Source organism: Coptis chinensis, chromosome 7 (genome assembly GCF_015680905.1).
Source record: "Coptis chinensis isolate HL-2020 chromosome 7, ASM1568090v1, whole genome shotgun sequence".
NCBI lineage: Eukaryota > Viridiplantae > Streptophyta > Magnoliopsida > Ranunculales > Ranunculaceae > Coptis > Coptis chinensis.
In genome coordinates this window covers 45746176-45813101 of record NC_141462.1, presented here as the reverse complement: position 1 = coordinate 45813101, position 66926 = coordinate 45746176, and the positions used below count along the sequence as shown (strand labels likewise).

General features: G+C 40.1%; 1 protein-coding gene and 1 pseudogene across 1 annotated transcript; one reads left to right on the top strand and one right to left on the bottom strand.

Moving 5' to 3' along the window:
- The first annotated feature begins 37908 nt into the window (after positions 1-37908).
- Positions 37909-39158, top strand: LOC147487685 (uncharacterized; annotated as a pseudogene).
- A 1106-nt stretch (positions 39159-40264) lies between these two features.
- On the bottom strand, positions 40265-43852 carry LOC147487684 (phenylalanine ammonia-lyase 1-like). The gene is given in 4 exon segments (XM_086571889.1): positions 40265-40721; positions 40724-41404; positions 41407-42203; positions 43317-43852. Coding segments are annotated over 4 exon segments (2133 nt in total). The 5' UTR covers positions 43706-43852; the 3' UTR covers positions 40265-40455.
- Between the last annotated feature and the right edge of the window lie 23074 nt (positions 43853-66926).

The window sequence follows — 66926 nt, the reverse complement described above, 5'->3', positions numbered from 1 at the left end:
TCATTCGTAATGCCGATGGAGAGTTAGTTTCCACCCAAATTCCTATACCATGGTGGATTTATATTGATTATAGGAAGCTTAATGCTATGACACGTAAGGATCACTTTCCTTTATCCTTTGTCGACCAAATGCTTAAACGTCTAGCCGACCATGCTGACTATTGTTTTTTAGATGGCTACTCTGGCTATTTCCAGATTATTATTGACCCTGACGACCAAGAGAAGACTACATTCACATGTCCCTTTAGTACGTATGCATATAAAAGAATGCCTTTTGGCCTTTGTAACTCGCCTGGTACACTCCAGGGTTGTATGCTACATATTTTTAGTGACATGGTGGAGAAATACATGGAAGTGTTTATGGATGATTTTTCCATTCATGGTCATTCCTTTGAAGATTGTCTTTCAAATCTTTCTAAAGTTTTGAAACGGTGTCAGGAAAAGAACTTAGTCTGAAACTGGGAAAAATGTCATTTTATGGTCATTAAAGGCATAGTTATAGGTCATATTGTTTCTAAAAATGGAATATAAGTAGATAAAGCTAAAATAGATAAGATAGCGTCTCTGCCTATACCATGGACTATCCGTGACATTAGGGCCTTTCTAGGCCATGCAAGTTTCTACAGACGTTCCATAAAAGATTTTTCAAAAATAGCTAAGCCTTTTACAAAATTTCTTTTAAAAGAAGTCATTTTTTATTTTAATTATGACTGCAAATAGGCTTTTGAAACTTTAAAAGCCACTTTAACCTCTGCACCTATCATACAACCACCAGACTGGTCTAAACCTTTTGAACTTATGTGTGATGCTAGTGATTATGTCGTTGGTATTGTGCTAGGACAGAAGTTAGATAATAAATCCACAGTAATTTTTTATGCTAGTAAAATCTTAAATGATGCTCAATGTAATTACACTACTACTGAAAAGGAATTTCTAGCCGTTGTCTATGCCTTAGATAAGTTCCATCCCTACTTAGTTGGTTCCAAGACCATCGTCTATACAGACCATGCCGCGCTTAGGTACTTTCTCGCGAAGAAGGAAGCTAAGCAGAGATTGATCCTTTGGATTCTTCTCCTAACTTAATTTACCTTAGAAATTAAGGATAAAAAAAGAGCTGAAAATGTAGTTGCAGATCACTTATCTTGGTTAACATATAAGGATGTCAGTGATTCCGAATCAATATCTGACTCTTTTCCAGATGAGCATCTTTATTCTATTTTTCTACACATTGGTATGCAAACATAGTTAATTTTTTAGCGTCCGAGATCATTCCTGAGATATGGACCAGGAATGAACATAAGAGATTGTTAGCTGATATACGATAAAATTGAATAGTTTACCTACGAAATGAACGATGAAACTCAAAACGTAAGTAAACTAAAACTAGATTATGTGCCTATATTTTATCAAAGATTTCTACTCTCAATCCTATGAGATATAGTGGAGTAGAGTGATTCGTTCCACTCCTAGTCCTTCCGCTTGATGTCGTGTTCTCTACGATAAGTATTATTAACTCTAAAGTCTAATGAGAGATTTACGAAGTGGGCAACTAGACTACGATGCAACTACCCACAAGATGCAACTAGTCGACTATCAGAACAACTATGGGAATGCTACGTTGATTCTATGATAAGGAGTTAGAGGGGGATTGATTCCACCTTAACTCGACTTAATCCTACTAACGACGAATCGTCGTAATCCGAATTGAACTGCTTCGCAGAACAATATGGTTACTCCTAATCCCTAATTACACATGGCATTTCTACCAATTCATAACTAGTATGTGAACGATTAAACCCATTCTCATGGTGAACTAATCATTTCTAGAGTGGAAAGGAAATTACTTAATTTACTCTCTACGATAATCGGAATCAAGCTTTCATCAAGGTTTCTCAACCCCCTCAATGGAGGTTTAGCCGAGAATCATCACGCTATCATTCCCAATGGAATTCAAACAAGACATGATATAAAGATTGAAACTTTGCTTGTTTAAACCCAATTCAAAACTACTAATGCAATAATTTGAATTAAACTAATAATGACAATTACTTAAATCTGCGAATTGAAATTAAACAATTAATGGAAATGAAAATAACTTATGGAGAACACTATTTTATTAATCTAATGAATAATAAAACAATGATTCAAATACTAAATTAATAATCTAACTAATCTAAGTCTAGCTATCTACGTAATAAGGGAAATTAGATCTACACAATTGTAAATGACAAGAATCGAAATTGACAAACTAGCTAATTTATTAATCAAACTAATTAAGAATAATAATTCTAAGAGTTTAATCTAAAACAAGAATTGAAATGGAACTAAACTTAATTAATCTACTGAAAACTAGATCTATTATTATCTATTGTTTTAGGTCTAACTAGCTACCATTAACTATCTACTCTATCTACCATTAACAAAGAGTGAAGCTTTGGTTTTTATACATTCAGATCCAAAAATCGTGCATGGGCTTGGAGCCATGTTTTGGGCGTGGAATCGGCCCAAAAACCATTCTTCAATCAAAAAGGCCTCTTCAGCTGCAGTTGGCTTCAACAGACTTTTTGTCTACTTCTGCTCCTCTGATTGGGTCAACGCTTGGACCATTGAAAAGCTCTTTCCGAGCCGGTCGTTTTGACATAAGGTAGGCCCCATTCCGAGGTCTGAGTCCAAAGATACGGCCTTCGGAAGTTCTACTGACTTGTGTGCTGTTTCTGCCCGCGTCGACTTTTCAGCTTTTGATCGGGCTTTAGAAAGGCTTTGTCTTCTTGAATCTTGGCCGTCAATCACGGAACTCCTTAGTAACCGACCTTTGCTCCTTTATCTCGCTAAAGTGGCACATTTCTGCACATAATGGACTTTGAAGCCTGAAATGCATAAAAACACGTAATCAGTGTTAACTCTTAATTATTACTCACATAATTGGTCTAAAAGTATGATTGTTACAGGGTTAAAACTACAGTTTTGGGCTCTTATCATTAGCCAAAGTTAAGTTTTACTACTGAGATGAACCCTACCTTTTAAAGTATTGTGTAGATCAGATAATTAGACGTTACATTCTCCAGTGGGATCACAATGAAGTCTTATCCTTCTGCCATGAACAATCATGCGGGGGCCATTTTAGTGGAAAGAAAACTGTCGTAAAGTTTTTCAATGCGGTTTTTATTGGCTGACCCTGTTTCAAGATGCCCATGCACATGCACACTGTATAGCGTGTATTTGATGTCAACAGCTTGGGCGTGATGCCTTTAAATACCATTCTCATAGTGGAGATTTTTTATGTCTGGGGTATTGATTTCATGGGTTCGTTTCCCGTTTCGCATGGTTTCATTTATATTATTGTAGCTGTAGACTACGTTTCTAAATGGATTGAAGCCATGGCTTGTCATAGTAATGACCATAAAACTGTAGTATTGTTTATGAAGGAGTATATCTTCTCACGTTTCGGTGTACCTAAGGCTATCATTAGTGATGGAGGAAAACATTTTTGTAATAGAGTTATTGAAGCTTTAGTCAAGAAATATGGAGTTACCCATAAAATGGCGACTCCGTATCACCCACAAACTAGTGGTCAAGTAAAGGTGTCCAATAGAGAAATTAAAAAGATTTTAGAAACGATGCTTAACCCTGATAGGAAAGACTGGTCTAGACGCCTAATAGATGTTTTATGGGCATATAGAACGGCTTTTAAAACACCTATTGGTATGTCCCCCTACCGCTTAGTTTTTGATAAACCTTGTCACTTGCCTTTTGAGTTTGAATACCGTGCCCTGTGGGCTATTAAAAGTCTTAATTTCAACATTAACGCCGCTAGTGTCAAGCGTAAATTGCAATTAAATGAGCTTGAAGAAATCCATAGTGATTCTTACGATTTAGCGAAGGATTATAAAGCTAACATGAAGTGTATTCATGATAAACATATTTTGCGTAAAGAGTTTGACCTTGGCCAAAATGTTTTGTTATATAACTCACGTTTGCATATTTTTCCTGGTAAATTAAAAACACGTTGGTTAGGACCTTTTATAGTTACTAATGTCACCCCTCAAGGGTAAGGACAACAATACCTTTCAAGTAAATGGCCAACGCTTAAAACATTTCCACAGATTAAGGTCGCCAGCTGTAGAAGAAAATCTTTTACAAGACCCTGTTTATGAGGACTGACCCTATATGCTTGGTGTACTTCCTATATTAATCCTATATTTTGGGAGTACTCCATCAAGGTAACTGGACCCTCCTTTTGGAGTGTGTGGTTGTAAGTGCCAGATCCTTAGTCCACGTTCATGTAATTCATGCATTCCTTTCTTGCACTTTTTCTCGTTTCTTTTGAGTAGTGTTTCTTTATAGAGTAATTTACATTTTTACTTGCTTTGTTTGTTTTCTGCTTTTCAAAAATAATTTCCATAAAAATTAGAAAATATAAAACCCATAAATATTAGATAGATTAGAAAATCTAGGGTATCTGACTTTAAAAGACATTTTTTTTTCACCATAACAAAAAAAAATCATCCTATTCCAAAATTTTGTTTGGGGGTGGGTAATCATCCCACCTTGTTCTCTCAACTTCCTATCTTTGTTTATGCTACCTTTTGGTTGTATAGATTCATGTGACACAATCTAGTCTTCTAGATTTTCCTTCACCCCCATAACTAATGCCATTTACGCATTTTGAGGCGTTCATCTACCATTTCATATGTCACCCATGGTTAGATTAGAGTTTTTCCTAGATCATTAGATAGCATTCTTCATGCTGATCATTTTCATAGCTCATTCAGAAAAATCGAACCACTAACGAATCGGAAATCTTAATTTTAAGTTTTACGAAGCAGCAGGACATGATGGGTATTTCATAAAATATTTGGGCTCGGGCAAAAATTCATTTTTCCACCCAACCCACGATATTTACACCCCACTGACCATCCCATTTAACCTCACGCACCGGCCCATTCACTTCATATTCCCAAACGAAATTAGACCTGACCTAAATCAAAACCAGTGTGAACTGTGCCTATCAGAAACTAAATCCAAGCGCGCATCGCGCCTTCATCAAAACAGACCTTAACAATTTTTTAACCGCACCTTCCCCACATCATTCCCTACTTATACCCCTACTTATATTCAAATTTCAACCTACCAATGGCCAGACCAGCAAAAATCGTGCCAGAATTCGCAATCAACCTAGACCAATTCCTGCCATTTTATGGTTCGGAGATGCGTACTAGAGGGTAGCTAGGATAGAATGTGGTACTCTACTGATGAGTACTACCATGAGGATTTGGTGTTGAAATTTTATCGTAATAAGAGGATAAATCCCTCAGGGAGGCTATTTATGGATTTAGACGAAGTTCAGATGGATGTGACGCATGATTTGCTCATAACCATCACTGGTATACAAGTGAAACATGTCACCCTGACCTTATAGAGATCCTAGTTTAACGATGTGTATCAGTTGATGCTAGAGACGATGCTCGAGGGTCGATACAACGATCGTTCTCACTGTGCCATGCTACAGTCTCTTAGGATTAACCCGCTGGCTATGACACAGTGGCTAGGCAAGAACCTCTGTAACACTTCAAAGCTGAGTGACATCAGCTTGTCATTCCTGCACGTTATTTGGGTTTTGCAGAACAGAGGTATGGTTTTTCTACGTGAAAAGCTTATGGTTGTAGGCCTGACCACTCCACCCTACCTGTTTTAGTTACTAAGATTATGTTATCTTGGGGTTTCATGCCTGAGTCACCTAGGACTTATATTAAGCTTCACTCAAACGCAAAGGCGTATAGTGACTGTGTTCAAAGGCATTAGACACTGCCTGAAGAGAGGGTTGATGGTACATATCAGGATGAGGAAGAGGATGAATATCCTATTTGTTTTACTGAGAATGCTATGGATCGTGCTTCTTCTGATTTTGCACATTTTTTACTACTCCATAGCGAGATGGATACGCTTTATGATCATCAACGAACCCTATCTATGCTTTGTGAATCAATACAGAAGTACTAGGGTTCCATTCAACGTCATCACCAAAACTTAGAGCAGAACATTAGAACCATAGCTGACAACCATGCTGACATGCTTAATACTCTAGAGAATATGGAACAGGCACATGCAGCTTTTCAGGCCGAGGTCTTGAGACGTTTGCCCCACCTGGAGGTTCACCTTCTTCTGACTCTAGGCGTGAGTGTCGTCATCTTCGTCATCCTTCTGGTGGTTCTGGACCATCTTCTTCTCAGGGATAGATTATTTCTTTTAGATTTGTTGTGATGCATTTGATTTAGATTTATTTTTGTTTTGTAATAACTATTTAATTTCCATACTTGTTTTAATTTCAGTAACTTAGTTTAATTATTTGTTTATTGCATTATGTAGTTAAGTAGTTAATATATTTTGTTTATGTGATTATTCATTTATGCACGTATCGTTAAATTTAATGCATGATTAATCACATATTCTTTACCATATAGTTTTTATGTTGAAATTCAGCATGTTTAGGTAATTTAATTGAACTATATCATGAACCCTCCCTCTCAAATTGTTTGGGGGTGGTATATTTTAATTTAGCACAATGTATGTGCACGTATGAAATTGCATGCCTTAATCACATTTTTATAAGTTTTGGGCCATAAATATAATATAGTTCTCATAAAAAGTGGTGAAAAATAGAGTGACCTTTGAGCAATTCTATTCTTGAGGGTAAACCTGTCTTTTCCTACGTTTTCTTTCTCCTTCTAGTTAAAACAAAGAGATAACGCTTGGAGTTTGGAGGGAAACTTTCCATATTTGTATGGGTTGATCTCTTTGTTACTCGTTGACTGGGGTGCTTTGGCGTTACCTAGCCGTTGAATCACCAAACTATGGATTCTTCAAGTGGTGACAAACCAAAAGAGAGTTGCTTTTGCCCTTGGGCGTTTTTGGATGGTGTTGACAATGCAACAACCCCGTCAAATGAGACTTGTTCAAACATGGTCTCATCTAATGGAATTCCATCGGTACTGGAAGTTCCATCATCCGATAATACATCTAAGAAGAAGTCATACGCAGCTGCGTTAAAACCGAAGTATGGTAGAAATATAGACACGTCTTCTCTTCCAGTTCCTGGTAAATAGGGTGAGTTCCCCATTATATCCTTGATTGGGAGTGAAGTGGATAAAGGAATTAAATTGTGTTCAAAGTCTCTAGTAGCTAGGGAGATTAGATATGGGGAAAATTACAGTAGAGAGAATCAAAACTCTTGTTTATCAAGTATGGAAGCCCATTGGTCATGTTCAGGTTACCCCACTTGGACGAGGCTATGTCATGTTCATATTCGAAAAATCAGACAACTTCCACACGATTTAGGACCAAGGTTCTTGGATTTTTGATAATCAGATACTAAGATTAGTGAAATGGTTTCCCAATTTCGCTAATGAAAAACATACACAGTCTCATGCAGATGTTTGGGTGAAATTCCCTAGCCTCAGCCTCGAGTAATGGGAAGTTAGAAACTTATTGGCTTTTGGGAAAGCTTTGGGTAAACCAATCCATGTTGATGAAACCACAACAAAATGTGAGCTGGGATATTATGCTAGTGTGTACGTAGACGTAGACATTGATCTATCGAAACCAATCCCTGATAAGATATGGGTGGAATCAAAAAAGCATGGGGTTGGTTTCTAGCAACCAATTAGGCTCGGGAAAACTCCAAATTTTTGCAGTCATTGCAAAGGAGTTGGTCACTCAGTGGTTAGTTGCAAATTCTTCAAGTTTGATATGGAGAAGAGTAAAGAGAAAGAGAAAGAGAAAGGAAAAAACAATGTCACCAAAGATAAAACCGCGGTGGTTCAACCAACTCCAGTTGATGCTGGCGAGGGTGCGATAAATGAAAAGGAAGGTCTCAACAAAAACCATAAAAAGAGATGGAGAAAGAATAAAAGGGATGAGGCTTCTACCTTGGGGACTATGCAAGGTCAAGCCCAAGATAGACCAGCAGAAAATGACTCTGAAGTAACGGAAGTTGTCAATATCAGTGAGACCATGACTACAAAGATAGGAACAATACCAGAAGAAAATCGTCCTTCCACTTCTGAGGAGAGGCTTTTGGCAAAAGTGTTTGGTGATGATGAAGGGGAAGAGAAGGAGGACCACAAATTTGTGGATGCAGTGGACACTAATGTTCCAACTGTGGAACAGAACAAAGCTAATGATGAGGTGTCCCAAGGACAATGCTCATTGGAAGTACACCAGGATATACAGGGTCAGTATGACGACACCGATAGAATTGAAGACATCTTGGTGGTTAAAGTTCCAGAAAAGAGTGATAGAATCATTGAGGAAGCCAAGATAATTGTAGCTAATGTACTCTTGCAGAACAAGAAGCTGCAACTGGGTTCACTGTTGTCAAGAAAAGAGGTAGGCCGCCAAAAAAGTCTTATGAAGTGGCTAAATCTCAGCCAAAAGTTACTATTAACTCCTCTTTTCCCCAATGAGAGTACTCTATTGGAATTTGAGAGGTGCCAGGAAAAAGAAAGCAAGAAATAGACTAAAAAGAGTATGTGAAGTCCTTTCTTCCAGACTTAATTTGTATAGTTGTACCTCTCATTAGACCTAGCTCCAGTGCAGTTGCTCAGCTAGGTTTGGTGGGTTTTGATTGTATGTTTCTGCACAATGATGTGGCCTCCAGAGTTGGAAATTTGTGGGTGTTTTAGAGAAGGGGGATGATAGTTGCTCTAGAATCTCTCTCTTCTCAGCAGATATTAGTTTTGGTAGATGATAGTCTAGTTACTTTTGTGCATGCTCATTGCCAGAGAGTTATAAGAAGAGAGCTTTGGACTGAACTGTGTCATATGTACACTGATTAACCTTGGCTAGCAATTGGTGACTTCAATGTGGTCCTTACTCTAGATAAAAAGAAGAAGGGGACAGACTTCCACTCAGGAGTGCAACAGATGAATTTTTTTCTGCTATTAACACATGTCATTTGCAAGATAGCCACTTTAAAGGACCTCAATTCACATGGTGCAACAATCAAATAGGAAGGTTCAAAATTTTGTGCAAACTGGATAGAGCTCTCGTTAACACAGCTTGGGAAGAGAAATATAAGGGTTGGTCCTATAAAGTGGGTAGCAGATTAGGCTCTGATCATTTGCCCTTCTTGGGTAGAAATTATACAGTCCCTAAACCGGCACATGTGCCATTTAGATTCAATAAGATGTGGCTGTCTCATGAGTCTTTTAATAACATGGTGTTCAGAAGTTGGTCTGAGGTCTTTTGGGTACACCTGTGCTTAGATTCACTCAGAAGCTTAAAAGATTGAAAGCTGTGATAAAGGTATAGAACAGAGATGTGTTTGGATGCATGGAACAGTCAGTTAGGAAGCTGAAGTCCGAATTTGAAGAGACTCAGGCGAGATCATATGCCAATCCTGAAGACTTTTGTCTGTTAGAGGAAATGGGAAGTAAGGGGTTGAAGCTGCTCAATGCTGAATCTAATTTGGCATCATTGTTTAGGCAGAAGAGTAGAGTTAGAGACATCAAAGAGGATGGGTTAAACACAACATACTTTCACAAAATATGCTAGTTCAGACAGAGTAAACAATGCATAGTGGAAGTTAAAAAATAAAATGGAGAGATGTTAACCAAATAGGAGGAGATTAAAGAACACTTTGTGACCTTTTTTGAAGACAAATTCAAAGCAAGGGACTATGTCTCTAATGAGTTGCTCCTTAAGCTGATTCCTAAGATTGTAACCCAACATGACAACCTCATGCTGTGCAAAATTCTAGACACGGATGAGATATCTTTGGTGGTATACTCTATGAAGGGAGATAGCTCTCCTGGACCCGATGGATTTCAATGTTACTTTTTCCATGCGTGTTGGAATATCATCAAAGTGGATCTCTGCAATGCGATCATATCCTTTTTTAAAGAATCTTACTTGCCTATGGGAGTTAACAATAGTTTTATTGCCTTAATTCCAAAAGAAAAAAATGTAGCTAAGGCCTCTCAGTATCGACCTATCTGTATGAATAATTTTGTGACCAAGATCCTGTCTAAAATCTTGCAAATTAGACTAAAATGTATTATTAGCAGGCTAGTATCTAAAGAGCAAACTGGCTTCATCCAAGGAAGGTCAGTTCAAGGTAATATTGGCATGACATCAGAAATGATCAATGCAATGCACAAGAAGTCCAGAGAAGGTGCTATGGGAATCAAGATTGATATATCACAAGATTGATATAATGGGGACAGTGGAGACAGGGCGATCCACTGTCCCCATTATTATTTGCATTGGCTGAAGACACTCTGAGCAGAGGTATCAACCACTTGAGGTCGTTGAAAAGAATCAAGCAACTATGCTCGGCAAAAAAATTTCATGCCCCATCCCACTTGTTGTTTGCTAATGATATCTTCTTGTTCTTGAGAGGTGGTATTGAAGAGGTGTCATGCTTGGGGGAGTTGTTGGATGCATACCAAATCGCTACGGGCCAGTTAATTAATAAGAACAAAAGCAAAGTGTTCTTTGGTGGTATAAATGGACAAAAAAAGGAAGGCATTATGCAACTTTTTCAGATACAAGAAGGTATAGTAGTCTACTTGAAAAGTATCTGGGTATTCCACTGGTACAAGGAAGAGTAAAGAATATGGTGGTATTATTAGTTTATTTGTGATTGTTTTCATCTATTTAGTTGATTGTCGGACAAGTTAGTAGTATATATAGTTATAGATTGCATATTTAGAGTTTGTATAGTAGTATCTTATTTTCGTCATACAAAGTATATCAATAAGTATAGCTAGAGTTCTCGAAACATTTTTGAAATTTTACAAGGAGAATCTCTACATCAGTTGTGAATTCCTTTAATTTTTTGAGAATTTTTTGAGTTCGTTTACCTACTGAACCAACACAATCTGTTTAGAAATTTGTTGCAGTTTTTCTGGAACACTTTTTCAGATTAAATGGTTGCGTAGACAAAGTTAGAAACTTCGGATCAATCTGAAATTTTCCAGGAAGCATCTTTGAGATATCAGGCATTCGAACTTAATATTGAAGCTCATGCTTGACTCGTCCAGTTTTACTAATAGCTCGAGCTCAATTACGCTCGTTTGAACTCGAACTCGAAAAAAAATGTATATAAAACATTAAAATTAGTATAAATTGTAAATTATAGTTGGGTATAAAGTATTAAATGAGTATAAATTATAAATTATATACTACGGATGGGCTTATAAAATGAGTAGCTCACGAGCTACAGACTGCCGAGGCTGCTTTTTAGAACACTGCTTGCATAACCAAGTGTTACATGTTTCTGGATAGATCTATTGTTTATTGTTTTTTATTAATTAATTGATTATCCCTATTATTTTGACCCCCACCTACGTGACAAAAGTCCATTCGTAGGGGTCTCTATTTTATTCATTTAATCGACAGGGCTAAAGCCCAATTTGCAATACCATGGATGTACAGGCCCATTAACTTATATGTCTAAGGCTGAACCTTAGCTACATGGCTTGCCACTAATGTACATTGATTTATGTCCAGATTCATTTCTTATCAAAGAGATAATTATCAGTTGAGAGTTATAGTCTATCACAATTACTCAAGCTACAAGATTACTTGAGCTACAAGGACTCTCTACTCTACCTCTATAAATACCAAACTATTTTTCATAAGGAACTACGTGGAAACTTGATCCCTAGAGAATAGATCTTGGCAATGCGTGGCGCCATTATTTGGTTCAGTTTCATCTCCCCCAACATCAAATTTCTCTGTTTCTTAGTGTGTTCTTTACCATTGCTCTCGTTGTGTTGAAGCAGTTTACTGCCGAAACATAATTGGCACCGTCTGTGGGGATTTTGAATCCATTATCACGTGAAACAATCAAGATGGTAAGCACAAGAAGCAAACCGAACAGTCAACATATTCCTCCTGCCAATAGGAATTGCAACCCTCGAAATTCAAATCGGCCAATGCAAGAACCGTTGAACAATCAAGTTGCTCCTAGTAGTAGGATCAATTCTCAACATCCAATTGTAGCAAGAACCCCCCCGCGCCTCGCCACCGCCATCGCAAAAAGCAAAGATAACCACCCGCACCAACCCTAACAGTCTTGCAACAAGAAAACCGACAAGTCAGTAATCCTCCATGCGGTCCGCCGTCTGTCCATGTCGATCTTTCAGTTGACATGGATATGGACGTAGACATTACTCTCACACCAACTAACGGAAAAGGTGATAGTAATGGCCAATTCACCCCTAATACGGTTGGCGTGAGTTCGACGAGTCAAAAATTTAAATAGGAACTTGAGAAGGAAGCCGCAAAAGAGGCAAAGGCCGCTGGCGATCTTTTACCAAATTCAACAACATCAAGGCCACCACGGGCGGACGCAGCCATTCCAGTGTATGGGACCGCCTTGAAGATCCACTTCATCGCCCTCGGAATGTGTTATTTCTCAAACACAATCAACCATTACACGCTTTAGGAGTAATGACCCTATTACCCGTACTTATGGGGAGAATCGGATTGGCGGGGATAACTACTACCCTAGACATGTCCGATCTCAAAGGGAAGATTTACCCGTGAGAAACAATTTTAGGGAAGACGGCCATCCGAGATATGTCCGACATGACCGGAAGGCGGCATCCCGCAAAAGCAACAAAACATGGAGAAGTGGTATAATTATACCGACCAATTCACCCGACCAAGGGTGACAACCGCCTAGACAGCCGGGTTACGAGGGATAGACAAAGACAATCACCGGTCGGAGCCGATCGTATGCATCGCCAAAAGATCTCTAACTCTAATAAGAGATAATGGAAGGTATCCTTCTCCGCGTGGGCACGACCGGGGGAGTCCAGTTGTTCGAGCCAATACTTTAACTCTAACAGAACAACAGTTGAAAGACTTGATTGCAAAAGAACTTAACGATAGAGAGAAGGGATGTAAGAATGAAAAACTTGATACCAATGATGGCGACTTGATAAGTTTTCGCCGACATTCGTGAAGCTTACCACCATCCCGACTTCAAACAACCCGATTTTGAACTTTATGATGAGTCGGAAGGAGATCCTGGCTTGCATGTTCTATCGTTCAAAAATAAATTGGTGTTATGGGGTGGAGATGATCCGCTCATATGTAAGCTCTTTCCATCAACTCTAAAGGGAGAAGCATTACGCTAGTTTAGTGAGTTGCCTTCAAGATCAATTCACCAATTCAATGAACTAGAAAATCAGTTTGTTAATCATTTCCGCCACAATTGCAAGACGCCAAAAGATGTCGACACTTATGAACATCAAGCAACAACGTGACGAAAAGTTACGTACTTTTGTTACTAGGTTCCTAAAGGCAGCAGCAGATGTTCCAGAAGTTTCTGATGGGATGCTTCTTTTTGCCTTTAAAGAAGCATTATATTATGAAAGAGAGAGAAGTTCGAATTTCATTGTAAGGGATCTTTACCACTCTCTAATTAAAGATGCCCCTAAAACGCGGTACGATCTGTATGTTAGGGCTGAACAACACATTCGTATCGAGGAGAACCTATCGGCAAAAGCAGCAATAGACAAAGATATTCGGAGTAAAGATTTTCTCGACAAAGAAGAATTCTAAGCCGGAAACAAGGATACCGGTCGGATCAACAACATAACGATGGAAAGAATGACAGTCAGAAGCAAGTCAATTTCAATCATGATGGAAATACTTTACTTGAGCTAAAACTGACCTCGCTCAATGCCAAGTACTCTGTTATATATGAGAAGTTGAAAAGTGGGAATCTTCTTTCCCCACCTTATCCACTTCGAAAGATACCAAAGGTACAAGGGACAAAGCCTTTTACGGTGTAAATTCCATAATGACTATGGAAATGACCGCGTAACTTTGTCGCTCTCTCTGGGGTCGGATTCAGAAATTAGTGGAGAAATGACTTTTAAATGAATATCTTACTTAAAACTCTCAACAAAGTGATTCTTTGCAACTTATGAGCATGTCATTAATGTTTCCCATTCTCATGTTGAGTCTCTTTCCAAAAGTCGAGTAAGAATCAAAAGCGTTTGAAAGTTAGTTATGTTGGTGAGTTTAACCGTATCAAGAAAGTCGATTTTGTCAAAGGAATCCAGACCGAAACTTCTGAAGAAGAGCCCCTCCGATTCACTGATGATGATTTCCTTGGTGTATATCACCCTCATTATGACGCAGCTTATAATTTCGTCTATAGGTGCTTCGTGTTCAACGGGTAATGATCGATACCGCAGGCTACTTCCAGCGTCATTTTCAATGGATGTTATTCTCAGATGCAACTTCGCGAGGGTATGATCATCACCGAAGACAATCCTATCATCGGTTTTGATCGACAACATCTTCAGCCGGTTGGAAGAATTACCTTACCAATCAAATTAATGAACAAAAAGTTGAGCTCGATTTCTTATTGATGAACTGCCGCCCCCACTATAACGCAATTTTTTGCAGAGATTGGATACATTCCATGGGGGCTGTAGTCTCCACATTTCATCAGTGTGTCAAGTTCCCATTATCTGGGCATATTTGCAAAGTTCGTAATGACCAGGTATCTGCCCATGCCTGTCATGACAAAGCAATGGATGACTATAAAAAATCTGAAGTTCGAGGTAATACAATCCTTGCAAGTGCCCTACTCAAGTTACAATTGCCAAGCGGCGTGCCCTCCATTTATAATATTGAGGCTCATGTGTAAGGGTCGCCTATAGTGGATCGACTTTTGGAAGTGCAAGTAGGAGATGCAGCAGAAGAAACCACTTTTATTTCCACTGAACTTTCGAGCGTAGAACAAAAAGAGTTGGTTTCCCTTTTACAGCGAAATAAGCGTATATTTGCTTGGAACATTGAGGAAATGCCGGGAATATACTCTTCTGTTGCCTGTCATAAACTTGACATTGATCCAAGTTTCAAGCTAGTTCGCCAAAAACCAAGAAGAATGGCACCTGATCGGAAGCTCAAAGTTAAAGAGGAGATTGATAAGCTACTTGCGGTTAACTTTATCCGACGAGTTACTTACCCAAAATGGCTTGCTAATGTCGTCGTAGTGCCAAAAAAGAACGGACAAATCAGAATTTGTATTGACTTTACAAACCTTAATGAAGCTTGTCTGATTCATCCGTATCCATTGCCACGAATTTCTGAACTAGTGGATGCCACTTCGGGCTTCCAACGCCTATCTTTCATGGATGCTTCTTCAGGGTACTACCAGATCTCTTTGAATGTGGATGACCAAGAGTTCACTGCCTTCATTACCGACCAAGGCATTTTCTGCTACACTGTTATGCCTTTTGGTCTGAAAAATGCTGGTGCGACCTACCAAAAGCTTGTCAATACAATTTTTTCCGATCTGCTGGGGATAATAATAGAGGCTTATATCGATGATATAATCGTTAAATCGAAGCTTACTGGTGATCATCTTTCCGATCTTCAACTTGTTTTTGATAGGCTTAACAAGTATCACATGAGACTGAATCCCGCCAAATGTTCTTTTGGCCTCTTTCCGAAAATTTCGGGATACCTCATGATTCGTAGAGGTATTGAGGCTAATCCCCGACGATACCTGCCGTTATTGATATGTCATCACCAAAAATAAGAAGGAAATTCAACGGCTTCTTCGGGTCGGCTTGCCTCTTTCATAGATTTATTTCTAAATATTCCGATCGTTGTCATCCCTTCTTCCAGACTTTAAAAGGGGCGGCAACTTGGAACGTTGATTGTGAGATGGCATTGCAACAACTGAAGAAGTACTTGGTCAGTCCTCCTATATTGACAAGTCCTTCAATGGGTCAACCTATTGGCATATACCTAGCAGCTACAACTCAAGCTGTTAGTGATGTTCTTTTCGTCGATGATGGTAGACCCTTCTTTTTTATCAGTAAGACGATAACCGGAGCTGAGTCTCGTTATTCAAAGATGGAAAAAATTGCACTTCCATTGGTTCATGCCGCTCGTTGATTAAAACCATACTTCCAAGGGAGGTTGGTAAGAGTTTATACTGAGTATCCCTTACGCAAGATCTTTCGTAATGCACAGGAATCAAGCAGATTAGCCGAATGGGAAAGTTATCTTAGTGCATACAACATTGTCTTTGAAAGTCGTATTGCTGAAAAAGGACATGCTCTAGCTTCTTTGATAGCTGATTTTCCAATTGATGATTCTCCTATTAATGATTTCTTGCGCCAGAAAGAATCTATGGAAGACATTCTGCCACCAATAACTGGGGGCAACAAAGACCAACTTGCAAATGCAATTCCTAATCCCATTGACCTATGGATTGTTTACTCAGATGGCTCCCATAATAAATCTGGGTCTGGAATTTGATGCGTTTTTGTTACACCCGGTGGAGAGAAGATTGAGAAATCTATGCGACTTGGCTTCGCCGCTTCAAATAACGAAGCCGAATATGAGGCTGCCATTTGTGCATTGAGAACAGCTTTTGAAACCGGGGCTGAAAGCTCCGGGTTATACACGGATTCTCGCCTTGTGGCCAATCGGTTTGGCGGGTCTTTTGAAGAAAGAGATGACCGTATGGCGGCTTATCTTGGTTTGATACATAGCCTTGCTCAACAATTTGATAGCATCTCTATCACTCAAAGACCCCGAAATGACATACGTCATGCTGATTCATTGGCTTATCTCTCCGCCGCCGTTAGAAGCGAAGAGTCAAGACACATCACTGTGGAGTTCCAGAAAGAGCCAAGCATTGACTTTATCGAAAAAGAATTGTATGACTTGTATGTACGTGAAAGCAATTACTTGGTTTGCTTGTACGCTAACAAATAAATATGACCTCACGATAATCGCGCCGCATCATGACTCGGAGCGAGAAAAGGGAGATGGAAAATTCACAACATGACCATACGTTGGATCTTCCATTAGAATCTATAGATCCATTTGTTCCTCCTGAATTCGCTCCCGAAACAGATAGTGAGTTGGTACATGAAGCAGATGATAGTCCTGAAGTTCCCGATATGATACTATCGAGCCGATGATGATCTCCATGAGCAAGATTGGGCGTCTTCCTTATATCCACTACTTGCAAGTTTCTTCACTTCCGCCGAAACCAAAACTCACTGAAAGAATCAAACGCGATGCATGGAAGTTTTTGGTGATATCTGTTACTGACGGAAGTTTGCAATTATATCGCAAAGGCTCAGACTTAAACCCTATGTTGCGATGCCTCTCAAAACAGAAAGACTTCAAGTTTTGGAAGAGATTCATTCCGGCATATCGCGGAAGCCACTCCAGGGATGAAGTTTAGCTCACAAGGCTATGACACAGGACTATTGGTGGCCAGAGATGCAAAAGGATGTAAAACACCTATCTGAGAGGTGTGAGCCATGCCAAAAGCACAATAATATGAGTAAACTCCCCCATTCTATCGAAGTTGCATCCCATGCTTAGCCCATGGCCATTTGCCAAATGGGGATTAGACATTATTGGCCCTTTACCTAAAGCTCCGGTAGTATAATGATTCCTTCTTGTGGCAACCGACATTTTACCAAATGGGTAGCAACAAAGCCTTTGTCTAAATCCATGCTTCTAACGCCAAAATGTTTTATGGAGAAATATTGTTTGTCGCTTTGGCATCCCTCGCGCACTTGTATCAGATAATGGTAAACAATTTGATGCTAAAGAAATTCGGCCGGGCTACAGGCTAATTTGAAGATACGCATAATAACTTCTCGACCTTATCATCCGCAGTTTCAACGGGCGTGTCGAAGTTAATCGATAAGAGCCCAAAACTGTAGTTTTAACCCCTTAATAATCATATCAAGTAGACCAATTATGTGAATAATAAGTAAGAGTTAACACCGACACGCTGCTTTTATGCATTTCAGGCTTCAAAGTCCATTATGTGCGAAAATGTGCCACTTTAGCGAGATAAAGGAGCAAAAGTCGCAGAACTTCCGATGCCATATCTTTGGACTCGACTGAATTGGGCCTACTTTATGTCAAAACGACCGCCTCGGAAAGAGCTTTGCAATGGTCTAAGCCTTGACCCAATCAGAGGAGCAGAAGTGGACGAAAAGTCTGTTGAAGCCAACTGCAGCTGAAGAGGCCTTTTGATCGAAGACTGGGTTTTGGGCCCGATTCTCCGCCCAAAACATGGCTCCAAGCCCATGCACGATTTTTGGATCTGAATGTATAAAAACAAAAGCTTAGTTCATTGTTAATGGTAGATAGATAATGGTAGATAGTTAGGTTAGAAAATAAATTAGATTAGTTAGCCTCCATTAAACCTTAGTTCTAGATCTAGTTTTTATATTAAAGTAATTAGTTTTATTCTTGTTTTAAATTTAGTATTGAATGATTGTTCTCCCTTGAATTAGATAATAAAATAGTTGTTCTTGATTCAATTTCGATTTGTCAATTACAATTGTTAGATCTAATTTCATTTACTACTTGTTATTCAATGCTTAGTTGTTAATTAGATTTTTGTTATTGTTTAATTTAGATTAGTTAAATTTCATAAAGTTAGAATCTTTATATTATGTTTAGTTTAGATTCAATGGGAAATGTTAGTTTAATGAATCAAGGCTAAACCTCCATTAGAGGGGTTGATGAAGCCTTGATGAAAACTTAATTGTTAGTGTAGAATTGTTTGTAGATTCTATTCCACTCTAGAAAGTCGTGTTTCGCCATGAGAATGGGTGGACGATTTCACATGCTAGTTAGTACTCGGTAGAAATGCCATGAACACTAGGGATTAGAACTCGAATTTCTTGCCGAAGAACGCGGAGAATCGAGATACAAGAATCTATACTAGGTTATTAAGTTGATTCGAGGTGGATTCAATTCCCCTAAATCCTTTATCTAGATTCAAAACAAGCATATTTCCATAGTATTCGTGAGTTAAATTCAACGTAGACTCATTTTAGTTTCATCGTGAGTATAACACCCTTCAGAAAGCTCTCATTGACTTAAGAGCTTACTAGTTAGACTTAGAAAACAATCCATGCTAGGGAACTAGGAGTGGAACTAACTTCATTACTCCATTTAGTGCAATTCGCGATTGAGAGTAGAAGATTTGATAATAGACTCGCAAAAAAGGAAAAGTTTAGTTTACTTACGCTTTGGATTCATAGTTCATTTCGTAGGTAAACTATTCATTTTACATTTATCAAATGGCATACCGCCATCTTAGTTGCACTTTAGCATTGTTTTCTTTGTAGAAATAGTTATTTTAAGTCCCATTTCAACCCACCCACCCTTGTTTGATTCATACCGTGGTTATTCGCTTCAGTTTTGAAAAATTCGAAAAAAATACCTGAAATGCCTCACGCTTCAGCAGAGCGAATTCCGCTTATGTTACCGAATTTCATCAATACACCGAAGGCCGCTTCAAAGAGAGCGCGACCCGCGCTAAGTTATCGAATTTTTCTACTACGAAGGCCCCCGCTTCAAAGAGAGCGCACCCGCTTAAGTTATCGAACTCGAATTTACAATCGAAGATAGCCGATAAGATAGAATACCGCCTCTTTAGCTGAAATTTCCGGATTTCCCCAGTTTGATTCAACTTCGAAGTTGTCAAGTTTTTCAGTGTTCTAATCTCTTATTTACACTCAACACGCCAGAAACAAGACGCTTATTCAAACGCCAGAAAGCAAGGAGGCATTCAGTATTCTTCTTCCACTCCTCGATCTTCCTCGTCCGAGGAGTTTTAATTCTAGTATAATCAGCTTGTTTTTCGTGAGAAATAAATACAACACGCCTATCTAGAATTTCACACACTACACCCCGATATTATGGTCAAGAAAGAGAGACTCCTCTCTCGACTTTTATAAAGCTTTGAGCCGATAGCCCTAAATCTTGCATCGCTCTAGCAATCTAACGGGGATTTTCGAATTCCCCAAACATATTTAATTGTTACCCGCTTTCCATGGTCTAGACCATGAAAAACCTTACCAACACATGCGTAGGATTGAACAAGTCCTTACAACATTCCATCATCCTACCGCTGGTACGAACAGATTAAACCGGTGGTATTTCCCTTCACCTTAGCCGATAAGGCGGCGCTTTGGTTAACTGCCTGCTCTAAATTCGTGGACTCGGGCAAACTTGTTCAAATTGTTATGGAACATTTTTACCCACCCCTAAAGACGGATGAGATGCTTTCCAAGATTCATTTTTCCGACAAAAATCCTCATGAATCATTTTCTCGAGGCTTGGAATCGCTTTCACCGACCGCTTATATGAGTGTCCACACCATAACTTAGCTAAAGACACGCTTAGTTCGTTTTTTTCAAAGGACTTCTACACCACCATAAAGAAGTCCTTGACATAATGAATGGGGTAGTTTCCTAAGTAAAGGAGCCAATGAGGCTTACAAATTTTAGAGGATCAAACTAAGCTTAAATAACAACCGGGGTAGTGACGATTACTCCCGCCCGCTAGTTCTTCTTCCACGCTAAGGCTACCAAGATGTTTGAGGTTAAACCCGATCTAGAACTTAAAAATTTAATCAATCTCTAACTAAAAAGGTTGAGGCCATTTCTCAGACAACAAAAGCCTATCCCCGCCATGAATGTAAATTCAAATCCATGTAGTTTCATTGAGTCCCGAAAGATCCCGACTTTAATCGCCCCTATAGCCTATGAACATTCTTGTTCCATTAATAGTGAACCTAACGCCGCCTCGACAAAAATCCCAACTTCGGTTGGAGAAATAACCAACAAGTCACACCTTCGTGGTACAATAATCAATATGTTAGGCCAACACACGCTTATAACCAAGCTCCTCCAGACAAGGATTGTGGTCGTGGTAATTATAATAATTATAACAACCAAGCACAACCTCGACAAGGTCAAGCACAAGGTCAATATAGTTATAATAATTATAATGCTAATGGAGGTATCGCTCCTGGAAATAATAACTATCACAATCCGCCTATAAATAATCAACGCCGAGATAGTTCCAAATACACCACCCGCGACTATTACACCCACACAACCGATCGCCTTGACACCTTCATACAAGTGAGCCAACAACTTTTCCAAACCATGGCTCAATCTAACCAACACATTCTACAATCTGTTAATAATTTAAACCAACAGCTTAGCCCAAGAGAAAGCCCAACCAAAAGGCGGTTTCCGTGCCAAGCGATACCCAACCCTAGAACAAAGAACACACGCTTTGAGGTAAACGGTAATACTAGTACGGAAACTACAAACGTAGGTGAGCTAATGCCATCACCACTTCCATTCTCGAAGAGTGGTTGATAACAAAGTAACTATGCCTATAGTTACCCCATCAAGATTCCCTACAACGGATATCGAACTAGATACCCAAATAGAAACTCAAGAGCCTACAACCGTAGAGGTACCAGCTTAAACCACAACCTAAGAAACAAAAAGCCAAGGTTAAACATCCTGTTGATCCATATGCTAATTATAGAGAGAAAACACCGCTTCCCCAAAAATTAGCCATGTTAACTAGGGATACAAATTATGAGGAGATTAGGAACGCTTTCAAAAATCTAACTATAAACCTTCCCTTTCTCGGCTATTAAAAAGCTACCACACCATGCTAAGTTTCTTAAGGAGTTGTGTTGGTACTACTAGGCGTAAGACCAATATACCAAAAGACGCTTTTTAACGTAACAATTCCCAACGCTTATCCTAAAAAATAATGGAATTGTTAAGTACAAGGACCCCGGTCGCCCCATCAGCATAATGCACCTTAGAGATTCTCACACGACGACCGCTTATTAGACCTCGGGGCTAGTGTTAACTTACTCCCATTTTATTTGTATAAACAAATAGGTCTAGAGGAGATGCAACCTACTAAAATGACATTGCAATTAGTCGACGGCCTATTAAGATCCTAAGGGTGTGGTTGAAAACGCATAGTTAAAGTCCAAAATTTTACTACCCAAATTTAACTTCGTTGTCCTAGACACGTAACTCACTAACGACTCAGCACCTATCATTTTAGGGCGCCCCTTCTTGGCTATCGCCAACGCCATAAACCGCCGCGATGGTTCGATGTCCTTGTCCTTTCGCCATCTTTCTCATTGAGGTAAATGTTTTCAAAACTAGGACACAAGATCCCGATTCATCTACAAATGGAGAGGTTAGCATGATCGGTGAGCTTAGCTCAAGATTACTTCAAAACATGTTTCCGGAGAAACAGATTAACAAATTCCTTTCCTTCGAAATTCGACTTTAACAATGACTCCCGGTAGTAGACGAAATAGAAGAAGAATTCCCGCAACTCTTTTGCACCACTTTTACCACTTCATGAGTCCCCCTTGCCAACAACCATTCATCCCTTTGATGCTATGACGAAGATGAATTTTTCAATCTTTATCCCAAAGATCCTTTTGACCCACCTATCGAGGAATGTCTTGCATATATCAAGATTTCTCATGATATGGACTTGAGCTTAGCCGAGAATCATTCACCTTCCATCACCAATATTCCCCACCCTCCACCTTTTCAAAGGAACCTCGAAGTTTGCACTCGATCCTTTAGTTTCTCCCCGTGGCTTCATGATTTTTAAATCCACCTAGTAAACAAATACTTCCCAAGGATAAACCACTTGACACCTTCATTTTCGACTTGAGACAGCCCCTAACTACACCATGAATGAAGTTTTGTGCTAAACCCACATCCTCATTTTTTCCATGCTCTCCTCTAAAACTTATCCCAATCCACCATATCTTCCACAACCATTCACTTTTCCACACTTATTCACTAGACACCCTCTCGCTCAAAGATGAAACCTAAGGTGTATGCCTCGGTTATGTTATAGGTCTATCCGGGACTTTCATTCCACTAGGTCAGTGTCCTAGGAAATCTTGGTGCTTGATTGTGTTTGGATATGTTTGCTGTGATATTTATTTATGGAATGATCCACAACTATTTCGTTGTTGATATATGATAAACCGTGATGTTCATACATATGTTTAGATAAAGTCTCGAAAGTATCCGACTATAAACCACTCAATTTTTGTGTTTGGTGCATTTCCTTTCATTTCCATATATTATTGAGTGCACCATTCAGGTAACCGGCCCTCCCTATGGAGTGTGTGGCTGTAAGTACCGGATCCTAAGTCCACGCTTCACATAATTCACGCTTTTCCACTCTTGCATGTTTTCTCGGTTTTGAGTCATGTTTCTCTATGGTGTGAATTATGTCTTTATCGCTTATTGTTTTCCTTTTTATATTAAACCTAATTCATAAAAAGTAAAAAGTGTAAAGATATATAAAAATAGTAATCTAGCAAGTCTCGAATCTGACTTTAAAAGACCTGATCGTTTTAAAACAAATTTTTACAAACCCGCTTTCAAAAATTTGTTTGGGGGTGGGTGTTTGGTTTTTCCATTCTTGATCACTCAAATTCCTATTCTTACCCCCACCTCGCCCCCTTGAAAGAGTAGCTAGATTTCTACTTGTTTGTTGTTTTGATGTTGTCTTTTATTATTTTTAGTAGATAGGATGTTACGCTTGTTAAATTCCGTGAGTTAATTTTGACTTTTGTAGTGAAATGTTGTTTGAATGACAATATGAATATAATGTCGCTATTTTCATTGTGGCGTGATTAGTTAATGTTGATCCCACCTTCCCAAACTGTTTGGGGGTGGTGTTATCTATTCCAAAGATGATTTTATATAAACTTCATTCATTCTACACTCACAACCCACACTACACCTAATTTCCATCACTCACCTTTCACTCCCACGCTTCGCCTCATTTTTCAATTTTCAAGAACTCCGAAGCGACTCAAGGCTTTCTACAGAGCCTCGACTCAAAGGCTCAGATATTTTTTGTTCTGAATTTTGCTCGAGAGGCCACGCTTCAAGCCGAAAGCCGACCCGCCTCATCTATCGACCTAGAACCCTTCAAGTTGAAGGCCGACCCGCTAAAACACTGAATTCTAAAATTTCAGAGCTCGCGCTCTATACGAAGGCCCACCAGCTACTCGACTTCCGCGGGACCGTAAAAATTCCAGTTTTCCTCACCGAAGTTGGGCCGTTGTTTTTCATAGCTATTCCAGAGCGTAGTTTTGAGATGACATCTCCTATAATAATACCGTAACAGTCTTTCAAAGATTTGTTCCAAAGCACTACTTATGGTGCTTGGTTTCATGAGGTGATCACACACGAAGGCTAGGAACCGCTTTTATGGTCTTGCTAGCAATTGTTCTTGGACTTGCCATGCCCGGCTGAAATACAAGACCCATGATGCTATTGGGTAGATAATATGCATGTCCGGGAGTGGAGGTAAGTTTTAGTTTCTGTTAGTAGTCCGCTATGTCCCAAGCAATTTCATTCTCGTTAACCCCATAATGGGTGGAACTCTTTATAGAGTCAAGGCTTTTGTATTTCCTATATTAGTATGTTCTAACCTTGTTTTGCGATGTTCCACAATTTCACGCTAGCTTCCATGGTATTTTCCTACCCTCTTTATTTAAATGCTTTGAGGACAAAGCATGCTTTTGTTTGGGGGGCATAGAAACACGGTAATTAAGACATCCGTTAGGATATAGATATGTATAATATGCACTTGTTTTCTAGTTAAAATTTCAAAAAATTCAAAAATATAAATAAAAAGTATGCTATACACTTAGGAATATTGGTATTGTTTTCTTTCTCCATGCTTTTAACAATCTAGAAGTCTCACATAGCTTTTGCATCGTAATAATTGTTAGAAACTTAGGTTAATATGTGCGGTAATAATCTTTGCATCTATCTATAAATATATTACATGAGTATCTATGATTGTTTGGCAAGAAGTTTCTCAAATCTAGGCTAGAGTACTTATTCTACAAATCCTCGTGAGAATATAGCCTAAAGCCTTATATGAGCTAAACATTTGAGAAATGACACAAGGGAGAAGTAAAACTGATAGAGAAATCACACGCCCACTTGCTTGATCACTAAACCATATCCTAAGTGAGAATTTAGGCCGCTTTTTGATCGATATAGCCGTAAATTCAAACCTATGAATTATTTTCCGCTAGTCGCCACTCGAGCCTCTTATTTAGCCTTCCATACACCACAATTCCTTTACCCCTGCTACAAAAAAAACAAAACAAAAAAAAAAAAAAAAGAAATAAATCAACCTACCCAATTTAGAATAAGTCCGAATAATAGAATGAGTGAAGAAAGAAGAAGAGAAAACCTCGTGGTAAACAAAAATTGTTAGTTGCTTCCGTAAAATAAAGAAAAGAAGTTTCCATCCAAAGAAAAGAAAAATAGAAATAAAATAAAAACTCCAAAAAAAAAATAATAATAAAGGGAGTCAAAAGCCAAAGAAAAGAAAAAAAAAAAAATATGGCTAAGGATGGAAACAAAGTGTAGAAGCAAAAAGAAAATAACAAGGTTTTCTAAGTTACATAATACGGAAGACTCTATTATCTCGTGACTTGTCCTTTGAATATCCATTTCCTTCCTTCTTAAACCATCTCCTAATCCCCGTAACACCTAATAAAGACCTCTAGCTCAATTAGGAATAAAGTTAGTGTGATAGTAAGTGGCGATGTGTTTGATCGACCCCGCTTCCTTTGTTGTCATTGAGATTGTAAGGTAAAGTGTGCCCACTGCATTAATCGGAGTAGCTAAACTTGAGTGGAAAAATCGAGTGTTGTTTCTTGACTATTATTGTGAGAACCTACTTAAGGACGCTTATTCCGAAGTTCTCGAAAACAAACCTCGCTAAACATTTTATAGTACTACCATCAGGTATATGTTTATTGTAGATGATAGATTATTATGCATATATTAACTTAGGGTTTTGACTTGGTTATTCTTATTCAATTGCTAGAGAGATGTATAGATAGTTGAGCATGAATAAGGAAACAATAGTTTTATTTTCTTAGTCGCCAGAAGATATAGATGAAGTTTGTGAGTACCTTCACCTGAAAACTCTCACGAGGTTATAACTCGGCCCACTAGGGAATTCCTAGTGGTTTAAGGCCTTGTTGCATATGGTCAATGCAATCGCACTCAAAAAACGAGAGTAGTTAGAACTCCATTTTTGGTCACTTATTCTAATTTCTCATCTTTTTTGCTGGTGACAAGCAAAATGTCGCTTGGGGTGGTTTGATAAGAGCCCAAAACTGTAGTTTTAACCCCTTAATAATCATACCGTTAGACCAATTATGTGAATAATAAGTAAGAGTTAACACCGACACGCTTTTTTATGCATTTCGTGCTTCAAAGTCCATTATGTGCGAAAATGTGCCACTTTAGCGAGATAAAGGAGCAAAAGTCGCAGAACTTCCGAATGCCATATCTTTGGACTCAGACCTCGAATTTGGGCCTACCTTATGTCAAAACGACCGCTCGAAAAGAGCTTTGCAATGGTCCAAGCCTTGACCCAATCAGAGGAGCAGAAGTGGACGAAAAGTCTGTTGAAGCCAACTGCAGCTGAAGAGGCCTTTTGGATCGAAGACTGGGTTTTGGGCCCGATTCTTCCGCCCAAAACATGGCTCCAAGCCCATGCACGATTTTTGGATCTGAATGTATAAAAACAAAAGCTTAGTTCATTGTTAATGGTAGATAGATAATGGTAGATAGTTAGGTTAGAAAATAAATTAGATTAGTTAGCCTCCATTAAACCTTAGTTCTAGATCTAGTTTTTATATTAAAGTAATTAGTTTTATTCTTGTTTTAAATTTAGTATTGAATGATTGTTCTCCCTTGAATTAGATAATAAAATAGTTGTTCTTGATTCAATTTCGATTTGTCAATTACAATTGTTAGATCTAATTTCATTTACTACTTGTTATTCAATGCTTAGTTGTTAATTAGATTTTTGTTATTGTTTAATTTAGATTAGTTAAATTTCATAAAGTTAGAATCTTTATATTATGTTTAGTTTAGATTCAATGGGAAATGTTAGTTTAATGAATCAAGGCTAAAACCTCCATTGTAGGGGGGTTGATGAAGCCTTGATGAAAACTTAATTGTTAGTGTAGAATTGTTTGTAGATTCTATTCCACTCTAGAAAGTCGTGTTTCGGCCATGAGAATGGGTGGACGATTTCACATGCTAGTTAGTACTCTGTAGAAATGCCATGAACACTAGGGATTAGAACTCGAATTTCTTGCCGTAAAGAACGGAGAGAATCGAGATACAAGAATCTATACTAGGTTATTAAGTTGGATTCGAGGTGGATTCAATTCCCTCTAATCCTTTATCTAGATTCAAAAACAAGCATATTTCCATAGTATTCAGTGAGTTAAATTCAACGTAGACTCATTTTAGTTTCATCGTGAGTATAACACCCTTCGTGAAAGCTCTCATTGACTTAAGAGCTTACTAGTTAGACTTAGAAAACAATCCATGCTAGGGAACTAGGAGTGGAACGAACTTCGTACTCCATTTAGTGCAATTCGCATTGAGAGTAGAAGATTTGATAATCAACCACGTAAAAGGAAAAGTTCTAGTTTACTTACGTTTTGGATTCGTAGTTCATTTCGTAGGTAGACTATACATCATTTTACATTTATCAGCCACCAATAAGGTGATTTTGACCAACTTAAAGAGGCGTTTGACTGGCGCCAAAGGAAATTGGGTCAAGGAGTTACCAGCTGTCTTGTAGGCTTATAGGACAATGCCAAAATATTCAACTGCATTATCACCTTTTAACCTTGCATATGGTGCTGAAGTAGTCTTCCCTACGTAACCCATTTCCAAGACATCTCAAATCCGTTCTGTTGAAACAGGTTCTAATGACACTACTTTGGCTCAGTTAAAAGCTCTTATTGATGAGGTTCAAGCATGAGGGACTACAACAAATTTTATTAAATATCAAGCCGACATGAAATGGAACTACGACAAGAAGATCCGTCCCTAAGTCTTTTGCTCTCTCAAGAATGGGTTCTCTCAGAAAACCCAAAGCTTGTAGAATTAGGAAAGTTTGGAGAAAATTGGCAAGGACCCTACATCATAGATCGTCCAAAGATCTAAGGGGTCATATTTCCTCCGTACTATTTCTGGAAGAATGATAGAGAAGCCATGGAATGCTTACCACCTTCGCAAGTTTTACCATTAGGAATTTTTTGCATTTTTACATTACTACATCAATAACAAATCTATCCATCTATGTAGTTCGTTCTATTTTATCCATCAATAAAGGCATTCAACTTCCATTCTCATATGTTTGGTTGTTATTTTACATTACTCTATTCTTCTGTACTCTTACTTTCAACAATGTCATTCATTAACGTTCATTCTAGAAAGGTCATCCATATTATGCCTTTTTCGGTCCAAGTAAGTCGCATTCATGCCTATTTGACGGAAATCCGAGTCAATAAGATGGTTATTCTTGCTCGGAACAATTATTGCAATACTCCCACAGTACAATATCCATGCTAATTCCACTACTAAGGCAATGACGTTGTGTTTTAGTTTGGTCCCAAAGTAAGATGCGGTGACGACTTTGCACCTGTGGACAACCCAATAGTTGTCGCCTTTGCTTCACGCTCGATACAAATATTTTGACACTTGAATAGCTAGATTCAAAGGGGACGATCATGTCCCCTTTACCTTTCAATAACTTTCTCCAATGGTTTTATATTGGGGGTGTTTCTCTCTACATGGGGGCTCTCATTCTTTTTCATTTCAACTACATAAATCAACAACACCGGTTTTCCAGGGTATGTATGTTATCCGACATCACAATGATATTCAATTGTCAACACATACTTTATTTTATTTTCATAAAAAAGAATTTTTAGCTCTATGGTATTACAAACGACAATCACATGATCATTGGTTTGGGCAAATCCAATGGCTTCTTTACCAACTTTTCGCATATACAACTCATGCAAATCTTTGTAATTCATCTTCTCACATTCTAGTTCATCTCCCATTTCTGTTAAAGTCTCTGTCAGTTGTCTTATAGACGATTCACAATATTCCATTTGCACGTGATCTTGGCCAAGCCGCTCGTTTAAATCTGTCATTCGCTTGTTATTTTTCTCTACCTCTTTTTGCGCACATTTAAGTTCCTGATCTTTGGTCGCCACGAGTGACTTCAATTCTATCACATCTGCTTTTAAGTGTTTGTGTTCTTTCATTATCTCATAGGCTTTCCCAAATTCTTCGTACGATCTCTGCTCTGCTTCTTCCGTCTGCTCGGTTAAGTCTTTGTTTTCGTCTTCTACTCTCTGTTGGTTCCGCTTAACGCTTTGTTTGCTTCTTCCAATTTTCAGTTGAGTATCTTCACTTTCTTTATTTCTTCTACGGCATTGACTTCATTCGGAACGATACTTTTTTTCGCCACTTTTTCATGAATTTCTTTGGCCCGTACTACCGCCATTTTAACCTACGGCAAAAAATATCTGATTTTATCAATCTTTCAGACTTAAACACAAGTTTGCAATAACTGATAAAAAAAAATACTATCATACCTGGTTCATACTATCGAAAATCATTGACATCGCTTCCTCACGTATATTCTCCGATGTTCTCCTCGTATTTTGGTCACATTCTTGATATTTTTGAGCCCCCTCCATTGGCGTGGTCCCCTGGCGATCCCTTCACTTCGCGGCCTTCCAAACTTGCCCATCTCTCGCTTCATCTACCAATTTCATCGGTTTTGTGTTGGACACAAATATCTTTACTGTCCTAACGCAATAGTAAAATTCAACGGTCAACTTCATCAAGTAATCGTTATTCTCGTGATTTTCCTCCATGAGTAGTATTACCCCGACAAGATTTGCCAATCGGTCGTTGGATTCTTTGCTCTTGCATTTTGCTTTGCCGCTTTGTTTTCTTTCACCGACTTTGTGTTCTTTCGTTTGCACTATCTTTTGCAAGTATCAATCGCTTTCGTTCTTTTCCCAGCCTTATTCTTTTCTTGTATATACCAAACCAGAGCGAGATATTACATCTCCCCACACTTTTACATATCTATGTTTTCTACCGTACATACCTTTTCCTCTTTGTGTTGAGAATGTATTATTTTTCGTCTGGGCTGTTTTGTGCATTGTAGTCTCGTCCCTCGAGGCACCATACATTGTGACATTGGTTGTCTCTCTTGGTCTCCGTTCGCCCGTTTTCTTGTGGAACATCTTCTTTTGTACAATTCGCTATTTGTATTTGGCAAGCTCAGCACTAATTCTCGCTTTGTTAATTCCGCTCCATCTTCTTTTTTTCACTATCGCTATCGGCGCCAAATATTGCATTTCGATACTCTTTACTCTTTCTTCGCCATTTCACTATGTGTCTCCTCGACTAATCGTCGCGCTCGATACCCTATAGTGTCGGAATCAACAATATCATCAAAGTAGCTTAGATCTACCAATCTTTCATCAAAGACATTCATGAAAGAAGAAACGGTTGTTCTCCACTTCCTTGTCCAATTCAATGTCCGGTAGTATACTCGCTTTTTCTGTTAGACACAAAATAACTCATGTTAATCAACTGTTTACTATAGTACAATTTTCAATACTTATGTTTTGGCTTACCTCGAAATTTGTTCGGCACTTTAAACTCTGTCGGATTCCACTTCCCTCGCGAGCGGTACAGAAATCTATCCCATCCGGTATATACTTTTGGGAACCCTTTAAAACTTCGCTTGATTCTTGAATTCAACTTCAAATTTTATGTACCTTTTCGCCGTCGATGGGCTTTTGGTCATATCAACGCGAAGAATTCTTGAGCCCCGAACCTTCTATTAAATTCATTTTGTAAATGGTGCACTCTCATAAAGATTAACCAGAATGATATTGGCAGTTGTCCCGGTGTAATTTGCCACCACTCCAATAATTCTAGCTTTTTCTTTGCTCAACGGAATTGCACTCCTGCAATTTAATTGTGAGTACGCCATTACTACTTCATCCTCTTCGACTGTCGTTTCAAATTCATACACTTCGTCCATCTCAAATCTCTCGAGTGCTAATATTTTCCGTAGTTCTTTAAGTGACAAGCGCCGCGGTGTTATGTGTTCGTTTTATATCACCTTTCTTTCCACCTCACCAAGTCTATGATCGTCATCGATTTTTTTTCTTCTCGATTATCTTTCGCCCATATAATACGGTCGTTTCTACCTGGAAAAAAAAAACAACTGGGTCAGAAAGCTTAAAAACCTGGATCACCGGCTAGATTAAAGAAGCGCAGGTACGGTGCCCTTTCACCATCGGGCGGTGCACGGTATCATGTTTGTTGTATTAGTTTGAATATGGCTACCATCAAGATCGCTTCACTACTTTTTCCTCCACAAAGAGCTCATGAAGACAACCAACGTTAGATTTTTGTCGCCACCATATGATTCATGCAGAACATCCCGGGGAGAGTCCAACAGTTCAAAGACCATGAATAAAAAATAACAACTTACCGCTTACAAAATTTTCTTACCATAAAAGTCAAAACCTGCCGCTCGATGCAAAGTGTCCGCTCGATGGAAGCGGTATGGGTTTTATTGAAGCCGAGGAGCACCCATCTCGATATCCTTCCACCGATAGGAGAGAGATATTCGCTGCTTCTGCGAAACTAGTCCGGACAGTGCCCTCCACTTTCGAGACCCACGAACCAAGGGCCTTCGCCCAGAACCGCATGACCCATTCCCAACTTGGATCAGTAAGACGTAAACTTGCTCGCACAATCCCACCGAGAGAGGCACATCCGCCATAAGTTAAAACCCTCGTGAAACAAGATGAAGGGAGAGAGACGCACTGGCTTGGGTCGACGCCGAGGGAAGAATCAATGAGTTGTAAAACATCGTTGTTGGCGATATTGTAGTCGACATGTGAGTCGACAGAGCTTAAATCTCTTGTTTACTAGCTACCAAGCCTTGACCACGCTTTTGTTTAAATGAGAGTCATTGTTTTTCATGGATTGATATCGCGAGTCGCACCAAAGACTTATATAAGTTTTCCGAGTAAGTTTCCAGTGCTGGTGGGATTCTTCTCCAACTCCAACTTCATCTCTACTCTCAATTCTTATTTACTCCACATTCTTATCTCATCTGAACACTTTGAGTTCGATTAATGTTTAACTTCCTTTTATTACTATTATTACTATATTGCCTGATAAGAGCCCAAAACTGTAGTTTTAACCCCTTAATAATCATACTGTTAGACCAATTATGTGAATAATAAGTAAGAGTTAATACTGATTACGTGTTTTTATGCATTTCAGGCTTCAAAGTCCATTATGTGCAAAAATGTGCCACTTTAGCGAGATAAAGGAGCAAACGTCGCCAGAACTTCGAATGCCATATCTTTGGACTCAGACCTCGGATTGAGGCCTACCTTATGTCAAAACGACCGGCTCGGAAAGAGCTTTGCAATGGTCCAAGCGTTGCACCAATCAGAGGAGCAAAAGTGGACGAAAAGTCTGTGGAAGCCAACTGCAGCTGAAGAGGCCTTTTGGATTTGAAAGACTGGGGTTTTGGGCCCTCGATTCTTCGCCCAAAACATGGCTCCAAGCCCATGCACGATTTTTGGATCTGAATGTATAAGAACAAAAGCTTAACTCATTGTTAATGGCAGTTAGGTTAGGTAGATAAGTTAGAATAGAAAGTAGCCATGAAAATAGCTTCTAGATCTAGATTTAATTGTTTTATTTAATTAGTTTCAAATCCTTTATTAGATTAAACCTTTGAATCTTGTTCTTCATTTGATTAGATCAATAAAGTAGTATTTTTTTATCAATTTCGATTTTGTCATTTCCATTTCTAGATCTAATTTCAATTCTTGTTCTTATTTCATTTTAGTCATTAATTTAGATTTCATTATTGTTTAATTAAGTAAATTTCAATGCTTTATATTATGTTTAGTTTTAATCTAAATGGAAATGATTAAGGGAATGATTCAAGGCTAAACTCCATTAGAGGGGGTTGAGAGGCCTTGATGAAAGCTTGATTCCGTTTATCGTAGAGTCGTCGTAATTTCTATTCCATGCCAGAAATAATTAGTTCACCATGAGAATGGGTTTAATTGTTCACATGCTAGTTATAAATTGGTAGAAATGCCATGTGTAATTAGGAATTAGGAAGAACCGGTTGTTCGTGTAGCAGCTTCAATTCGATTACTTACGACTCGTCGCTAGTGGATTAAGTTGAGTTAAGGTGGATTCAATCCCCCTCTAACTCCTTATCATCGAATCAACGTAGCATTCCCTTAGTTGTCTGATAATCGACTAGTTGCATTTCGTGGGTAGTTGCATCGTAGTCTAGTTTGTAATTCGTAAATCTCTCATTGACTTAAGAACGATTTCTTAGACTTAGAAAACAATCCATGCTAGGGAACTAGGAGTGGAACGAACTTCCTACTCCACTTAGTGCAATTCGCATTGAGAGTAGAAGCTTTGATAAACAAAGGCTCTAAAGTCCTGTTTTAGTTTACTTACGGATTGAATTCATCGTTTATTTCGTAGGTAGACTATTCATTTTAACTTTTATCATTGCCCCTGCATATGATTTCAACGGTCTAATCCTGGTATCGCTATTCTGGTGGCACACATCGTCGAAATCAACTTTTGTAGTATTGTCACGTAATGCGTTCGGTACAGTTTTCGGCAATCAATTTCTTTCGAAATTTTTTCTGTTCATTTTTCAGCCATTTTTTTTTAACTACAATGTGTCCCGTATACGTTAGTTTGATATTATTTCATTTTCGATAATTTATGAATTTTTTACGATTGTTCATTTTCCTATCGTTTACGTTCACACGACACTTTGTTATACATTCCACTTACTCTTTTCTTATTTCCAGTTTTCCTTGATTTTTCTTCTCTTTTTTGCCATGTGCACTTTGTTCGCATGCCGGCAGTGTTTCGACCCCCACCTACGTGGCAAACGTCCATTAGTAGGGGTCTCTATTTTATTCATTTAATTGACAGGGCTAAAGCCCAATTTGCAATACCATGGATGTACAGGCCCATTAACTCATGTGTCTAAGGGTGAACCTTAACCACATGGCTTGCTACTAATGTACATTGATTTATGTCCAGATTCATTTCTTATCAAAGAGATAATTATCAGTTGAGAGTTATAGTCTATCACAATTACTCAAGCTACAAGATTACTTGAGCTACAAGGACTCTCTACTCTACCTCTATAAATACCAAACTATTTTTCATAAGGAACTACGTGGAAACTTGATCCCTAGAGAATAGATCTTGGGTACGTAGGCAGCCATTATTTGGTTCAGTTTTATCTCCTCCAACATCAAATTCCTCTGTTTCTTAGTGTGTTCTTTATCATTGCTCTCGTTGTGTGGAAGCAGTTTACTGCCGAAACACCTATAAATAGCAAGTCCAATACACTCACATTTTCTACACATTGGACACTTCAATAGATCAAATCAAGTTTTTTTTTCCTTTAAGTTTCTCAAACTTCTTCATTTCCTAGACACCATCACAACCATTTGGGCATAGTGTTCGCACGGGGCAATACCTGTCCCAATGATTCGATCTTTTTACTACAACACTTACACAATCCAAAGTCTCCACATATCTGACTAAAACCAAGACAGGGATCATACATGCATTTCAAAAATTTATGTTCTTCACCATCTTCGTATTAACTCCTATGTATGAGGATATAACTATGGCACTTTGGTGCTCTAGGACACCTTGCATTCAAATACTTACATGACAATACAAGGCCGGTGTTTCTTAGAGTTGCAAATTTGACACGTTGAGTTGCTTTGACTACCATGGTTTGCTTTGACAAGGAGGAATAAGCCATCAAAAATCATAAATCAATAAGGGTTTTGGAGAAAAAGATTTTAGAGATGGAGTATGGAGGATGTAGAAGCTAAAGATAGGTATTTGAGGAAGTACAGTTCAAGTGGCGCGAGACAATTGCACTGGTGCGTGGGTAGGTCACATACAACTTTGGCGCTTTGAGGTTTCTATTTGTGACCAACCTAGAGTTGGCACCGATTTGTGAATAGAATTTGTCATTTTTGTTTACAAAATTTGCGGATTTGTGAACACCACCTAGAGATGCTCTAAGGGGCTTCAATGACCCCTAGCTAGGGAAATAAAAATAAAAATAAAATAAGGATGAGTAAGAAATTTTGGCTTGTTAAGCTCACTGAACTAAGGTTACACATGATAACTTTGATCATATTATTAACAAATTTTGTGCTCTTAACTAGAGCTCAATGAATAACTATGCTTGTGACTATAGTGGTAGAATTTGGATTATTTGGGGCTTAGTATTTTCTCATGCAAAATGAATTATGAAGTCATAATAGATTATTAATCATATAATGGATTCTTATAACAAGAACTCTCAAGGAGAAAAAAAGGAAGAAAAAAATTACTCTCAAACCCACCTTTTTTTTTTTATAATCACTCACAAGGACCTAATAAATTTTAGGACAACTATACTTTTATGCGAAATAAAAATGTCACGAGTGGTAAAAAGTCAAGTTTACCCCTATCATGAAATAAAAAATGACCCGACCTAACCAAAATGACCCAACATATGTAGTATGAACAATCATTGTTGGTGAGAACACTGTTGAGTATGAACAATCATTGTTCATACCTCAATTTAACATAATGTATGATCAGAAGAAAACATCTATTGGAGTATAAACAATCATTGTTCTTATCTATTTGGGGTATGAACAATCACTCATACCTCAACATAATTTATGATCAAGAAGAACATTTATTGAGTATGAACACTCATTGTTCATATACATATTTGGGTATGGGTCATAGCTCAACATAAGCTATGAACAATCATTGTTCATTCCTTAACATAATGTATGATCAAGAAAAACACTTATTAGAGTATGAACAATCATTGTTTATACATATTTGGGGTATGAACAATTACTATTTATATTCTCAACATGAGCTATGAACAATCTCTGCTCATACCTCAACATAATGTATGAAGTATGTTAACTTATTTGGGGTATGAACAAACAATGTTCATACATGAGGTAATACCAAAACGACAGAAAAGATAAAAGTGGAAGATATTAATTTCAAATCCGGGTTATTTGTCCTTGAGGGTTATTTTTCACGCGAAAATTGGGTTTGTGAGTGATTTCGATAAAAAAGTGTCCTTGAGAGTGATTTTAGTCTTATAATCAGGGTCGGCCCTAGGCAAGGCCTTGCATAGGGCCCCCAGTTGTTTGCTAAATCTAAAGGCCCCGTCCGCCACTTAAACCTACTACTGTGTCAACTTAAAAGTTGATTTAGCCTACCAAAAAAAAGTCCACTTGCACAAAAGTCCGATTCAACGTAAAAGAAAACAAAACCCAATTTTCTTTCTGCGTATTATCTTCCCTCTTTTTAGCCTTTGTTTTTCACCTTTCTAAATTCATAAAGGGTTTTTTCATCCGATATTTGATATTTCTAATTTCTTATTTTTTTATAATCCAAAACAATCCTTTCTTTTTTAAGTTCCCATGTGCTTTAGTTAGGGATTATTTAATATGAACAAGGCATGGTTCGTTGGTGTTGTTGGTGCTTTCACTGCTTTTTTTAGAGGAGGGATTATTTAATTTCTCCTGTTGTTTGTTCAATTGGATGTTAAATTATTTGAATAAGTTATCCGTTATCATTCATCAAGTTTCAAGTAGACAAGCGCCAAGCTACTTTAATGGAATTGTGAAAAAGACGTATTAGCTAGACTATCAGGTTGTTGTTTTTCTTTGGATTTTTCGAATGGCGGGGACTAGAGCGTATCCATCTGGTAATGAGAAAAGGAAAAAGAAACAAAGAATGGAAGCATTGGCTCAATCTCAAGCAGGAGCTATAAAAAAATTCTTTGCGACTATGAAACAAGCAGAGAGTTCAAATGCAAATCCTGTTAAGGAGATACATGAGAATGACAATGGCAATGGAAAAGAAGTAAATGATGAACAAATGCTTGAGGAACATCAAGGGTTGATAAATGAGGAACGAATTAATGAAGGGTTTGAAGAATTGGTAAATGAGGAACCGGTTAATGAAGAATTGGATAATGTGGAATCTAAAAATGTGGTGATTGAAGAACATGCACAAGCCGATAATGATTATGAAGGACCGGTGAATTCTTATGATCAAAGAAATTGGAATAAGATTGACCAAAAATTTAGAGACTTACTTGTACAAAAGGGTCCAGTAAGAGATCATAGTCGTAATTTTCCTAGAAATTATGAAAAGAGACGATTTTCTTCCTCTTATTACACTCGACATTTGGAGAATAGGGAGAAGCAAGATAGAAGTTGGCTCGAATATTCACATGCTTTAGACAAGGTATATATATATTGTTTTTTATGTAAATTGTTCAAGCAAAATGGAAAGTCTACTCTGTTAACTGATAAAGGATATGACATTTGGAAAAATCTTACAACAAGGCTTAAACAACATGAGCAACATCCTAAGCACAAAAAACGAATTAAATATTGGATTGAATTGGTGGATCGACTAGACAATAATGAAACTATTGATAAACATCTTCAGGATCAGATTTCAAAGGAAAGATAACATTGGAGGGAATTTTTACAGTGGGTACTTGTTGTTGTGAAAACTCTTGCTAAGAATAATTTGCCATTTCACGGGAAGCATGAGAAGACTTATGAAGAGAACAAAGGACTTTTTTTTAGTATAATTGAAATGATGGGTAAATTTGATCCTGTTATCCAGAAACACCTCCAACGTATCCAAAAGCATGAAATTCATCATCATTACCTTGGTCACAAGATTCAAAATGAATTGATAGAAATGTTGGCAGGTGAGGTTAAAGGTGCGATAGTGAAGAAAATCTAATATGCAAAGTATTTTTCAGTCATCCTTGATAGTACACCTGATATAAGTCATGAAGAACAAATGTCTCTTATTATACGGTGTGTGGATGTTTCAACAAGTCCAATGAAGGTGGAAGAATATTTTTTAGAATTTTGGAAGGTGGATGGCACATCGGGTCTGGGACTTTTAATAAACCGAAAGATATGCTAGATATTCTTGAACTCGACATTGGTAATATTAGAGGCCAAGGTTATGATAATGGATCCAATATGAAAGGGAAACACAAAGGTGTACAAAATAGATTGCTCAAAGTTAATCCTAGAGCATTCTATACTCCATGTGGTTGTCACACACTTAATCTTGCTCTATGTGATATGGCAAACTCTTGTCCAAAAGTTGTATCTTTTTTTTAGTCAGATCTTTTTTTTTGGGTGCAACGATATATTCGGTGTTTTCTTCATCTACAAAGCGGTGACAAGTTTTTAAAGATAAGGTTCAAGGTGGTCTTACTCTTAAGACATTGGCACCAACACGTTGGGAAAGTTGTTTGGACAGTGTTGCCGCGATAAAAGAGCAGGCTCCACAGATTCGAGATGCTTTACTTTGGTTGATACTAGTGATGATCCAAAGACAAAGAGTGATGCTGAGTCTTTAGCAACACACGAGCTGGAAAATTTTGAATTCTTGGTTGGCATGATTATTTGGTACAATGTATTGTTACAATTTAACTCTGTTAGCAAACTCTTGCAAAAGGAAGACATGCACATGGATGTAGCTATAAAGAAGTTGGAAGGGCTCATTTCATATTTTGAAAGGTATAGATTAACTGGATTTGATGAGGCTATGGTGGAGACTAAGGAGATCGCGACTGCCATGCAAGTTGAACCTGTTTTTAGTGAAAAATGTATCATTCGTAGAAAGAGACAGTTTGATGAGAATGCTTCTTGAAGAATCCTGTCTATCTGAAGAGTTGTTCGTGAGTCCACTACTTTATATATATAGTTGACTAAGCTCTTTCTTCATTAAGGAGTCGATTTGAAGAATTTCAAAATTTGAAGGAACTTTTGGATGATTTGGAGAAGTTGAAGTCCGCAAATAATACTAGTTTAAAAGCTTCTTGTGAGAACCTTGAAAAGTATCCGAAGCACAACACAAAGATCGATATTGATGGGAGGGAGTTATTTTCCTCGAACTACAGATATTGAGAGAAGATTTGCCAGAAAGCATAAAGAAAGTAGTTGATGTGTTAGATCATTTGAAGTTAACAACTAGTTGTTTTCCAAATGCATGGATTTCTTGTAGAATATTAGTAACCATACCAGTCACAATTGCATCTGGAGAAAGAAGTTTTTCAAAGTTGAAATTGATAAAATCTTACCTTCGGTCAAGCATGTCACAAGAAAGATTGAATGGGTTAGCTATGTTGTCCATTGAGAAGGGATTAGTGGAGAAAATTGACTATGCAAGCGTAATTAGTGATTTCGCAAGTAAAAATGCTTCAAGATCTATTTTTGATTAATAGTAGCTTATTAGTGTACCTTTCTTTTTTAGTTTTATTGTGTTAAGAGTACTCTGCGATGCTTGGTCCATGGGGTTAGGTTCCATGTCCTCCCCTTGGGCAGTCAGAAGTGATTTGGTAAGAAAAAAATATTTTGCGAGTTTTGTTGTTATTTTTTATTTTTATTAATATATAGGCCCCATTTTCGGGAGCTTGCATAGGGCCCCTTGAAACCCAGGGCCCGCCCTGCTTCTAATTGTTGGCAAACGGGCTCCATTGTTTCAATTGCAATCTAGTTCTACTATCTATATACTAAAACAGAGACTTTTAATGGAGGATTTTCTCTCTTATGTGACACTCTAATATGAGAGTTAGCATTTTTTTTCTCTCCTATGTGATACTCTAATATGAAAGATAGTCTTTTTTAATAGTCTATAATCCTACGTACATGGAACCTCTTTGGAGAGTTTGAATGTATTTATAATTCTTATATTTAGAGAGTTTGAGTGTATTTCCAATTCTTATATATTTGATCAAATAAAATATATAACTCATAAACTAGTTATAATTTTTTATATAATTTAGATAAGAGAGCTGTCCACGTTGATAATTAATTGCTATAAATACGCCTATACCAGGAGTCCTTCTTATTAATATCCGAATTTAAATGTGTTTTACGAAATTATTAGCTTTTGATTCAAAAGAAAATTTGTTTACAAGTCTAATTATAAAAAGGGAACTTTTTATTGTTATTTTACGAAACAATAATATTCGTAACATTCATAAGCAAAATGTTTAAAAGATCCCGGGCTTATGCGGTATGTATGCCCCGGGTCCAAAATATAGTTAATTCCAAAACGGTTGTCAAATTTCTCAGTCTGGTCAGGAGGACAACTTTTATGAATAATAAATACAGTTTTCTTATTTGGTTTTAAGAATGGATACTGGATAGTCCTTCCCGTTGTCTGAAAGCCGAACTGCTAAAGCCTAATGGTGCCCATAAGTCGCCTATGGGAATTTCTCTATTGATCTTCACATCTCAATTAGAGATGACAGTGTTACGGACATATCGTATCAAATATTTTGAATGATCTGTATAGTACATCATCAATGCAAAGATATGTCAATGTTCAAAGAAACTAACTTTATATATAATTTAAAATCAATAGACATCATTAAGGGTCCGGAGATCACATTTTTCCGGTATAGACATGGTGTTCTTATGAATACATGGTATATCTTACGACATGGACATTGAAGAAGACTAAAAAATCCCCGTAATCAAAACCAAATAATTTCAAATGAAGCTGTGAATGTACTAACAGATTGGAAGTGGTTCACCATTCCAGTCACTTAGGCAATCGAGAAGGGGATCAATGATCTTCCCTTCGCACATTGCTGTAAAGACCTTGTCGAACACCTCGCCTGGCGATTGGACCATCTCCCCAGTCAGTAATCCAGTTCCCAACTCCTCCCTCACAAACTTGTACAATGGGTATGACCTGCACTCTTTTATCTGGTTAGCAATTGCCAAGGTACCAGTCTCGTACGAGTTTCTTGCGCTTTCAACTTCCTTAGGCAAAAGGCTTTTAGTTCCTCCTCGAAGGCACTAATCTTTTGGAAGATTGAGTTGTCAAAGTTCCTTTCTTGGTCTCCATTGTTCAATGCATGTTCAATAAGGACTTGCCTTAGTTTTTGCATTAAGGGGTATGTTGCGCTGCATGGGTCGTCGATGTAGGCAAAGACATACTCACGATCAATAACCTTGAGCAAGTCCTTTTCACAAAACCTTGAAGGATGAAGTTCGCCGTTAACACCCGTTGCTAGAACTTTCATAGCTACTTGGCTCACTGTGTTCTTGACTGTGCTCTTTAAGTTCTCCTCCAAATGCCTCAGGTCGATTGCTTGGCATAGTGCAACCAAGAAGCTTGTAGACATGAGCTTCAAAATGTCGACTGCTTCAGCAGTTTTCCTGGAAGAGATTAAGCCCAAGGAGTTCACATCTTGATTGTGTTGTTCTGCACTTTGAACATGATTAGTTACTGGATTAGCAAGGAACTGCAGTTCAGAACAGTAGGAAGCCATTGCAATCTCGGCACCCTTGAAACCATAGTCCAAGCTTGGATTCCTACCACCAGATAGATTTGAAGGCAACCCGTTGTTGTAAAAGTCATTAACAAGCTCAGAGAATTGCGCAAACATTAGCTTCCCAATCGATGCAACTGCCAATCTTGTGTTGTCCATTGAGACTCCAATAGGAGTCCCTGGAAGTTCCCACCATGCAAGGCCTTGTTCCTTGACACATCAATCAATGGATTATCATTGACAGAGTTGATTTCTCGTTCAATGGATTTGGTTGATGATCGAATGACTTCAATGTGAGGTCCTAGCCATTGTGGAGAAGTACGAAGAGCATACCGGTCTTGCTTAGGCTTTTGTAAGGGATCAATTTCATGTAGCTTCTTAGCTGCTTTCACATAGGAACTACCATCCAAAATGTGTTCCATAATGGCTGCAGCCTCAATTTGACCCGGGTGGTGCTTCAGTTTGTGTGTCAAATGGTCCGTAAACTCGGGTTTACCTTGCATGACTTCAGCGAAAATCGCTGATAGGACTTCTGAGAGAAGGGCTAGAATGTTGGCATCAAATAAAACTATTGAAGCTAGGCCTGATCCTACTGCAGTGCCATTAACAAGTGCAAGACCTTCCTTGGGCTGTAATTCAAAGAATCCACTATTGATCTCAGCCAATTTAAAAGCTTGTTGAGCATCAAGAGATTGACCGTTGGGCCCGGCAGCTTTGGAATTGGGCCGTCCAGTTAGAAGCCCAGCAATGTAGGACAGAGGAACTAGATCACCTGAAGCAGTGATTGTGCCCCGAAGTGGTAAGCATGGGGTGATGTTTTGATTGAGAAACTTGGTTATTGCTTCCAATATTTCAAAACGGATGCCTGAGTATCCTTGTAGAAGTGTGTTGATCCGGACCAACATTGCTGCTCTTGTTGCATGCTGGGGAAGTGTGTGGCCAGATTCAGTCCCATTCCCAAATACTCCAGCGTTCAAGAATCTGATCCAACAAGTTTCAAACAAAAAGAATAGCAATTGAGCTGAAGTGATATATAATAAGAGAATAAACCATTATATCGCATTAAGTAAAGGCTACGCTTATAAAATTTAATTATTTTTTCTTTCTGAAATAAAGTTGGGTCATAATATCGTGGATTAGTTAAAAAGAAAAGTTGGGCGAAGAATAAAATCGATGCTGAAGCAAAGCATGTGCATATAATTGTTTATGTACTTCTGAAAAAAAGTGCATATCCCATGTATTTGCGGATATTCTTTACTTTAAAAGACACGCTCACACGCCGAAGTGGGTACGCGACTACACGGCAGCACTCTTAAAAGCTGCATACCTTTCTCTGAAATGTCCACAATACCCCCGGATGTCAAATGGTTGTCGGCAAATGTCAGCACAAGTATTAAAGTTTCACTGCTCCGCTTAGAAACTAGTAGAATACAAGAAGTTTCTCTAGGCGCAATATTGACTTGGCTTGAGGATTTGGCATACGGCCGGCATACCATGTCTCATTTCAAGTTTTCGTAATAAGTCAAATTATGACCAATTGACTAAGAGGTTGACGTGCACCCCTCTAAAGGTACAAAATACTTGTTTTTGGAGTGTTATCTAAACTGATATTAGGAACACAATCACTAATTCATTTGTTTGGAGAGTAGGTACTAGTCCATTCCTAGTTCTGAGTTCTGACATGCGGTTGTTTTTTAAAATCAGTCCCGTGATAATCTGCCAAATAATATTTGTTTGTTAATTAGATTATATACACGCTATAGCCTATAGGAGCATAGGATCTACTCTTCCTGTAGGTCCCGCATATCCGATATAAATGGCTAAGTTCTTTTTTGGTAAACATAACTGACTCAGTTGGGTGCCTCTCAAGTCACCTACCTGTCTTTAGAATTACAACCAGAAGAAATAAAGATTTTCATAAAGATATATTTATGAAAATCTTTATATTGCCATTGTGTTATATATTTATGAAACATAACTGACTCAGTTGGGTGCCTCTCAGAAGAAATATATTTGGTAAACATAAAACTTGTGATCATTCTTCAAAGAGTTGAATAATATGGACAAACCTATCAAGTTACAGACATAGCTCACCTAATGAGTTCATTCTGAAGTGCACCTCCTTGTTTAGTTCTTCTGTGAGAAGTTGAACCAAATCCAGTTGTAACACCATAGCTATCTGTGCCATTATTCATGCTGTCCATCACCCAATCACTACTTGCTTTCACTCCTGCTCTAGCTGACTCAGATAACTCAACCTTCACATTTGCACCATGTGCAGCAATTCCAGCCACTTGAGATATAGTAAGTGTCTCACCTCCAAGTTTGACAAGTGGTTTTCTGAACTCTGCCACCATTTTCTTAACTTCATCAAGGTGACTTCCTTTTAATGACTCAGCTGCCATACCCCAGTTCAACGGGTCTTTGTTATTATTAATGCACAGACTCTCAGCACCATTACCATTTTGATGAATGCTAGTCATGTTCTTCAACAGTAAACACACAACACAATGGCAATATATAACCAAAATATATATGCACAAGCAATGAAGTTTCAAGTTTAGGTATGTAGTGAAAAAAAGCCAAAACAAGATCAAGCTGTTAAGATCTTTGTATCTTAAATAACAAAATAAGAGACAGCAGGAAAACAAAAGAAAGAAAGCAGGAAAACTGATGGGCTTGTAAGGAAAGGTAAAGGGTTTGGTTGTTGTATTGTGTATAAGAGAGGAAAGATTAGATATTCCTGAGTCTTGTTCAACTACTTTTGCAACTTTAAATAGAGCTGTTGGCTCACCGAGTGGTTTGGTGAGAATGCCCGAAATGTTAGTTGAATTGAATCGCTGACCGTTAGATTATTCATGTCATCTAACGGTAAGGTATATTGACACGTGGTCTCAATGACTGGTGCGAGTCGGGAGGAACGAACGTGGGTTTTTGCTCGTCAAGGATAACGCCTGTAGTTGGTGAGGAGTTTTATTTTGCTGCAAATTAAAACGCGATAGACCATACTTATTCGATCTCTAAGTATTCCTGCATACCAAGTAATTATATCAACTGAAGTGATTATTCTCGACATATTGAATTTCGATTTGGACTACACTTCACTCTGTAAATGAACTATAAAACTTTTGATATACATACTGATCTAGCTAGGCTTTTGATGTCACATATGAATATATGTGGGAGAAGAAAAAGACGTGTGCGCCTATACATGATGAATGGGTGTGCGCCTATCAGTCGGTTCACAACAAGTTCAATAGATTTGTTTCTATAAGTGCAGATTCTACATCTTTAGAAACAAATATAGACGAGTGTATGCCTATATAAATTTCTATAACATAACCCTAATGATTGATCAAGCAATAAACTTTTTTCTTCTCCAGTGGACGTAGGTAGCCACAATGGCACTAAACCACTATAAATCTTGTGTTTTGTCTGTTTAATTGGTTGTTGTTTTCTACATGGTATCAGAGCGGAGCGCTTAATCTCTTCTCTCAAATCAATCTCAACTTACTTAAACAAAAAACTATGACAGATCTAAAACTAAACCCAAAATCTGTTGTAATAACACAGACTGAATCTAATCCCGGTTGCAAGCTGTCATCTATTTTTTTTAATGGAACAAACTATATACCTTGGTCTAGGACTGTTTCGTTATCTCTGGGTGGCAAAAGGAAACTAGGGTTCATTAACGGTGCAAAGGTGTGTCCTGCCATTGATGATGCCGAATATAAGAATTGGGTTTCCAATGATCAACTTGTTAAGAAGTCACAGGGATTCGAAAAAGGTAAGGGAAAAAAGGGAACCGTCTCACTGTAATCATTGTGGTAAAAACTGGCACACCAAGGACCGTTGTTGGGAATTACATCTGCACTTTAAAAGGGAACTGTCCAAGAAAGATCATGTTGCAGTAGCCAATACATCAATTTCCAACGCTGATATTAGTCATCAGTTGAGTCAAATTCTTCAACAACTCACTAAGTCCATACCATCTAGCAAAGGTCAGTATGTCTCAACTCATGTGTTAGGTAATTTACATACCTATTTCACTATGCCTGAAAATAGTAACTCATGGATAATTGATTCTGGGGCTACTGATCATATGGCTAATTGCCCTACCTCTGTCCATAATTTTGTGTCCAAAACCGAAAAACATAATATTTCCATAGCCAATGGATCCACCGTCCCCATTCTAGGTAGTAGTCAAGTGGATTTTTTTAATCAGAGTCTCAAGAGTGATGCTCTTGTTGTTCCTTCCTTCCATGTCCAACTTCTATCTGTTGGAAAAATTACAGATTCTTTAAATTGTGATGTCATTTTTTTCTCCTAACTCGCTGCCTTTCGGGATCGAAAAGTCGAAGAGGACGATTGGTGAAGGAATTTATTCCAATGGGCTCTATTTGTTGAAGTCTCATAAGAAGGCGTGTCAAGCTAGTGGTTTAGTTGAGAGTCGCATTTTGCATAAAAGACTTGGGCATCCATCTAGTCGTGTCTTGTCAAATTTGTTTCATCATGTTTCTATAAACTCTGATGATGTTTGTGATGTTTATCAATTTTCTAAACAAACTCGTTTACCTTTTCCAAACTCGCATACTATGTCTAATAATTTATTTGAGTTAATCCACTCTGATTTATGGAGACCTACTCCTGTTAATTCGTATGATGGCTATAAGTATTTTGTGTTGTTTATTGATGATAAATCTCGTGTTACATGGTTATATTTGTTGAAGTCGAAAACTGAGGTTGTGACTGTTTTCAAAGATTTTCATAATATTGTTACTAATCAGTTTGGTGCTAAAATCAAGATGTTTAGATTTGACAATGGCACTGAGTTTTCCAAAGGCCTATTACCTAAGTACCTTCGTAGCCAGGGGATAATTCATTAAACTAGCTGTGTTAGCACACCTCAGCAGAATGGTGTGGCTGCTGAAAGATAAAATATACATCTTTTGGAGACCACTCGTGCTCTTATGTTGGGCATGAATGTTCCTAAGCAATACTGGTTTCACGGTGTCTTAACTGCTGCATATCTGATTAATCGTTTTCCCAATCGGGTTCTTGGTTTTAAGTCACTATTGGAAGTGCTCAAATCTAGGCCGCTGGATCTCTCCCATCTGCGGGTTTTTGGGTGTGTTTGTTATGTGCATCAGCAAGCTATTCATCGAGATAAATTTGATACTCGGGCTACTCGATGTATATTTTTTGGTTATTCTACTACATAGAAAGGCTACATATGTTACAATCTGGTGACAAGAAAACTGGTTGTCTCTTGTGATGTATGATTTGTAGAATCTGAAGCTTTCTTTCAAGCTTTAGCTGTGCCTGGGAATCGGTCCAAGGGGGAGTGTCTGGCAGATTTGGCACCTCTCCCAGTAGTTGAGTGTCAAGCAGATTTGGCACCTCTTCCAATGCAATGTCAAGCAGACTTGGCACCTCTTCCAGTGCAATGTCAAGAAGATTTGGCACCTCTTCCAGTGCAATGTCAAGCAGACTTGGCACCTCTTCTCGTGCAATGTCAAACAGATTTGGCACCTCTCCCAAGAGGTTGTTCCTCCTGGCGTGCACCCTCACTGAACGAGCAACTAAGGGGCGATCACCCTCCACCTGAGCCTCAAGCTCCTCCAGTTCCTCGACAATCTAAATGAGAGAGACGACCTCCAATAACTCTCAAGGATTACTATAAATCTGATAGAGAACGCCATCCTCCAGTGACTCATTAGAATTTTTATTCATTGCATAACGATTCATATATATCTTCTACCGGAGTATATAACGTATGCCAATATCACTTCATCTCATCATGCGTTCTTAAGTACAGTCGATGATATGCAAGAACCAAAGAACTTTAGAGAAGCTAATTCTTGTCTAGTATGGAGAAAGACAATGCAAAAAGAACTTCGTGCTCTAGACGAGAATGACACTTGGGAGATTGTTATGCTACCTTACGGAAAAAAAGACAGTTGATTGTCATTGGGTGTTCAGAAACAAGTTCAACAGTGATGGTTCTTTAGAGAGGCCTAAAACTTGACTCGTTGCAAGGGGATTCACCCAAACATATGGTTAGGACTACAAAGAGACTTTAGCACTAGTTGCAAAGATGAACACGTTTAAAGTTCTTGTATCTCTAGCTGTAAATCAAGACTGGAAATTTTTTTAGATGAATGTTAAAAATGCATTCTTACACGGTGATCTTAAAGAAGAAGTGTATATGAGCATTCCACTTGGACATCCAAAGGAGGCTAAGGTTGGATTAGTATGCAAGTTAAAAAAGGCTATCTATGGATTTAAACAATCTCCATGAGCATCGTATGCCAAACTCAGTTCTGTTATAGTCATGACTGGTCTTAAGCGGAGTGATGCTGATCCTTCATTATTTGTTAAGTCTAGCAGGTCAGGCTTGATTGTTGTTCTTATTTATGTTGATGACATAGTTATCATAGGTAATGACCATATCGGAATCTCTAAGCTCAAGGATCTACTGCACAAGAAATTCGCCATCAAGGATCTTGGTATTATGAAGTACTTTCTTGGGATCGAAATTGCCTATTCAAAAAGGTGTATATTTCTTAATCAAAGAAAGTATGTGTTGGATATTTTGTGTGAAGCAGGAAAGCTGGGGGTAAAACCATCTGATTCTCCAACTGACAGTGGAGCCAAGTTGGACAACACTGGTGATCTTCTTACTAACATTGGTGAATATCAGCGATTAGTTGGTAAACTAATATATTTAACTATAACCCGACCAGATATTTCTTGTGCAGTAAGTTTGGTTATTCGCTTTATGCACGCTCCAAGGACTTGACATATGAATGTTGTTTCTAGAATACTGCAATATCTGAAAGGGTCGCCAAGCAGAGGTATTTGGATGCGGAAAAATGGTCATACATCTATTACTGCCTATACAGATGCTGATTGGGCTGGATGTCCAGTTGATCGACAGTCTACGTCTGGTTATTGTACCTTTGCGGGAGGTAACTTGGTCACTTAGAAAAGCAAGAAACAGAATGTGGTGGCTCGTTCTAGTGCTAAAGCTGAGTATAAGGCTATGGCTTCTACCACTAGTGAAATTATATGGTTGAGAGCTCTTATGAAGGATTTATGTTTTGGTTTGCACCTGCCAACTACACTTTACTATGATAATCAAGTTGTTATGCACATTACTACAAATCCAGTGTTCCATGAGAGAACTAAGCATATTGAAGTGGACTGTCATTTTGTGCGCGAAAAAGTAATGTCCAACATTGTTGATACCTCCTTTGTTTGCAGTGACCAACAGTTTGCAGACATTTTTACCAAGGGACTTCCAGCATCAAAGTTCCATGATATACTCTCCAAGTTGGGCACACTGGATATCTTCGCACCAACTTGAGAGGGATTGTGGGAGAAGAAAGAGATAGGCTTGCGCCTATCAGTTATACATGATGAATGGGTGTGCGCCTATCAGTCAGTTCACAACAAGTTTGATAGATTTGTTTCTATAAGTGTAGACTCCACATCTTTAGAAACAAATACAGACGAGTGTGTGCCTATATAAATCTCTGTAACAGAACCTTAATGATTGATTAAGGAATAAATTTCTTTCTTCTCTAGTGGACGTAGGTAGCCGCAATGGCACCGAACCACTATAAATATTGTGTTTTGTCTCTTTAATTGGTTGTTGTTTTCTACAATATCGATCTAAATAAGCAATGCCTAGATGATGCTATAAAAATTAAAATTTTAACATTACTTGAATAAATCGTATTGGTTTAACGATGAAAATCAATAAGAGATATCTTAGGACGACTATGCCTCAGTTATAGAACGGAGAGCAGTGCATGGGGGTGTGGACTGTGGAGTGAGACCTCTTTTTATAGCCTACACACTAAGATTCTATTGCTATCATGGAACGGATCGGATCATTAGTGTTTGTAGAATCTGGCAAAATTTATACACACAGTGTAAAGGGGTGTTTTGGATTTTCTGTTGGGACCGAGTTCGCTTAAGAGCGAACTGCCTACGTATCCTCTTGTTGGTTTTCCTTTATTCTTTTTTGGGAGAGAGGAATCAGGCCCGACGTTGTTCAATCAGGTGGTATTTATAGGCTTAGGGAAATGTCAATCTAGAAGGCATGTGTGTCTATGGTACACGTGTAAGGTGGAGATCGTGAATGAGTGTTGAGCTGGTTATATTATAAGTCGTGTGTTGATTGGGTGTTGGCGAGGTTACCCCTATTTCCCGGTGGTGGGAAATACAATCAAGATTTTGGTAATGATTACCTTTGGTGGTGATCATTACCCGAGGCGTTCTGCCTTTAGCCAAGTGCTCGTACCGAGATTTCTTCGTTCGTATGCAATTCTGGAGGTCGTTCTTGGAGGTCGATGCATTGAAGTCGCGTATGCAATGTTTCTTAGAGAGCTGCTTCATAGATCGGTCCTGGAGGTCGTTTACGTTTCGTATGCAATGTTCCTTAATGGGGATATTGCTCCCCTACACAGCCCCCTCTCAGTAGATTGGTTGTGTTCGTGCAAGCGATCTGCTGAGAGAAGAATCAACACTTGGGTGAAGTATGAGCGAGCTATGGTGATCGTTCTGGCTGAGATGGCGCTGAGTTCGAATCTTGTAGCATGATGGTTTTGGCGGGAAAGAAAGATTAGGGTGTGGGTGGCACGTGACAGAATCCTAGCAGTTGGAAAGGAGTCATGTCGCCACGTTATTCGGAATCTAGGAAAAGACAGGTCCTTAGACACGTGTGTGGGCTATATGATAGGCCGTAATCATAACTTCTTGGGAACTGAACAGGCGGTTGTGTAAAATCAAATTTGGGATAACCAAAAGGCATTTCCAGGCTTCTTCTTCCAAAAACGCAAGCTAGGGCTCTGCAGTGAGAGTGCTTTTCATTTTTTTGCTTTTCATTTTCACTTTGTTTGTCTTCGTTCCAAGGGTTTGTTAAGTGGGTAGGTCAGTGTTAGGTTGTAGGGTTTAAGGTTGGGTAATTTGAGAAAAAGGAAATACTACAATGTCGGATTCTGACGACACTCGCTCAGAAGAGGTTCGAGAGATTTCACTGAGCTGCGGAGAGTATGAAGAGGAGAATGAAGACTCGTTGAGTGGTGGTGGTGGTGGTGGGACTGAGGTGGATGAAGAAGTTAGGGTAGAGGAGGTTAATAGTCGATCCGGGTCAAACGATGGCGTGGCTAGCTAATGCGTCGGTCGAGGGAGATGACGCCAAAGGCGGTGAGTTACCCCTAGGGTGGTAGAGCATCGTCTTTGCTAGCTCGTTTCGCGAAAGGCGGCTTTTATGGGATCAATGTGCCCGACACGAAATATATCTGAACCCGGGCCGAGTGAAGATGTTCAGTAGTGAGAGGTACAACCCTCGAATGGTGGAATAATCATCTGTGAAGTTCACCGGAGGCGTACATATGCGATACCGTTCGAAATTGGTTTGTGACTTCTTGAGTCACCGTGGAAATCTCCATGCCGTTCGTTGGTAACACGACGACTATTTAAGGTGTTCGACCTGTTGAATGCCAGTAGTGAATACCACATAGGGGTGTCTGACATAATAAAGCACTACGTAATGAGGCGGTCTGGTAATCTGAATTTTAGCTTGCAAACCATGACGACGCGTTCTGCTGTGCTCGATGGTGTAAGCAATGAGGCCTGGACGAAGAGGCCGTTGCTGCTAGTTGGCAACTACTGTGCTAGTGGATGTAGGTTGCGAACTAAGATCTGTAGCCTAGCCGGTGGGTAGGCTTGTCTTGCTTTTGACACTTTAATGGGTGAGCGACTGTTGTTCTAACTGGTTCATCTCTTTGTTTTGTTTGCAGAATTTCCTGTGCGGACACGAACTGATCGCGGGGAGATAGAAAGGTTCGCGCGGTTGAGTCGAGAAGAAAAGCGTGCGAAGCTTCCGGAATTTGCTCATTTCTTTGAGGAAAAAGGAGGTGCTGCGATCCGGGAGAAAAGAAAGGCTCAAAAAGAGCGAGCTCTAGGTCGAACGAAGCGGGTGGTGATGGAGAAGCGTACAAGTGATCTGATAACACGGGAGGACCGAGATCGGGCGCGTGGCGTCCCGAGGCGTCCTCCCCGGCGGTGGTATCGCTCTCGGTAGTTCGAGCTTTCGCTACGAAGGGTTAACAATTGACGCCTGTGGAGTGGAGATCAGAAATAACGCTTCACCGCTTTCGTCCCCTGAGGCGATCGGAGAAGAGAAGAGTGGCGGCTGCGCGAGCGCCGAAGGGCTCGAATGGCTAAGGTTGTCGCGACATGCCCCGGGGAGAGCTCTAGTGGGGTGGTGCTAGCGGTGCGTGGCGGAGTCGGCGAGGCTGAGCAAGTCATGGACTTGGCGACCTTCGGTGTGGGATCTAGTCCGTCGGCGAGGACGGGAACCCGATCCGCTAGCAAAAAGCGAAGCTCCCGCAAAGGCGAGTGGGAAGGCTGTTGTGAGTCTTTGATGACTGAGGCCCGTTCGTGTATTTAGATGAACACGGAGGGCAAACGAACGATAAAGCGTCTTGACTGCGGTTTTCGGTCGAAATAAAGGTAGCGGCACGCTTTGGAACAGTCGCGTTAGATGGCAATCGCAAAGGAACCGGATGAGAAGGGATCAGCGGATAACATACGCCGGATGGAAATCGCGCAATGTCCGGTACGTGGTTTTGTTGTCCTTTGAGATAGCGTGTTTTGTTATGTTCGTTGCTTTGATTTGTTTATATACATGGACTATGGCAGCTTGTCAGTGGTTTCCAAAAGTTGAAAGAGATTGCGCAGTTCACTGAAACGGATAGAGAGTCTGTGTTGAAGCTGTCAGAGGAGCTGAAGAATGTGCAGGACGCTGCGAAGATGGAGCGTGAGGAGCTTGAGGACTTGCGGAAGGCTCATGAAAATCTGAATATAGCGAAGATGCTGAAAGATACTGAAGCTGAAGATCTGAGGCAAAAGCTAGAAGGGGCTGAAGGGAATGTTCGTGCCGCCACTGTGGAAATTGGAAGGCTGAACGATTATGCCCTTCACTGCAAAAAGGTTGCTCAGGACGCTACTAAGGCCTATGATGATCTGGATGCGGACTTCGGAGATCTGGAAGCGGATTACAAGGCTTTGAAGGAGGAACACGCACGCTGCGCGTCTCATACCTTAGTGGAACAGGTACGAGGAGACGGTGGTGGGGCGATTGCCTCCTCCTTGATCATGCCAGAGGCCGTGGTGTCCGAAGGTCGGAGCCGGCTGGCACCCGATCTTACCGATGAGTTTGGAACTGGATGGCGTATCGATCGTAGTGGACGGGAGGGAGGCTGAGGTCGATGAAGCTTTTGAGGCTGCAGAACTACCTGTGGTGCCCGGGGAGGGCAAGTTGTAAATTTGTTGATTGTCTCTTATCAGCTTATATGCTGCGATACAATAGAACTGGTTTCCTGGGGTAACCTGGGCAGTTCGCCTTTCTTGCATTTCTGTATTCTGTTTTGTTGAATGAGTTGGTATCCCGTACTAGTTTGGGGTAACCATATGAAGTTAACTTTTGCGTAGCCGGGTTGGATTTCCTGAGTAGTCTCAAAGAACCCGGCTAAAAAGCTTAACCAACCGTATGAAAGTCCGCGTGTAAAGAAGGTCGTTATTTGCTTTCCTGCGATGTTGCGCACTTGTTTCTCTTTGTGCGTTTTCTATATCGATGATAGCAGATCGCTTTGATGGGAATGCCATGTGTAAGACAGCGAGTGGCTCGAGGGGCGCAATGATGGCGGACAGCTTGGCTGACGTTTGGCGTCTCAAGGTAATTATGACGTGGTTTGGAAAAGACGTTTACTTGATAAGAGAAACTGTTCGCGGAATACCAAAGGTGTTTGAACGTTTGTTCCAGCTTCTCTTCTTCTTCGCAGTGTGCATTTCCACTACCGCTGCGTTGAAAGGTAACGTTGTTCTCCTCTTTTGAATATATGTTGCTAAGCATAATCCTGCCCCAGTCTTTAACTCCGACTGTGTGTTCTTTGTTCGTAGGTGTAATTATGGCAGAATGCAGCAAACGGAGTAAGGGAAAAGGGCGTTTGAGAGAAACTTCTCCACTGGTCATGGAGGAGATAGAGTTCTCCCCTCACGTGCATGGAGACCGTGGAAAGCGGAAGGCTGCTTTGGTGGGGGCCAGAAGCAACAAACGACCTAGGAGGGCTAGTCGTCCGGCTGGTGGCGTTGTGATCAGGTCGCCACAACGTGCTGGTGAGAACTCGTTCCCGCGACCTGGGGATGTGGGGAGCGAGTTCTACTATGTGGGGAAAACGGGGAAGAAACGCATAGTGAAACGTTCAGACTGTAGTTTCCACTCCGCCCTCCATAGCGAATAGCCCTCTTGAAGGGGGGCCTTTGGATGGTGATAAGGCGGAGGTGAAGGATGAAAGCATGGAAACGCTTCTAGGGACGATGGATATGGCGGCTTGTCTGGTAAACTCGTGATGCAGTAGGTGCTTATGTTAGTTTCAAATGTCTTTTTGGTCTATTGACTTTGGTTGTGCAGTTTCTTGCAGGGTATGATAGACTGAAGAATGCTGTTCAAGGCAGTGAGGCTGATAATAACTCTCATGTGGAGCTGGGCTGTATGCGGGCTGCGTGGAGAGCTGAGAAAAGGAAGCTGGAAGTAATGACGAAATATCGAATATCGTTCGCGGAGAACGCCGCTACCGATTGTGGACTGGACCGAGCTAGATAAGGAGGTGGTGAAGGATCGCTATACGCCAAGAAATGCCAAAAGGTCGCTTCATGAGGCAAAGAAAGCATACACCCTGGCTTGTGCCGAATATGCCACGCTGGACGAGAAATATCATGTCCTGAAGAGAGCGGGTGATGGTGAAGTGCAAGAACAAGGTATGTGGGTGATGCTGAAGTCTGCGCGACACGGTGCTGGCAGTAGTGCGACCCCCAAAGATAAGCATGTTTTAACCGATGTTTGATGATGTACTGTATTTCTCTTTGTGGGAATTTGTGATGATGTGTTGATTTTGCCTCTCTTATATGGGAGTAAACAATAAAGCTGTACTTTCAGGCTTGCACTGGCGATTCGCTACTTGACTTGGTACCGAACCTGGTTTCCACGGAAGTGGCAGTTCGTTGTTTTGTTTAATACGTACCGATCTGGATTTTCTGGGTAGCCCCAGCAGATCGGTAAATCGAGCTGTAATGGCTATGGCCAAACACTAGTATGGATTGGATTTAGAACGCATGGCTAATGTTAATTGTTTGCATCGATTCTCCTGCTTACTATGCGCGTGGTTTGTAGTTCAATACTCAGCACGCAGAAATGTTTTGCATGTAACTGTTACTATGCTTCGTTTGTCACCTTGTTTGTAAGAGAGAAGTGCTAGGAGCTTGCTTAGAGGATATGACTCGAGGTTGAAGAGTTCTTCGTTAGGTGTATTCTCTCTGAATTTATAAGTAATGCTGCCGGGAATGTCTTGCTTAGGCAGGGCGTGTTAGCGTATAGAAGCGTAATGCCCATTGGTATTGTACTCATGTGGTGGACCACCAGCATAGGTGTTGACCCACGAAAGTGATAAGTGAAGAGACTGTGAAACCTGTAAGCTCCAGAGAGCTGTATGGGCGCGGAGAGCGTTCTCGTGTGGTCGAGTCTAGGAATATAGGTACTCAACATAACAAAAGTTGAAGAGGCTGCAGAGCCTGTAAGCTCCAGAGTATGCTCGCTGATGAGAGGCGTTCTCGTGTGGTCGATCCTAGAAATATAGGTGCTTTCGACTTAACAAGACTTGGAAAGGCTGTGGAGCCTCGTAAAGCTCCGAGAAGAGTCGTATGCTTCGCGGAGGCGTTCTCGTGTGGTCGATCCTAGAAATATAGGTCCTCGGCGTAACAAGACTTGGAAAGGTCTGTGGAGCCCGTAAGCTCCGAGAGTCAGTATGCTTTCGCGGAGAGCGTGCTTTCGTGTGGTCGATCCTAGAAATATAGGTCCTCGGCGTAACAAGACTTGGAAAGGCTGTGGAGCCCTGTAAGCTCCAGAGAGCTGTATGCTCGCGGAGAGCGTGCTCGTGTGGTCGATCCTAGAAATATAGGTTCTCGACGTAACAAGACTTGGAAAGGCTGTGGAGCCTGTAAGCTCCAGAGAGCTGTATGCTCGCAGAGAGTGTGCTCATTCGTGACAGCGTGCTGCTGGTTGAGGATGGCGGACCCAGTAAACGTGTTGATTATCTATGCTGTGTAAGCTGTTTGACTTGTCAATACAAGTAAATAAATTATATTGTATTAGTTAACACAAGAAACGTAAGTTTCATTAATGTGAACAAAAGGATATACAACATGAATAACGTTACTGGTAAAATTTCTTCAGTAGATAGGTATTCCAAGGTCGAGGCAACATCTTCCCCTCTTGGGTTCTTAGCTAGTATGCTCCATTGCCGACGACGCGTTCCACTATGTAGGGGCCTTCCCATGTGGGTGCTAACTTGGAATCGTCTTGCGTCTTTTTCAGCACTAGGTCGCCAGGTTGAAAAGACCTAGGATGCACTCGCTTATTGTAGGAGTTCTTCAGAGTTTGCTGATAAGATGCAACTCTGATGGCAGCTAAGTCCCGCTTTTCTTCCAACAGGTCGACTTCTCGTGCTAACACGGAGTCGTTGTGTCCTGACTCGACAAGTTCTGATCGAGTCGTAGTGACTGTCAGCTCGGTGGGAATTACGGCTTCTGTGCCATAACATAAGAAAAATGGTGATTCGCCAGTACTGGATCGAGCTGTAGTGCGGTGAGCCCATAGAATATTCTCCAATTGATTTGGCCATTGGCTCTTATTCTTTTCAATCTTTTTCTTCAAGTTTTCCAAGATTGCTTTGTTACTGGCTTCTGCCTGACCATTACTCTGAGCGTACTGTGGAGTAGAAAATGAGTGAACGATCTTCCACTTGGCTAGAAACTCTTTAACCGTTCTGCCTTTGAACTGAGGCCCATTATCCATTACTAATGTATGTGGCAAACCAAATCTAGTGATAATGTGAGTCCAGATGAAGTTTCTGACATGTGACTCTTTGACGTGTGCTAAAGGAATAGCCTCGACCCACTTGGTGAAGTAGTCGGTTGCAGCTAAGACAAAGCGGAAGCCCGTACTTTTCTGTGGGATGAACGGTCCCATGATGTCCATGCCCCACATGTGGAATGGCCATGGGCTTGCTATACTGATCAGTTCGCGAGCAGGTTGGATGATATTGTGGCCAAATGTTTGACACTTGACACATTTGAGGACGTATGCTTTAGCATCGATCTGCATACGGGGCCAAAAATATCCTTGTGAAATGGCCTTATGGGCTAAAGAGCGACCACCGGCATGATTTCCACTCTCCTTCATGGATCTCTGTGAAAACTAATTGACCCTGCTCTGGAGTGATGCAACGCAAGTGTGGGCCACCAGCGGATTTCCTGAACAATTTGTTATGGAGCAAACAATAACGTCGTGCTTGATAGGGGATTTGCTTAGCCTTGGTACGCTCCTCAGGGAGCGCGCCATGCTGGATATAGTCGATGATAGGCTGCATCCATGTTTGACTCAACTGACTGGCTGAGAGAGGGAATAGGTCGCTTATTGTCAGGGTGTGCTCGACTTGGTACGCACGCAGTCGATCGACTACTTCTATGAGTAGTTGTCTTGGGGGGTGCAGCTTCGAGTCCGGTTTGCTAGGTAAGCTAAACGTCCTCATGACGGTTTTAGATCCACGCAAGAAATGATGTATGTGTACCCTGCTTAAAAGAAGGCAATAATTTATGAACGACACGAAGATATTTTGAAAGATTACCTTCATGGGTAGTGTACTCCTTTTGCAACTGGCGAACAACCAAATGCCGAAGTCACTAAAGACTTGGAGCTCTTTGACACCGAACTGCGGTATCATCTGAATCCACGATCGGTCCCCTCGTACTCCGCCTCGTTATTGGAAGTTGCAAAGTCGATGCGAACTGACTTCTCCATCACCGTTCCATCGGGTGAAACTAATACAACCCCTATGCCGCTGCCGCCAGGGTTGCTAGAACCATCTACAAAGAGAGACCAGGTGGACTTGATGTGCTCTTTCGAATCTGGGAGGTCGGTTTCTTGTTCCCAATTGGGATCATCAACAGGGAAATCCGCTAGAAAATCGGCGACGACCTGTCCTTTCTGAGAAATCCGTGGTACGAACTCCAGGTGGTGTTCGCCTAGTTCTTCGGCCCAAACTGCCATTCGAGTAGTCTTGTTTTCTTTGTGGAGGATTTTCTTCAATGGGAGGTCGGTAAGAACTTTGATTTGATGCGCCTGAAAGTAAGGCCTGAACTTCCGTGCCGAATACAACAAAGCAAGTACGACTTTTCAGGAAGGAGTAATTCTTTTCATTTGTCGTGGCGTCTTGCTTGTGAAGTAGATCGGTTTTTTTGAATTGTTTTCCTCTTTGAAGAGAACTGAGCTGATGGCGAAATCGGACACTGCCAGATAGAGCCCCAGAGTCTCTCCATCTACGGGCTTGGCTAAGACGGGGGGCGTGGTGAGGTACTCTTTGATTGTGGCAAATGCGTGATGGCACTGATCGCTCCATGAGAACTGCTCGCCTTTTTTAAGGAGTTGCAGGAACGGTCTACACTTATCGGATGCCCTTGATATGAATCGGTTGAGTGCAAATGCCATGCGACAATTTCTGTATTTGTTTCTTCGTGCATGGATCGGGCATGTCTAAGAACGCTCGGATCTAGTCTGGATTCGCTTCGATCCCTCGCTGAGACACTTGATACCCTAAAAACTTGCCGGAGGACCCTCCAAAAAGGCATTTCTCTGGATTTAGCTTCATGCCCGTTCGGCGTAATCTAGAGAACGCTTGTTCAAGGTGGGCGAGGTGATCACCGGCTTTTTTGCTTTTGACGACCATATCATCGATGTAGACCTCCATGGTGTCGCCTAACATGTCTTGGAACATGTCAGTGACCAGGCGTTGATACGTTGCTCCGGCGTTTTTTAGGCCGAATGGGAGAACGTTGTAGCAATAGATCCCTTGCTCTGTAATGAAAGAGGTCTTCTCTTGATCCTCCTCTGCGAGTGGGATTTGGTTGTACCCACTTTACGCGTCCATGAAGGAGAGAAGCTCATGACCACAGGTCTGGTCGACAAGTCGGTCGATGCGAGGTAGGGGAAAACTGTCTTTTGGAGTGGCCTGATTTACGTTCGTAAAATCGACGCATAGGCGAACTGTTCCGTTCTTTTTGGGTACTGCCACGATGTTAGCGATCCATTCCGGATAGTCTACTTTTCTGATAAAACCGACTTGCTTTAGTTTGTCGACCTCGTCGTTGATGGCTTTTTGAAAACGCAGGATAGGATAAAGGGGGTTTAATTGTCGGACTGGTCTAGCATTGGGATTAACATTTAATTTATGGCATGCGACTGCGGGATCTATTCCAGGCACATCGATATATGACCAAGTAAAAACATCTTTATTCATAGATAAGAAATTTACAAGGTGGGTCCTGATTGTGGGGTCGAGGTTAGCCCCTACATATACAAACTTGGGGTCGTCTTCGGTGCCTAGGTTCACTTTTTCTCTTTGTGCATTTGGAGGTGATCGCGATGGATGGCGAAAAGCGCTAGCCGCGATTATCGGGGAGGTCTGAACACTTTGTGGGACGACATGGTGGTCGTGAGGGTAGAAGCGACACGCGCGCGGCAACGCCGAGGGTACCCACGACACGGGAAGTGGGACCTGGCTGGCGTGCGTCGCGCGTTGATGGTGTGGCTGCTGCTGTCATCTGTGGCGGCCTAACACGAGGTGAGACGACCTCTGATACTTTAACTGACGAAGTTACTGTCGGTGGATCAATGCTGGAGATCTTTGCTGGCGAAGTAAGGACTCGGGGAGCGAGTGCGGGTATCTGCATTGGAGAGAAAATCTGCTTGCTAGAGCCCCCAGCGTTCTTCTTGGCAGTTCGGGGCTGGACTTCGGCAACCAAGTCATGTGCCATTGTGTAATTGGTGGGTTCATGTGTGGCGGGGGTCGGTTCACGGGCAGTTTCACTTGTTGACATGATCTGGTTACAATGGTACGCTTCAAGTTGATTGCTTCTAAGTTCCATCATTCCTCGAGGTCCTGGGAAACGGAGAACTTGATGCAAAGTTGACGGTACCGCCTGCATCTGATGGATCCAACGTCGTCCGAGTATGGCATTGTATGGAGACTTCTTTCTAGAAGCCTAGAACGCAACCGTATATTGCGGTGATCTTGTCCTCTCTAGATCCCACCGACACTGGAAGTATAATATCACCAATGGGATCGGCCCGGGAACCATTGAACCCATAAAGGGGGGCGATCGGGTCTACGAGGACGGACTTGGGAAGATTCATCTCTTGCATGGTGTGGTAGAACAAGATGTCACAGGAACTACCGGTCGTTCGATCGGGGCCGCTTGATCGGCCGGTCGCTAATTTTGACATGGACTACCAATGCATCATTATGAGGAAGGCAGACTTTGCTTAAGTCGGCCTCCGTGAAAGTGATATCGCTGCGGCTGCGACTGAACCGCGGCGCGTGAGCTGCTGGGAAGTGAAATGATAGACTTCACGAAGAGCCGACCGGCGTCTTTTCTCTGGATGAGGTGACGGAGTCGTCCAGGAAAATAATCACGTGAATAGTTCGATCATTGTCACGATCGGATGAGTGCTGCCTTCGCTCGTGGCGCGAACGATCTCGTGGGCGTCCTCTGCTGCGAGGACGAGCTTGAACCTCTTGGTAGCGACGGGGAGGTGGAGATCGACTTCGGACTCGGCGAGCCATCAGTTTGTGACGCAAGTCTCCGTCAGGAATGCTAGTGTATTGTTTTATATGGCCAGCTTCCACTAGATCCTGGAGATAATGTTTAAGCCCCCAGCATGCATCAGTTTCATGGCATTTTGCGTTGTGAAATGCGCAAAATGGCTTGTCAGGTCGATCTACTGGTTGCCTCACATCGGGTCGGAAGAATGGGGCTCGCTTAATCTTACCCAGAATGTAACTGGGGGAGCGGGTCAGGATAGCGAACTCTCTGCTGTTGTCTGACTGGGTACTAGCTTTTGTTACAAGCGACCTATGGCGCTTCTTGGCTCGTGGAGTACGATCTGAAACTGCTTCCACCTCCTGGTTCTCGTCTAAGCCGTGGAGTTTCAAAGATTCCTGCAACTTGATGTACTTGTCCACGTGAGCGTAGAGTTCGGACAGTGTCTCTGGGCGTTCCTTCATCAACGACCTGGAGAGGTCGGTGTTACGCACTTTCGGCAAGCATTGGAAAAGGCGATTAATGGCGAAAAGATTCTTTCAAGCCGCTTTCCATGCATAACAGTTCGGCCTTGAACCGTCCTAGGAACTCACGAATAGTTTCGTCTTCCTTGAATGATAATTGAAACAAAGAATCAAGATCTGCCTTCTTCCGCCTGTTGTGGACGTACTGGCTGGCGAACAAATCAGTAAGATGTTCGAAGGTTTTGATAGAATCGGATTCCAATGAAAAGAACCAATCAAGAGCGCCATCCTTGAGGCTGGCGGGAAATAATCTGCAGTGGAGATGATCAAACTCGGGTGAGCTGTAAAGTGCCAAACTCTGAATGTAGCGAGCCACATGCTGACCAGGGCACGTGCTGCCATCATACATGGGAAAGCGTGGTTGGATAAAGTCTTGTGGAGAGGGTTTATTGAGGACCTCTGCGCTGAACGGAGACGCGCGATATGTCTTAAGCATCTTGTGCACAATCTGTGTCGAATCCTTCTTTACGGCGTTCTGACCAATCTTTTGTGATAATTCGTTAATCTGTTGATTAACGTCATTGACGTCGTTCTCTGCTCCATTACCGACTTGTTGTTGCTGGTAACTATCCACTTGAGCTCGTAAAGTAGCATTTTCCTCCCTGAGCAAGGAAATGCTCTCGTTCGTTATTCCCAACTGGTGGGCAAGGTGCTGGACTTGAGCTTCGAGGCTGACCATGCTTCGTGGGCTTGAGAATTGGTGATGTATGAACTGATTTAAGGTGGTTCTCAAGTAATCGAAACCCAGACGCCAATGTAAAAGGGGGTGTTTTGGATTTTCATTTGGGACCGAGTTTCGCCGAAGCGAAACGCCTACGATCCTCTTGTTGGTTTTCCTTTATTCTTTTTGGGAGAGAGGAATCGGGCCCGACGTGGTTCAATCAGTGTATTTATAGGCTTAGGGAAAATGTCAATCTAGAAGGCACGTGTGTCTATGGTACATGTGTAAGGTGGAGATCGCGAATGAGTGTTGAGCTGGTTATATTATAAGTTGTGTGTTGATTGGGTATTGGCGAGGTTACCCCTATTTCCCGGTGGTGGGAAATACAATCAAGATTTTGGTAATGATTACCCTTGGTGGTGATCATTACCCTAGGCGTTCTGCCTTTAGCCAAGTGCTCGTACCGAGATTTCTTCGTTCGTATGCAATTCTGGAGGTCGTTCTTGGAGGTCGATGCATTGAAGTCGCGTATGCAATGTTTCTTAGAGAGCTGCTTCATAGATCGGTCCTGGAGGTCGTTTACGTTTCGTATGCAATGTTCCTTAATGGGGATATTGCTCCCCTACACACAGACACACCATATAGCAGCTTAATGATTTTTTTTTTTTTGGGTTATGCTAAAGAACATAAATTAGAACACCCCTATATCCAAAGATTATGGAATTTGAGATTTAGATGGAATCTTCACAGTACATAATTAGAATCTCCAATACCATAGCAATCCTTTGACTTCCCCCACTGTTTTTCGAACCTCAGCTCCTAGTCCTTGTTCCTGAAGATATGGTGATTTTTTGTTCCTCACTTACATATATAGAGAATAGAGAGGCTTCGCAGCAGTCATCTCTGCCCAAGGATATGTCTTTTGGAGCTGTTCTAAATTAAATTTTCTAACAACTACTGATCGAGATCCTCATCACTGGACCAATATAATTTTAGGTTGCTCTGTGAGATGTTGGTTGTAAAACAAGGGATCACACCCCGGCCTGTACTAGAGTATACTATTCTCTCTCTAATCAAGTTTAAAAAGTGCATTTCAATGCATCCACAATTGTAAATGAAATTCACACGTTGTTAGAAACCCATGCATATATACATGTTCTAATCAGCATAGAATTTGGAGATGAGATTTTTATGATCAAATTACATTTGTTATTTACTATGAATTTCCCCAGTAATATTTGAAGCAAAAAATAACGGATACACTAAAATTATACTCAAGCAAGGATTTTTCTAAATAATTCAGATTAATACTCAGTTAAAAAAAAATAGCAACAACAACAACGACGGTCCCTCAATGAGTGTAGATTACTTTTAAGATATCAATGTTGACAGCCGAACTGCAACAAAAAAGAGGGGTTGGCGAAAATGCTCGCTTTCATTAACACAAAAGACTACATGTTTGTCTAGTCCATCTCTGCCACCAACCAAATGCGGTATAGTGAATGTAATTGTCATCATATATTGTTAATAATTCTTTCTTTACTTTACAAATGCCCACCTACATTGTCTACGGTTGAACCAACTACTTCAGTCTTTTTTTCAACAATTTTTAGTTCCAACAACTTTCGATATTATATGCAAATGAGAATTACTTGTCATGCATGATGCTAAAACAAGATATGCTTAGTTGAGATCCACCATCCATATGCATTTAGCTTATAAGCCAGAAACTCATATATGTCAACAAATGCCATTAATAAGGGTCCTATTACTGACGGACGCTATATTGTGTTGGGCAGACCCAAAAAAAAAAAAAAATTATTACAAGTTGCCATTGGTCCCAAAAAGTTTAAAAAAAAAACAATTATTACAAGTGAGTTATTGGTCCCAAACCAACGTGAATTTCTCCTTTTCAGCCCTTCTCTTCTATTTTTTTTTTTCTCTTCCACCATCCTAAATCTTAAACCATGAAAACTATATCCTAACACTAACATTAAACACTAGGGCTGAATATGCACGTGACTAGGGCTGAATATACATGTGTACAGTGGCTAAATGAGAAAATTCGAAAACCCAAAGCTTAAACGACCCGGCTAGGTCGTTCGTTGTGCAAACCAAACGATCTGGTCACACCGTCTGGACTGAGTCCAAAACGATGTGGCCATGTCGTTTGGGATTTAGACTTAGAAAAATTCCTAACGATATGGCCATACTGTTTGGACTAATTCCCCAACGATATGGCCACACCGTTTGGACTAAGTCTCCAATGATATGACCACACCGTTTGGACTAAGTCCCCAATGATATGGTCATACCGTTTGGGATTTGAACTTTGAAAAAATATAAAGTTCTGTTTTTTGGCCTACCGGTGTGGTCACATCGATTTAGGACTTAGTCCAAACGATGTGCCCACACCGGTAAGTTTTTTTCTAAGTCCAAATCCCAAACGACATAGCCACATCGTTTTGGACTTAGTCCAGACGGTGTGACTAGACCGTTTGGTTTGCACAACGAACGACCTAGTCGGGTCGTTTAAGCTTGGGGTTTTCGAATTCAACTTTTTGGAACCAATGACACACTTGTAATAATTTTTTTTTTTGACTTTTTGAGACCAATGACACACTTGTAATAATTGTTTTTTTGTTGGGGTGTGCCAAACATAATATGGAGTCCGTCAGTAACAAATACCATTAATAATTATCTAGGACTAACAATACTTTGATTGAAACTGGTTTGGTCAAATCTTGGTAAACAAATGTAAGCCTTAGATTAGGTAGGGTTGACAATTTACATATTATATAATGTTATATGTATTGTAAATAGGATATTTCCGGTTGCAAGTCAAAAGAATAAAAGACTCCTGACTAAAAACCTCCTAAGCTAATCCCTTAATAAGCCCTTACTACTGCGTTAGAATTAGATGTACACCTGCACATCTAGTGCAACATATTACATAACTAAAATAGAACATACCTCATTAAATTGATACACGATATATTAATTATCACGTTTAAATAATAGATTTTGCTTGTTTCGACTTTGACCAATTTACACTATATATAAATATTTAATTTATAATTTCGCTAAATTTGTAAGATAATTCAAAAATATCCTTGTAGAGTTCTATATGTCTCACTTATAATATAAATTAATTAATGAGAAGAATATATGAGACCAACTATATATGATGTGCAGTGTTTTAGGTTGTAGAATAAATTGTGTTTTATTAGTTGGGGTTGTTTAAATACTCCATTGACATATGATAAGGATCATATACCATGAGCTATATATACCTACAGGCTTTCTCTTACACGGACATGTCCGTGGGGCATTTAGCTCTGGTGTACCCGAAGCCCCACGTTCATATTCATCTTTCAAATCATAGTACATCTTTTCCAGCTCCACATATTCTTTATCTAGAGTGTCATAAGCGTCCCTCGTTTTCTTAGCAATTTCTTTACATTTCTTAGCATACGAAGTAACAGTATTTAGCTCTATCCTCACCTCACCAAGCTCATTGCCCAAGGTGACCTTCTCTACGCAGACGTCCTGGTACGTTTTCTTCAAACATCGAACTCCTTTTTCTCCACCTCATGTACGACACTACACCAAAAAAGGCGTTTACTAACGGTTATATCCGTTAGCTCTGGGGCGTCACTCTCACATAGGCCAAATTTAGTAACGGATATAACCGTTACTGATAATACCTGTGTGATGATTTTTCCTAATCTAGAAACACAAATATTTTGTTGATGATCAAAGAACAATGAGAAGTATTGGATCAAGAAGAAGAAGAGATATAGAAGATGATGAGTTGAACTACGTTCTTTAATGACTGCCTACGTATCCTGTCCATAGGAATCAAACTCAAAGCGTAGTTCAACTATTCTATTTATAAGAATAGATGAGGTTTCCCAATTAGTGTTTAACTAGGAGACCGTCTCTTGTTAAGTATCATGTTGATGAATAGATGAGGTTTCCCAATTAGTGATTAACTAGGAGACTGTCTCTTGTTAAGTCTCATCTTGACTCTTCTAGAAGCCCATGTTTCCCAAGTCAAATAGGTCTCCTTTATTGACTTAAATAACAGAAAAACATATTTAGGTTCGGAGTAGTAGTTAGAGCTCCGAGCCTAGTAGTTGAGTTCCGGATTTGGAGTTCATAGTTAGGAGTTGGTTATACGAACCTACTACTCCAACTAGTTCCAAAGCCCATGAACTGCTCGAACCTAGTAGTTGAGTTCGGTTTTGGAGTTCATAGTTAGGAGTTGGTTATACGAACCTACAACTCCAACTAGTTCCAAAGCCCACGAACCTGTTCCGGACCTAGTAGTTGAGTTCCGGATTTGGAGTTCATAGTTAGGAGTTGGTTATACGAACCTACTACTCCAACTAGTTCCAAAGCCCACGAACCTCCTCTTCTTATCTCACTTCCGAACCTAGGAAGTGTCTTACTTCCAAACCTAGGAAGTAAGAGGATTTGGACTTGAGATATGTTATTGTACTTTCTACCCATACCAAGACCATATCCGAGACTTAAGAAGATACTGCCACGTGTTGCATATCTATTTGCTAAAATATGCACACATAGATGCCCCCTTTTTTTTATTCATGGGTTGTGAATCAAACCCTTAAGGAAAAAGGCCCGGTAAAAATGGATGCGACGTCTTATGTATCGGCAAAAATTTCGCATTACTTCAGTACATGGAATTGTAAATTTGGACCTGCCCTGACCATGCCTCGAACCTTGTATATTAAGCCGAACTTGCTGAAAACTGGTCCTGCCATGCATTGTGATGGTCCGGACTTGGACATGAGGAACCTGGTGAAATCCGGACATGCAATATATTGTGATGATCCGGACGTGGTCAGATCAACCCGACCCATGTTTCACAAAGATCGGGACTTCTTGGTAGTACATTCCGGAACTAAATTCTGTGAAAGCCGGACTTGACATCACCATGCCCCGAACCTTGTATATTAGGCCGAACCTAGTATATGAGGAGTTAAGCACAAGGAATCGAAATTTGTCAAGTCCGGACATCCCAGGTATTATAAAGATCCGGACTTAGATAGATTTTAACCAAATCACCTTGACTCGGAAGTGCAACCCGGAACTGTAAATGCAATCCGGAATTGGGCATGGCGGAACTTGAAATGGGCTTTGCGAAATTGAGCTGTTGAACATAACCCAAAAAGATACCCTTCGCTACCTAATTGCTTGAAACCCTTTCTTCTTCCTTCTTCCAAAATTCAAGATTCAAAATTGTTCCAACATCTCTTCTAAAATTCAAGATTCAAAATTGTTCCAACAGCTCCAATAGCTCCCACAACACCCACAGATTCAAAATTCCTATTTTCTTTCGGGTTCATGGAATTGAACACAGAATTCACATCTTCAAAACCAACAAAGCATTGATCAGTAATACCACCAACTACTGACAGTTCATGAAACGATCAACTGCAAGGTATCCGAAGCAGTCCGTAACCTCGAACAAACTTCACCAAAACGTGCTTCTAAAATCAAACAAATCTATTTCTCAAACATAGATCACCATTGACAAGATTGAAGAGTTGTGAGATATCAAAAGAAGGTAAGTAAACCGTCGGTTCTTTTTATTTTCTTTGATTGAAACCTAAAATTTACTTTCAACTGTTTGCTTAGTTTAAATTCTCTTATTTTATTTTCAGCAGTCAATTCCGATTTCCATCAGTTCTGGTGTTAGTTGTTGGTTGGTATTGTTGTATCGGGTTTTCTAGCGAGGCTACATGTCTAGGTTGATCCAGTCAG